General features: G+C 57.7%; 6 protein-coding genes across 6 annotated transcripts in view; 5 read left to right on the top strand and 1 right to left on the bottom strand.

The window, feature by feature from the left end:
• Positions 1-10,856, bottom strand: part of LOC121274311 (ras-related and estrogen-regulated growth inhibitor-like protein) — a 61,000-nt gene extending 50,144 nt beyond the window's left edge. Inside the window, exon 1 of the mRNA XM_041181553.1 lies at positions 10,747-10,856. Coding sequence (XP_041037487.1) covers positions 10,747-10,856 — 110 coding nt within the window. The remainder of the gene's footprint in view (positions 1-10,746) is intronic.
• Positions 10,857-20,549: 9,693 nt separating this feature from the next.
• LOC121274362 (transmembrane protein 79-like) lies at positions 20,550-31,665 on the top strand. The gene is made up of 4 exons (XM_041181639.1): positions 20,550-20,778; positions 27,388-28,120; positions 30,511-30,724; positions 31,198-31,665. Exons 2-4 carry the CDS (start codon positions 27,400-27,402, stop codon positions 31,400-31,402), a joined length of 1,140 nt encoding a protein of 379 aa, XP_041037573.1. The 5' UTR covers positions 20,550-20,778; positions 27,388-27,399; the 3' UTR covers positions 31,403-31,665.
• Positions 31,666-32,893: 1,228 nt separating this feature from the next.
• Positions 32,894-34,567, top strand: LOC121274363 (transmembrane protein 79-like). The gene is made up of 2 exons (XM_041181640.1): positions 32,894-33,569; positions 34,107-34,567. Exons 1-2 carry the CDS (start codon positions 33,007-33,009, stop codon positions 34,309-34,311), a joined length of 768 nt encoding a protein of 255 aa, XP_041037574.1. The 5' UTR covers positions 32,894-33,006; the 3' UTR covers positions 34,312-34,567.
• Positions 34,568-38,800: 4,233 nt separating this feature from the next.
• LOC121274310 (transmembrane protein 79-like) lies at positions 38,801-40,229 on the top strand. The gene is made up of 3 exons (XM_041181552.1): positions 38,801-38,955; positions 39,148-39,297; positions 39,769-40,229. The coding sequence occupies exons 1-3, from the start codon at positions 38,801-38,803 to the stop codon at positions 39,971-39,973; spliced, it is 510 nt and encodes a 169-aa protein (XP_041037486.1). The 3' UTR covers positions 39,974-40,229.
• A 1,356-nt stretch (positions 40,230-41,585) lies between these two features.
• On the top strand, positions 41,586-43,159 carry LOC121274309 (transmembrane protein 79-like). Its single transcript, XM_041181551.1, has 2 exons — positions 41,586-42,148; positions 42,699-43,159. The coding sequence occupies exons 1-2, from the start codon at positions 41,586-41,588 to the stop codon at positions 42,901-42,903; spliced, it is 768 nt and encodes a 255-aa protein (XP_041037485.1). The 3' UTR covers positions 42,904-43,159.
• A 1,349-nt stretch (positions 43,160-44,508) lies between these two features.
• LOC121274308 (transmembrane protein 79-like) lies at positions 44,509-46,162 on the top strand. The gene is made up of 3 exons (XM_041181550.1): positions 44,509-44,650; positions 44,792-45,005; positions 45,474-46,162. The coding sequence occupies exons 1-3, from the start codon at positions 44,509-44,511 to the stop codon at positions 45,676-45,678; spliced, it is 561 nt and encodes a 186-aa protein (XP_041037484.1). The 3' UTR covers positions 45,679-46,162.
• The last annotated feature ends 14,088 nt before the right edge of the window (positions 46,163-60,250 follow it).

The raw sequence follows: 60,250 nt of genomic DNA, 5'->3' as shown, positions 1-60,250 counted from the left end.
CCCCTCAGTACTGACTCCAACAGTGCGGCATTCCCTCAGTACTGACCCTCCGACAGCACAGTGCTCCCTCAGTACTGACCCTCCGACAGTGCAGCACTCCCTCAATACTGACCCTCTGACAGTGCAGTGCTCCCTCAGTACTGACCCTCCAACAGTGCGGCACGCCCTCAGTACTGACCCTCTGACAGTGCGGCACGCCCTCAGTACTGACCCTCCGACAGTGCGGCACGCCCTCAGTACTGACCCTCCGACAGTGCGGCACTCCATCAGTACTGACCCTCCGACGGTGCGGCACTCCCTCAGTACTGACTCCAACAGTGTGGCACTTGCTCAGTAACTGACCCTCCGACAGTGCGGCGCTCCCTCAGTACTGACCCTCCGACACTTCGGCACTCCCTCACTACTGACCCTCCGACAGTGCGGCACTCCCTCACTACTGACCCTCCGACGGTGCGGCACTCCCTCAGTACTGACCCTCCGACACTGCGGCACTCCCTCACTACTGACCCTCCGACAGTTCGGCACTCCCTCACTACTGACCCTCCGACAGTTCGGCGCTCCCTCACTACTGACCCTCCGAAGGTGCGATGCTCCCTCAGTACCGACCCTCCGAAGGTGCGGCGCTCCCTCACTACTGACCCTCTGACAGTGCGGCGCTCCCTCAGTACTGACCCTCCGACAGCGCGACGCTCCCTCAGTATTGACCCTCCGACAGATCGGCACACCATCAGTACTGACCCTCTGACAGTTCAGCGCTCCCTCAATACTGGCCCTCCGACAGTGCGGCTCTCCCTCAGTACTGACCCACCGACAGTTCGGCGCTCCCTCAATACCGGCTCTCTGACAGTGTGACGCTCCCTCAATACTGGCCTTCTGACAGTGCGGTGCTCCCTCAATACTGACCCTCCGACAGTGCGGTGCTCTCTCAATACTGGCCCTCTGACAGTGAGGCGCTCCATCAGTACTGACCCTCCGACAGTGCGGCGCTCCCTCAGTACTGACCCTCTGACAGTGAGGCACTCCATCAGTACTGACCCTCCGACAGTGAGGCGCTCCCTCAGTACTGACCTTACGACAGTGCGGCGCTCCCTCAGTACTGACCCTCCGACAATGTGGCGCTCCCTCAGTACTGACCCTCCACCAGTGCTGCACCCCCTCAGTTCTAACCCTCCGACAGTGGGGCGCTCCCTCAATACTGGCCCTCCGCCAGTGCTTGCGCCCTCAATACTGACCCTCTGACAATGTGGCGCTCCCTCAGTACTGACCCTCCGACAACGTGGCGCTCCCTCAGTACTGCGCTCCCTCAGTACTGACCCTCCGACAGTGCGGCACTCCCTCAAGACTGGCCGTCCGACAATGCAGCACTCCCTCAAGACTGGCCGTCCGACAGTGCAGCACTCCCTCAGTACTGACCCTCCAACAGTGCGGTGCTCCCTTAGTACTGACTCCAACAGAGCAGCAGCCCCTCAGTACTGACTCCAAAAGTGCGGCGCTCCCTCAGTACTGACCCTCTGACAGCGCGGTGCTCCTTCAGTACTGGCCCTCCGACAGTGCGGCACTCCCTCAATACTGGCCCTCCGACAGTGCGGCGCTCCCTCAATACTGGCCCTCCGACAGTGTGGCTCTCCCTCAGTACTGACCCTCCGACAGTTCGGCGCTCCCTCAGTACTGACCCTCCAATAGTGCGGCGTTCCCTCAAAATTAACCCCTCGACAGTGCGGCGCTCCCTCAACACTGGCCCTCAGACAGTGCGGCGCGCCCTCAATACTGACCCTCCGACAGTGCGGCACTCCCTCAATATTGGCCCTCCAACAGTACAGCACTCCTTCAGTACTGACCCTCCGCCAGTGCGGTGCTCCCTCAATACTGACCCTCCGACAATGTGGCGCTCCCTCAATACTGACCCTCCACCAGTGCGGCCCTCTCTCACTACTGACCATCCGAAAATGTGGCGCTCCCTCAGTACTGACCCTCCGATAGTGCGGCGCTCCCTCAATACTGACCCTCCGACAATGTGGCACTCCCTCAGTACTGACCCTCCGACAGTGCAGCACTCCCTCAATACTGACCCTCTGACAGTGCAGTGCTCCCTCAGTACTGACCCTCCGACAGTGCGGCACTCCCTCAGTACTGACCCTCCGACAGTGCGGCACGCCCTCAATACTGACCCTCCAACAGTGCAGCACTCCCTCAGTACTGACCCTCCAACAGTGCGGTGCTCCCTTAGTACTGACCCTCCAACTGTGCGGCACTCCCTCAGTACTGACTCCAACAGCGTGGCACTTGCTCAGTAACTGACCCTCCGACAGTGCGGCGCTCCCTCAGTACTGACCCTCCGAAGGTGCGATGCTCCCTCAGTACCGACCCTCCGACAGCACGGCGCTCCCTCAGTACTGACCCTCCGACAGTTCGGCGCTCCCTCACTACTGACCCTCTGACAGTGCGGCGCTCCCTCAGTACTGACCCTCCGACAGCGCAACGCTCCCTCAGTATTGACCCTCCGACAGCACGGCGCTCCCTCAGTACTGACCCTCCGACAGTTCGGCGCTCCCTCAGTACTGACCCTCTGACAGCGCGACGCTCCCTCAGTACTGACCCTCCGAAGGTGCGGCGCTCCCTCAGTACTGACCCTCCGACAGTGCGGCGCTCCCTCAGTACTGACCCTCCGACTGTGCGGCGCTCCATCAGTACTGACTCTCCGACAGTGCGGCGCTCCATCAGTACTGACCCTCCGACACTTCGGCACTCTCTCACTACTGACCCTCCAACAGTGCGGCACTCCCTCAGTACTGACCCTCCAACAGTGCGGCACTCCCTCAGTACTGACCCTCCGACAGTGCGGCACTCCCTCACTACTGACCCTCCGACGGTGCGGCGCTCCCTCAGCACTAACCCTCCGACAGTGCGGCACACCCACAGTGCGGCACACCCACAGTACTGACCCTCCTACGGTTCGGCGCTCCCTCAGTACTGACCCTCCGACAGTGCGGCGCTCCCTCAGTACTGACCCTCCGACAATGTGACGCTCCCTCAGTGCTGGCACTGGGATTGTCGGTCTGGGTTCTGTGCTCTAGAGATCTTCTACACACCGAATTTTGTAGCACAATGTCAGGGGAGTGCAGAGCTAGCACTCCTCACTCCTCCGACAGGGAGGAATCTGCCAGCCCTGACCAACCTCAAACAACATGGGGCATCACAGATGTGCCATCCGCAGCCTAGAGTGAGGACAGTCAGGCACGCTTTCAGGAAAGCACAGCCACAAACCTGAGTACAGTCCTGGGCCACACCGTAGTACAGACACACCCCACCCCAGGAAGAGAGAACAGAGGGGCCTGCTCCAAGCTCCAGCCTGTCCTGAGCAAACCAACCTACGCCTGTGATGCTGGTAGCAACACAACGAGGCTCACCACACCCTGAGCAAGAGAAGGACGGTGGGGATGGGGAAGCGGCCCGGGGTTCCCGCTGGCCGCTCCCCCGATCGCTATCGGGAGCTGCCACAAAGCAGGGCCAGCAAAAGCCGCTGACCCGGGGCCGTGGGGAGGGGACACAGGGCCGGGCGGTGATGGCCCATTTAGTTGAATAGCCAGCCTCCTCTCACACGCTAAGGGGTCAGTGGCAGGAGGTGCTGGAGGCTGCAAGACTACACTCTGACTACGATTTGAGAGAGTTGGGGGGAGGTGGGATGGGAACAGGAAGCAAAACTCCCACCATTTGTAAAAGAGATCCTCGGCTTTCCCCACCTTTAAGGAAACGGCCCATAAATTTAAAGACACAATCCCATCCCCCCCAACCCCTCCGCCGGCCTACTCTGCCACCATCGGAAATTCCCAAGATCTCTTAGTCAAAGCTGGACAACTAATAACCCAGCTCGCCTGTCAGATCACAGCAGCGGCAGAAGGTTAGTGTTTATAACACCCCCCCACCCCCCCTCCTCGACAAGAGAACACTTTGGGAAAGGAGAGCTGGTCTTTCCCTGCTCTCTCAGGTCTGTTACAGGAGAAAAGGGCCCTCCCAACCCCCACCCTCCAAAAAAACAAACCCCCTGCCATCTTGCCAAAGCTTTTCGTCTTGCGCTCACCAAGAAGGGCAATATGAGGGGAAACAACAAACAACAATTTGCACTTCACGAGAAGAGACCGCTGGTTGGTCGGCAAGTGGGCTCTGATTGGTAGAGGCGTTGCGAAGGAGAATGCACCGGTCAGAGGGGACTGGCGGAATTAAAACCCGGGAGGCATTGGGCTGGAGTTCCTTGGAGTTTTAGGGAGTTGAGGGCTGATCCAGGTGAAGTGCTTCCAACATGAAAGCGATCCGATGGCCATAAGAGGTAGGAGCAGGAGAAGGCCATTCAGCCCATCGAGTCTGCTCCGCCGTTCAATGAGATCATGGCTGATCTGATAATCCTCAACTCCATAACCCTTGATTCCCTGACTGATTAAATATCTGTCTGTCTCAGCCTTGAATATACTTCATGATCCAGCCTCTGCAGACTTCTGCGGTAAAGAATTCCACAGATTCACCACCCTCTGAGAGAAGAAATTCCTCCTCATCTCTGTCTTAAATGGGCAGCCCCTTACTCTGAGATTATATCCTCTGGTCCTAGACTCTCCCACAAGGGGAAACAACCTCTCAGCATCTACCCTGTCAAGTCCCCTAGGAATCTTATATGTTTCAATAAAGTCGCCTCTCATTCTTCTAAACTCCAATGAGCACAGGCCCAACCTACTCAACCTGTCCTCATAAGAAACTCCCTCCATACTTGAGATCAACCTAGTGAACCTTCTCTGGACTGCCTCCAATGCCAGTATCTGTTTTTTAGATAAGGGAACCAAAACTGTTGACTGTGTTCTAGGTGTGGTCCAACTGGTTGAAGAGATATTTCTGTAGGGGTGGGGAGTCCAGTTCAAGGAAGCGCAATCGATTAAGTTAGAGACCAGAATCAGGAGGTCTTCTTTCTCACACAGACCACACCTTCTACCGCCCCCAAAAAACAAAAGCCTTTGGGTGCCAAGGGGTCGCTGGGGACTGTTGAGGCTGAGATTTATGGAATACCATTGGGAAATGGAGTTTAAGCAGAGGTCCGCTGCGATGCAGTGGGCTGGCAGAACAGGCTCAAGGGCCTGTTGCACTCCCAGGCACCCAGGGCAGTGTTTCAGTCAAGGCCTGCTCTCTCTCTCTCTCTCGCCCGTGAGGCACGTTTTGTTGTCAACCACCACCCCCCCAAACCACCACCCCGGCAGCTTTGAAAAGCTATCAGAATGTCTTGGAGTGTTTGGGAGATCTTGGTGGGGGGGGTTCAGGGTCGGGGTTTGGGGGCGAGGGGGCAGGAAGGTGGTTATACGCTACATTTCAAAGAGGAGCACACCCCCCCCCCCCCCCCCACCCAAACTCCTGCCCACCCCCACACTGGGAGCCTGAAACCAGGACAGCGAATGCAGGAGGCGGAGCTAAGAGATAGGAGCAGGAGTGGACCACTCGGCCCATCGAGCCTGCTCCATCATTCAGTAGGACCATGGCCCATCGCAGGCTTCAAGTCCATTTTCTCCGTCCTCTCCCCCATATCCCTTAATTCCCTAAGAGACCAAAAACCTGTCTGTCCCCAGCCTTAAATATATTCAACAATGGAGCATCCACAACCCTCTGGGGTCAAGAATTCCAAAGATTCACAACCCCTTTGAGTGAAGACACAAGTAGTGACACAACAGGGTACTGGCTGTGATGTCGAAGGGTCATGAGGACTCGAAACGTCAACTCTTTTCTTCTCCGCCGATGCTGCCAGACCTGCTGAGTTTTTCCAGGTAATTCTGTTTTTGTACTGGCTGTGATGCCCTATCTAGTTGGATAGCTCTCTATTCTTAGTCTCATCCATCATCTTACCTTTTGGCTGGGCTCCAATGAACTCTATCATGGGTAATCACACTAAAACATGCAAAATGGGAGTAGGGTGAGGCCATTCAGACCCTTGATGCCTGCTCTGTCATTCCCTAAGATCATGGCTGATCTTCCACCTTGACTGTGCCCCCCCACCCCCCCCGCCCCACCCCCACCCCCCCCCCCCCCACCCCCCCCCCCCCACCCCCCCCACCAATCCCATAATGCCCAAAAATCTCTCCTCCTCAGTCACAGACATACTCAGCGACTAAGCATCGACAGCTCTCTAGGGTAGAGGATTCCGAAGATTCACAACCCTTTGAGTGAAGTAATTTCTCATCTCTGTCCAAAATGACCACTCGCTGAGTGAAGAAATGGCGGACATCTCATCCAGAGCCGGCAACCCCTTGTTGTGCGCTCTCCAGCCGGGGTGGGCAAGCCTCTCGCCATCTACCCCGTCAAACCCCCCTCAGAACTTGGTACCTTTCAATGAGATCACCGCTCGTTCTCCAGAGAACGTGTGGCTCCACTCTACTCCATCTGTCCTCAGAGGACAGCCCTCTGGTTCCAGACATCGATCGAGCACATAGGGCGGTTTGCGAAGACACAAACCAATAAGATTCTGGAGGGGGTTTGACAGGGTAGGTGCTGAGAGGGTGTCCTCCCCTCCGGTGGGAATCTAGAACTTGGGTGGGTGGGTGGGTGGGTGGGTGGGGTGTGGGGGGGCACACAGTTTCAAAACAAGGGGCCTCGCATGGAGGACGGAGGTGAAGAGGAATTTCATCTCTCTGAGGGCCGTCAGTCTGTGGAGCTCTCTTCCCCAGAGAGCAGTGGAGGCTGGCTCATTGAACATATTCAAGGCTGAGTTAGAGAGATTTTTAAATCGACAAGGGAGTCGAGGGTTGGTCTGGAGAGGCAGACAGGAAGGTGCTCAGTCCAATCAGCCACGATCCTATTGACTGGCAGAGCAGGCTCAATGGGCTGAATGGCCTACTTCTTGCTCCTAATCCTTGTGTCCGTAAAGAGCCGGTCTGAATCCAATTTGAAGGGAGGATCCTGAGGGCTGAGCTAAGCAGCTACAGGCAAACTCCCCACTCCCGGGTCAAATTAATCGGGGTTCCAACAATCCACACCCCAAATAAAGAGGAAGAGATTGGAGTAAATTTACACAGGAAGATGCAAGGCAGGTGGGACTTGGGGTTCCAACGCTGCTGCAGTTACACCAAGCTGCTAACACGAACAGGCAGCCTCCCGGTGACAGCCGATGGCACAGAATAGTCGGTACTGAGGGAGTGTCACACTGTCAGGGGGGGTCAGTACCGATGGCACAGTACAGAGAGATTTTGTTCAACTAGGAGGGGTTAACTGGTGACTGTAAGAAAATCATTTCTATCTCGCACCGACACACCCTTTACACATTCCATTATCAAACAGGGTGAAAATGATCAGAGCCAATCCCAATCTTGCGTGGCTGACAAATATTCCCATTCCAAATCTTTCACCCACAATACAACATTAAATCGGACCCCCCAGCCTACCCAGACACTGATCACATACCCCAGGCCCTGACTCACCGACGCCTTCACGTGGGTTTCTGCCTTTATACCCCCGTCACTATATGAATCCACTCCATTGCCCATTTATGTCAACAACAGCACAAATCCAAAGGATCAGTGGACATCTCTCACGCTTCCAGATCATTGGGGTTTAAGCCCTACTCCAGGCACTAACTCCAGAATCCAAGCCGACTGAGGGAGCGCCACACGGTCGAAGGGTCAGTGCTGAGGGAGCGCCACACGGTCGGAGGGTCAGTGCTGAGGGAGTGCTGCACTGTCGGAGGGTCAGTGCTGAGGGAGCGCCGCACTGTCGGAGGGTCAGTGCTGAGGGAGTGCCGCACTGTCGGAGGGTCAGTGCTGAGGGAGTGCCGCACTGTCGGAGGGTCAGTGCTGAGGGAGTGCCGCACTGTCGGAGGGTCAGTGCTGAGGGAGTGCCGCACTGTCGGAGGGTCAGCGCTGAGGGAGCGCCGCACTGTCGGAGGGTCAGTACTGAGGGAGTGCCGCACTATGGAGGGTCAGTACTGAGGGAGTGCTGCACTGTCGGAGGGTCAGTATTGAGAGAGTGCCGCACTGTCGGAGGGTCAGTACTGAGAGAGCGCCGCACTGCCGGAGGGTCAATACTGAGGGAGTGCCGCACTGTCGGAGGGTCAGTACTGAGGGAGTGCTGCACTGTCAGAGGGTCAGTACTGAGGGAGTGCCGCACTGTCGGAGGGTCAGGGCTGAGGGAGTGCCACACTATCGGAGGGTCAGGGCTGAGGGAGTGCCACACTATCGGAGGGTCAGGGCTGAGGGAGTGCCGCACTATCGGAGGGTCAGGGCTGAGGGAGTGCCGCACTGTCGGAGGGTCAGTACTGAGGGAGTGCCGCACCGTCGGAGGGTCAGTGCTGAGGAAGCGCCACACTGTCGGAGGGTCAGTGCTGAGGGAGCGCCGCACTGTCAGAGGGTCAGTACTGAGGGAGCGCCGTACTGTCGGAGGGTCAGTACTGAGGGAGTGCCGCACTGTCGGAGGGTCAGTGCTGAGGGAGCACCGCACTGTCGGAGGGTCAGTGCTGAGGGAGCACTGCACTGTCAGAGGATCAGTACTGAGGAAGTGCCACACTGTCGGAGGGTCAGTACTGAGGGAATGCTGCACTGTGGGAGGGTCAGTACTGAGGGAATGCTGCACTGTCTGAGGCAGCGTCTTTCATTTGAGATACTAAAGGAGGTTTGTATTTCTACGGCATCTTTCAACACCTCAAGACATCTCAGAACGCTTCACAATCTATTAATCACTTTTTGAAATGCATCACAGTTGTAATGAAGGGAACCCCAATTTATACACAGCAAGCTTCCACAAACAGCCAATGTGACAAAGACCAGGTTATGTTTTTTTTAGCAATGTTGGTTAGCTTGGTCATTGATATTTGGCCCGAGGTCACCGCTGACTTGCACTTTTTCCAATTGTGGCTGTGGGTTTTTTTACATCTCCCCGAGGATTGGGGGGGTGGGGGGGGGGGCGGGGGTGTGCAGTGTGTCTTTGGGTTAATTTCTCATCCGGCACCTCAAATACTGAAGCACTCCCTCAGTCCTAGAAGCATTAGGCCAGATTATGAGGCTCAAGTCCCCAGAGAAGGGACTGTGGTTTACATGTGACCCACCCAGCAGGCACAGACGCACACAGACACAGCGAGACGCGCGCGCACAGGCACAGAGAGGCACACACACACACACACACACACACAGGGGCACACATACAGAAGAGGGAGGCCAGAGCCTGGGAGCATAACACGCAGCAACTCGTAGGAAGGGCCTCAGTACCCTGTCACATTTAACTGGAGATTTACGCTCATCCGATATGGGATGTCGGATAAGCCGCCTAATAATTTAGCGACAGGAGCCGACAGAGGTGGTGTGATGAGGTAGAGCTGGGTGTCGTCAGCCTACATGTGAAAACTGACACGTGCGCTTTCAGATAAAGTCACTGAGGGACAGCGTGTAGGTGAGAAATGGGAGGGGGTCAAGGATGAATCCTTGGGGGACGCCCGAGGTAAGAGTGCAGGAGCGGGAAGAGAGACCGCTGGGGGTGACGTGCTGGCTACGAGATGAACAGGCCCAAGAGAGAGCAGTCCCACCCAGCTGGACAACAACGGAGAGGTACTGGAGGAGGGTGGTGTGGTCCACCCTGTCCAAGGCTGCAGACAGGTCGAGAAGGACGAGGAGGGAAAGTTTACCTTTGTCACGGTCACATGGGACGCCATGGGTAACTTTGATAAAGAGCCATTGGCAGGAACCGTGAATTGGAGAGATTCAAACATGGAGTGCCAAGACAGATGAGAACGGATCGGGGTGGGGGGGTAGCAATAACACAATCCCACCCCCAACACCATTGGCCTCAGTGCCCCCCCTATTGGCCTCAACTGCCCCCCACATTGGCCTCAGCAACCCCACCCTCACCCACCCATTGGCCTCAGTGGATCCCCCATTGGCCTCAGTGACCCCCCCATTGGCCTCAGGCCCCCCACTATTGGCCTCAGTGGATCCCCTATTGGTCTCAGTCCCCCCCTATTGGTCTCAGTCCCCCCATATTGGTCTCAGTCCCCCCCTATTGGTCTCAGTCCCCCCCTATTGGTCTCAGTCCCCCCCTATTGGCCTCAGTCCCCCCCTATTGGCCTCAGTCCCCCCCTATTGGCCTCAGCCCCACCCCCCACCCCCCTATTGGCCTCAGCACCCCCCCCCCCACCTTATTGGCCTCAGCACCCCCCCCCCCACCTTATTGCCTCAGCACCCCCCCCCCCACCTTATTGGCCTCAGCACCCCCCCCCCCACCTTATTGGCCTCAGCCCCCCCCCCCCACCTTATTGGCCTCAGCCGCCCCTCCCCTATTGGCCTCAGGCTCCCCACTTATTGGCCTCAATCCTCCCCCCATTGGCCTCTGTCCCCCCCCCCCCCCAATTGGCCTCATTGCCCCCCTATTGGCCTCAGTCCAACCCCCCTATTGGCCTCAGTCCCCCCCTATTGGCCTCAGTCCCCCCCTATTGGCCTCAGTCCCCCCCTATTGGCCTCAGTTCCCCCCCCATTGGCCTCATTGCCCCCCTATTGGCCTCAGTCCCCCCCTATTGGCCTCAGTCCCCCCCTATTGGCCTCAGTCCCCCCTATTGGCCTCAGTCCCCCCCTATTGGCCTCATTGCCCCCCTATTGGCCTCAGTTCCCCCCCTATTGGCCTCAGTTCCCCCCCTATTGGCCTCAGTTCCCCCCCTATTGGCCTCAGTTCCCCCCCTATTGGCCTCAGTCCCCCCCTATTGGCCTCAGTCCCCTCTCCCCAGGCCTCAGGCCCTCTCCTTACCGGTACAGCCTCTTGGTGTGGAGGAGTTTCGCGTCAGGCTCTGCCTGGGCCTCAGGCTCGGCCTCGGCTTGGGGTTGGGGTTGGGCCTCCGCCGGCTCCGGGTGGCTCATGGTTTCTCCCCGGGGCAGCTCCTCCCGCCTCCTCCTCAATCCCGCTCCGGCCCTGAGCCCGCCGCCGCCGCCATCAGCCCCCAAACCTCGCGAGATCAGCAAGCCCCGCCTTCATGGGGCACGTGGTTCAACCCAAACCCCAGCCAACCAATCCCCATTGAGAGATTGGGAGTGATACTTTGACCTCTGACACTACAACCAATCCCCATTGAGAGATTAAGGGTGATACTTTTGACCCCAATCCTACAACCAATCCCCATTGAGGGATTAGGGGTGATACCTTTCACCCCCAATCCTACAACCAATCCCAATTGAGGAATTAAGGGTGATACCTTTGACCCCAATCCTACAACCAGTCCTCATTGAGAGATTAGGGGTGATACCTTTGACCTGTAACCCTACAACCAATCCCCACTGAGAGATATGGGGTGATACCTTTAACCCCAATCCTACAACCAATCTACATTGAGGAATTGTGAGTGATGCTTTTGACTCCCAACCCTCCAACCAATCACCTTTGAGGCATTGGGAGTGATACCTTTGATCCTCAAACATGCAACCAATCTCAATTGAGGCTTTTGGAGTGATAACTTTCACACTCAATCTTGCAACCAATCCCCATTGAGGAATTGGGAGTGCTACCTATGATTCTCAGACCCTTTATTCAATCCCCATTGAGGAACTGGAAGTGATACATTTGAACCCTGCCCCCTACAACAAATCCACATTGAAGGTTTGGGAGTGATACCTTTGATCCCCAAACCCTACAACCAATCCCCATTAAGGGATTGAGAATGATACATTTGACCCCAAACCTTGCAGCCAATCCCCACGAAGGCTTTTGGAGTGCTATCTTTGACCCTCAACCCTACAACTGATCTACACTGAGGAATTGAGAATGCTACCTACGATCTTCAAACCCTAAATCCAATCCCTGTTGAGGAACTGCAAGTGATACCTTTGACCCCTCCCCCCACAACCAATCCCCACTGAGGGTTTGGGAGTGACACCTTTAATCCCAGTTCTACAAACAATACTCACTGAGGATTTGGGAGTGATACTTTTCACCCCAATTCTACAACCAATCCTTATTCAGAGATTTGGAGCGATACATATGACCTCAATTCTATAACCAATCCCCATTGAAGGATTTGGAGTGATACCTTTGACCCCGATTCTACAACGAATCTCATTGAGGTTTTGGCAGTGCTACCTTTGACCCCAATTTGCAACCAATCCCCACTGAGGCATTGGAAGTGATAAGTTTGTTACCTCTAGACACCGACTAATCCAGATCAGGCCCCAGACCTTAGACTCTCATCCATGAGTCCCCTGACCTCTATCTTAACTTGCAACAAGTCTCATTCACCATCATCCATCTGTACTTGTTGGCCTGCATGGGTTCCTGGTGCAGCAACATCCTGATTTTAAAATTCTCATCCTTATGTGCATAATCCTTCCTTGACCTCACCCCTCCCTATCACTGTAAGCTCCCTGATCCCACAACCCTCCCTATCTCTGTAATCGCCCCCAGCCACTACACCCTTCCCTATCTCTGTAACCTCCTCCAACCCCTACACCCCTCTCTATCTCTGTAACCTCCTCCAGCCCCTACAATCCTCCCTATCCCTGTAACATTGAAACATGGACAAAAGAGCTGTACTCCTGAGGTGAGGTGAGAATGACTGCCCTTGACATCAAGGCGGCATTTGACCGAGTGTGGCATCAAGGAGCCCTAGCAAAACTGGAGTCAATGGGAATCGGGGAAAATACTCCTCTGACTGGAATCACACCTAGCACAAAGGAAGATCGTTGGGATGTTGGAAGTCAGTCATCTCAGCTCCAGGACATCACTGCAGGAGTTCCTCAGGGTAGTGTCCTGGGTCCAACCATCTTCAGTTGCTTCATCAATGACCTTCCTTCCATCATAAGGTCAGAAGTGGGGATGTTCGCTGATGATTGCACAATGTTCAGCACCATTTGCAACTCCTCAGATACTGAAGCAGTCCATGTCCAAATGCAGCAAGACCTGGACAATATCCAGGCTTGGGCTGACAAGTGGCAAGTAACATTCACACCACACAAGTGTCAGGCAATGACCATCTCCAACAAGAGAGAATCTAACCATCGTCCCTTGACAGTCAATGGCATTACCATCACTGAATCCCACACTATCAACATTCTGGGGGTTACCATTGACCAGAACCTGAACTGGACCAGCCATATAAATACTGTGGCTACAAGAGCAGGACAGAGGCTGGGAATCCTGTGACAAGTAACTCACCTCCTGACTCCCCAAAGTCTGTTCACCATCTACAAGGCACAAGTCAGGAGTGTGATGGAATACTCTCCACTTACCTGGATGAGTGCAGCTCCCACAACACTCAAGAAGCTCAACACCATCCAGGACAAAGCAATCCACTTGATTGGCACCCCATCCACAAACATTCACTCCCTCCACCACCGACGCACAGTAGCAGCAGTGTGTGTACCATCTACAAGATGCACTGCAGCAACTCACCAAAGCTCCTTAGACAGCACCTTCCAAACCCACGACCATTACCATCTAGAAGGACAAGGGCAGCAGACACATGGGAACACCACCACCTGCAAGTTCCCCTCAAAGCCAATCATCCTGACTTGTCCTGGATGGTGTTGAGCTTCCTGAGTGTTGTGGGAGCTGCACTCATCCGGGCAAGTGGGGAATATTTCATCACACTCCTGACTTGTGCCTTGTAGATGGTGGACAGGCTTTGGGGACTCAGGAGGTGACTTGTTACAGGATTCCCAGCCTCTGACCTGCTCTTGTAGCCACAGTATTTATATGGCTGGTCCGTTCCTTCACTGTCCTTGGGTCAAAATCCTGGAACTCCCTCCCTAACAGCACGGTGGGTGTATCTACACCATATGAACATCAAAGGTTCAAGAAGGCGGCTCACCACCATCTTCTCAAGGGCAATTAGGGATGTGCAATAAATACTGCCCTTGCCAGTGACACCCAGAACACATGAATGAATATTTAAAAAATTCCTTCAGCCCTTTGCCCCATTCCCTATCTCCATGATTCCCTCCAGCCCCTACAACTCTCCCTATCTCTATAACCTCCTTCAGCCCCTACACCCCTCCCTATCTCTGTAACCTCCTCCAGTCCCTACACCCCTCCCTATCTCTGTAACCTCCTCCAGCCCCTACACCCCTCCCTATCTCTATAACCTCCTCCAATCCCTACACCCTCCCTATCTCTGTAACCTCCTCCAGCCCCTCCACCCCTCCCTATCTCTGTAACCTCCTCCAGCCCCTACACCCCTCTGCGATCTCTGCGCTCCTCCAATTCCGGCCTCTTGCCCATCCCCCGATTCCCATCGCTCCACCATTGGCGGCCGTGCCTTCAGCTGCCTGGGGGGGCCCTGAGCTCTGGAATTCCCTCCCTAAACCTCTCCCCCTCTCTCTCTCTCTCTCTATCTCTCTCTCTTGCTATCTCTCTTCTTTTAAGGATCTATATATAAGCAGACTCTTTGACTGAGCTTTTGGGTGTCCTGTCCCTAGTATCTCCTCATGTGCAATGGGGTCAGAATTTGTTGGATAATCATTCTTGTGAGGCACCTTGGGACATTTTACCACGATAAAGGTGCTATATAAATGTAATTTGTTGAATGGTACCTTTGAATGTCATGGGAGGGTTCGAAATCATGAAGACTTTGGGTTGAGTAAATAAGGTGAAAATGTTTCCACTGGCAGGATAGTGTTGCCAACTGTGATTAAGTGTCTTCCTGGAGGTTACTCCACATGACCAACATCTCCATCAGCCAATCCATACATCCTCCTTGTGACACGCTGCCTCCCTCCGCCAATTGGAAAGCAGGAGGATTCATTTAGCCAATTGGATGATGGTTGACCGTCAGCCAATCAGCCTTCCCTCCCACCTCCCTACCCCCCCTACGCCCTACCCCTTTCCCTCACCTCCCTCTCCCACTCCCCCACTTCCACACCCCCCTCTCCCCCACCCTCCCAACCCCCTCTCCCCCACCCACCTTCCTCTCTCCCACCCCACCCCACCCTCCCACCCCCTCTCCCCCACCCTCCCACCCCCACTCCCCTGACACCCCGCAACCCCCGCACCCCCTCCTCCACTACCCACCTCCCATACCCCTCCCCTCCCCCCTTCCACACTCCCCCCTCCCCCGCCTCCCCTCCCCCGCCTCCCCTCCCCCCGACCCCCCCAACCCCCACACCCGCTCCCCCTCCTCCCCTCCCACACCCCTCCCCCCTTCCCCCTCCCCCTCCCCACCCCACTCCTCTCCCCCCCCCCTCCACTCCCCTCCTCTCCCACAACCCCCACATCCCCTCCCCACACTCCCTCCCCCCTCCCCCTCCCCCTCCCACAAAACTCCCCCCTTCTTCCCTCCCTCATCCCACACACCTCCCCCTCTCTCCCCTCCCCCTTTCACCCCCTCCCCCTCCCCTCTTCCCTCCCCCTCCCCTCTTCCCTCCCCTTCCCCTCCCCTCCCCCTCTCACCCTCAGCCCCCTCCCACCCCCCACCCCCTTCCACACCCTTCCCCACCTTCCCCTCCCCCTCCCACCCCCCCACCCCCACCCCCAACCCGCTTCCATTTTGAACATATTTATTTCCGGTATTGAGAAATGTTCAAAGAAAATGATCACCCCCCCAAAAAAAGGCAATCTTGTGTTATTGTCCCGATAATCTTTCTCTGGGCCAGCCCTCCTGGAGAACGGGTCTCCGATTCCTGGAGCCTCCAGACCAATCCTGGAGGGTTGGCAACCATGGTGTGTGTGTGTGTGTGTGTGTGTGTGTGTGTGTGGGGGGGTGGGGGTTGGTGGATCACAGTTTTAACGTGACTGACAAAAAGAGCCAGAGGCGACACGAGGAGATACCTGTTTTCACGGTGAATTGTCATGACCTGGAGTGCGCTGCCGGAGCGCGAGGTTCGGTGTGGTGACTTCCGAAAGGGAGCAGGATAAATCATTCCAGGGCCGAGGGGACAGAGCAGGGGGAAGGGGACAAAGTGGACAGGTTCGTAAAATGAGAGGATGTACCGAACGTCTTCCTTCTGACAACGTTCAAAGTGATCCTCTCCGCTTTGGCAGGGAGAGTAGAAAAACAGTATATTATTTAAACGGAGAGAGAGAGAGAGAGACTGCAGAGCTCTGCGGTACAGAGGGACCTGGGTGTCCTGGTACATGATCGCAAAAAAAGGTAGCAAGCAGACACAGCAAGTGATTAGGAAGGCAAATGGAGGGTTGTCCTTTATTGCAAGGGGAATGGAGTATAAAAGTCGGGATGTTTTCCTACCGTTATATAGGGTGTTGGTGAGACCACATCTGGAGCACGGTCTACAGCTTTGGTCTCCTTATTTAAGAATGGATATAAATGCATTAGAGGCAGTTCAGAGAAGATTCACTTGCCTGATTCCGAGGATGAACATGTGAGTCAGGAGCAGGAGTGAGGCCACTAGGCCCCTCGAGTCTGCTCTGCCATTCAATAAGATCACGGCTGACCTGAGTGTCACCTCAACCCCTCGTTCCCGCCTAACACCCGATAACCTTTCACCCCCCCCCCCACAGCTTATCCAGAATCTATCTAGCTCTGCCGTGAAAATACTCAAAGGCGTCCACTGCCTTTTGAGGAAGAGAGTTCCAAAGACTCGAGACCCTCTGAGAGAAAAACTTTCTCCCCAACTCTGTCTTAAATGGACAATCCCTCCTTTTTAAACAGTGACTCCCCCCACACACACACACACAAGAGGAACACAGGGGTTGTACTATGAGGAAATGTTGGACAGTCTGGGCCTGTATCCATTGCAGTTTAGAAGAATGAGAGGTGATCTTATTGAAACATGTAAGATCCTGAGGGGACTTGACAGGGCGGATGCTGAGAGGGTGTTTCCCTCTTGTGGGAGAGAGACTAGAACTAGCGAACAGGGTTTAAAAATAAGGGGTCCCCCATTTAAGAGGGCGATGAGGGGACTTTTCTCTCAGAGGGTCATGAATCTTTGGAAATCTCTTCCCCAGAGAGCGGCGGGAGCAGGGTCAATGAATATTTTTAAGGCTGAGCTGGATAGATTCTTGACTAGCAAGGGAGTTAAAGGCTATCGAGGGGGGTAGAAGGGAAGGTGGAGTTGAAGTTACTGTCAGATCGATCAGCCATGATCTCACTGGATGGTGGAGCAGGCTCGAGGGGCCTACTCCTGCTCCTGATTCGTACGTTCGCCTGTTGTTCTTACTATCCCAGCGAATGCCGACCCATATGAATTAGGAGCAGGAGTAGGCCATTCAGCCCCCCTCGAGCCTGCTCCACCATTCAATGAGATCATGGCTGACCTGTTGGCCTCATAAATTGACAGTGATGCTGCTTGGGGTCAATCCTTTTCCAGGAACTCCCCAGTTCCCGAAGGAGAGTCGCACTGGACCGGAAGCGTTAACTCCTGTTTCTCCCTCCAACACCAACGCAGTCCAGCTTTCCCAGCACTTTCTGTTTCCAACCCCGAGGACACCGGGATTGAGAACGAAGAATGTTACCCGAACTGCGGGGGAGTGGGGGGGGTTAAGTCACAAGCAGGGGTTGGACAAACAAGGGTCATATTCCCGGGAATTTATAACATGAAGGAGCCAAGGTCCTAAGGGGAACTAAGATAAAAGCAAAATACTGCGGATGCTGGAAATCTGATAGCTGGAAAAACTCAGCAGGTCTAGACAGCTCTGATGAGGAGCCACATGGACTCGAAACGTCAACTGTATCCCTCTCTGCAGATGCTGTCAGACCTGAGTTTTTCCAAGTATTTTTGTTTTTGTTCCTAAGGGAAACTGTTAGGGTAGAATTTACAGGCAGGAGGCAGGGGTGGTGTGGTACACTCGAATGGCACTATTATAGACTGGGTCTATACTCGATGGAGTTTAGAAGGATGAGGGGGGATCTGATTGAAACTTACAGAATACTGAAAGGCCTGGATAGAGTGGACGTGGGGAAGATGTTTCCATTAGTAGGAGAGACTAGGACCCGAGGGCACAGCCTCAGAGTAAAGGGAAGACCTTTTAGAACAGAGATGAGGAGAAACTTCTTTAGCCAGAGAGTGGTGAATCTATGGAATTCATTGCCACAGAAGGCTGTGGAGGCCAGGTCATTGAGTGTATTTAAGACCGAGATAGATAGGTTCTTGATTGGTGAGGGGGTCAAAGGTTACGGGGAGAAGGCGGGAGAATGGGGTTGAGAAACTTATCAGACATGATTGACTGGCAGAGCAGACTCGATGGGCCGAATGGCCTAATTTCTGCTCCTATGTCTTATGGTCTTATGGTCTATTTTCCTCTCACCGCCCTCCACAAGCAGAAAAGTGTTTTTAATTTGTTTCCTCTTTAATAGGTGGTGTTTTTTCCCCCTCCCCCACCAACCCCCATTTTGAGTGATCCGCTTCCTGCTAATAGCCCCACAGCCCACTCGAGGAAGGATGGAGTGAAAAGGTTTTTTTTTGCGCACGTTGAAATAAAACCTGGGAAAGGAGGGGTCCACAACATCCCCCTCCCCCACCACCCCCCTCCACGCACCACAGCTCGCAAACGGCATGGAGAGCGGGAGAGAGACGAAGGCTTCACAGCGCAGGCACCACGGAGAAGATAAATATAGGCTCAGCCGTGGGCCCAGAGTGCAGAATTGAAGTTCAACAAGGAATTCCCTTCCCAGAGGTGGGCGGGATGGAAACTGGCGGTGTAAGGTTCCATTTTTCCTGTAGTGCTGGCTTCACAAGCCGAACCAAGCACGCGGGGATGAATCAGTATGCAGGCGATGGTGACGGACTTTCAGCAGAGGCAGGGTACGTTGGGGCCTGCTGTGTGGTCAGCCCATCAGGCGCTAAAGCAGCAGAGAGGCTTGCTTTCACCCTTATGTTTATCCAGAGTCTGAAATTCGGCGTGGTCTTCAGGACTGCTAACGTCCCCACCATTGTGGGTTAAAAGGAATGTTTGACAGGGCCATTGACTTAGTAGACTCTCTGACCCCGCATGGCAAGCCTGGTCTATTGAATCCAAATGGCCTTCATGTAGCTGCCTTTGAAGCTGGGCTGTGTGGTCCCCAGGCAGTCTGTTAGGAGCTCCTCAGGTATAACGAGGAGTGGCATTTCTGACATTGAGAAAAGTAGCTTCTTTTGTCCTGAACAGACAGTGGGTCAGCCATCTTAATGGCCTTTTTGTTCAGCCACAGGGTCCAGTTTAAAATTAGTTAATAGCCGTGAGGCTATATTTTTATAAAAAAAATACAGTGTTAGGTTCTGTTCTGTCCCCTGTAGATAGAGAGGAATCATTTCTGCTCATCTCGTAGCCTCGCACTAAGGGGCAGAGTCTAAAAATTCGAACCAGGGCTTTGAGTGAAATTAGGAAACATTTCTACAAAGGGGTCTCAGCAGTTTGGAACTCTCTTCCGCAAACGGCAATTGTTAATTTTAAATCTAAGGTGGATAGATTTTTGGCAGCCAAAAGGTATTAAGGGAAATGGGGCCAAAAGGCGGGTGTGTGGAGTTAGGCCGCAGATCAGCCATGATTTTACCGATTGGCCGAACAGGCTCGAGGGGGCTGAATGGTTTCCTCCCGTTCCTAGGGGCAGAATTTTGCCGTCGAGATTTGCCGGGGTGGGGTGATGTGGGCCCAAAACGCCGACCCGTAAAACGACGCGTGACGAAGTCAGGCGCGCATCCGGACGCCATCTTGTGTCATTTTGAGATGTCGTTCGGCCTATTAAGGCTGTTAAAAAAAGTATAACAGCGCTGCCGGACCAACCTTAAGGTCGGCGGGGGAGGTGGGGGGTTTGGTGGGGGGGGAGGGCAAAGAGCCCAAGCCGGGCCTTTGCATTTTTCAGGGAACCTCATCCACAGGTGGGATGAGGCTTCCTGAACGTTTTATAGAATAACGAAATAAAATTATCACGTACAGTTCCGGGCACCACCCTATAGGAAGGATGTGAGCACATTGGAGAGAGTGCAGGAGAGGTTTACGAGAATGGTTTCCAGGGATGAGACACTTCGGCTGTGAGGTTAGATTGGGAGAGGCTCGGACTGTTCTCCTTGGAGAGAAGGCGGCTGAGAGGAGATTTGACAGAGATGCTCAAAATCCATGAGGGGGCTGGACAGAGTAGATAAGGGAGAAGCTGTTCCCGCTCGTAAAAGGATCGAGAACGAGAGGGCACTGATTTAAAGTGATTTGCAAAAGAAGCAATTGCGACAAGAGAAAAAAACATTTTCACACAGCGAGTGGTTCGGGTCTGGAATGCACTGCCTGGAAGTGTGGTGGAGGCAGGTTCAATCGAGGCATCCGAGAGGGCGTTAGATGATTATTTGAATAGAAACGATGTGCAGGGGGGTATGGGGAAATGGCAGGGCAATGGCGCTAGGTCATAATGCTGATTTGGAGAGCAGGTGCAGACACAATGGGCCCAATGGCCTCCTTCTGTGCTTTAAGGATCTGTGACTTCCAGCACCCGGCTGTATTTCACTTTCACGCACAAGATAATCGATGCTCCGGTATACATTGACTGCTTTAAAAGTCTTCCTTGTGGTGCTTTCTGTCAACAAGAATCGCCCAGACCTTGGCTTCTCCCTGACCCCTTTAATTACACGCTCCTCCCTCTTTACCAATCACTTCTCCGGTCTAACTGGTTTTTCCTCAGAGGTAAGAGAGGCGGAGTAGGAGGGTGGGAGGGGGGTGAGAAACGAAGCATTAGCTACGAAGGCTTGCCTTTCGGAGGGAGAAGAGATCTAGCTTTGACTCTTGGCGGCTCTGATCCCGTCAACATTACAGACAAGGCTGATCAAACCTCTCCCGAGTGAACATAAAGTCAGTCCGTTCATCAAATGAAATTAATGAATTAAAGTCAGTCGCTCAATCCACCTCGACAAGGTGCCTGCAGACGGATTAAAGGTAGGATTCAATTTTTCTCAAGATTCCCTGGCCCTCGGCTTGATCCTCCAAATCTTGGGCACAAAGAGTTTGCGTCCAAAGCGCTTGCTAAAGTTGCCTCTAAGCACCCTGTAACCTGTCAGCTGCAGGTTCACCTGGGCTTGCTTTGAGTCCGGCCCTCTCTCATGATTGGCAGCGGGGCCAGCCAATCAGAGAGGGGAACTTCAGCCAATCACGCGCCTTCCAGTGGCCTAACAGCCTCTTGGCATCCGACCAGGCAAGTTCACACATGAGGGAGTTGTAAAAGATTACCTAATGTTCAAGTCATTTTCTAGAACCGCAAAAGGCTGGTATGCAAGTAACCAGGAAAAGCTGTTTCTTTATTGGCTGGTGGGATGTGGGCGTCACTGGCTGGGCCAGCATTTATTGCCCATCCCTAATTGCCCTTGAGGCCAGAGGGCATTGAAGAGTCACCTGCATGGCTGTGGGTCTGGAGTCACGTGTAGTAGGCCAGACCGGGTAAGGACAGCAGATTTCCCCTCCCTAAAGGGGCAGGAGTGACCCAGATGGGGTTTTTTACGGCAATCGGCAATAGTTTTCTGGTCGTCACCAGACTTTTAATTCTAGACTTTTTATTGAATCCATCTGTCATGGTGGGATATGACCCGGTGTATACCTGGGTATGTGGAATACTAGTCTAGTGACGATTCCACTATGTCACCGCATACCCACCCCAAATAAAAATAGAATGTCTTTACTTATTGCAAAGGGAATTGATTACAAAAGTAGGGAGGTTATGCTTATTTTATACAAGGCATTGGTGAGACCACATCTGGAATACTGTGTACAGTACTGGATTCCTTATTTAAGGAAGGATGTAAATGCATTAGAAGCAGTTCAGAGAAGGTTAACTAGACTAATACCAGGAATGGATGGGCTGTCTTATGAGAAAAGGTTAGACAGGTTAGTCTTGTATCCACTGGAGTTTAGAAGAGTAAGAGGCAACTTGATTGAAACATATAAGATCCTGAGGGGTCTTGACAGGGGGGATGTGGAGAGGGTGTTTCCTCTTGTGGGGGAATCTAGAACTAGGGGGTCACTGTTTCAAAATAAGGGGTCACCCATTCCAGACAGAGATGAGGAGAAAGTTTTTCTCTGAGGGTCGTGAGTCTTCGGAACTCTTCCTGAAAAGGTGGTGGAAGCAGAGTCTTTGAGTATTTTTATGGCAGAGGTGGATAGGTTCTTGGTAAGCAAGGGGGAAATGGGTTATTGGGGGGAGGTGGGATGCAGATTTGGGGTTACTATCAGGTCACTCATGATCTTATTGAATGGCGGAGCAGGCTCGAGGGGCCGAATGGCCTCCTCCTGCTCCTAATTCGTATGTTAGCGACCTGGAATAGAGTAAAGGAGCAATCAGCAAAGGGCGGGGTGACCTGATAGATGGCATGAAACTTAGCAAAAGGTTGACATCAAAATTTTCCCACTTGAGCTGGGGGGGCCATCAATACTAGAGAGTCACTAATAAATCTGATGGGGAATTCAGGAGAAACGTCTTTACCCAGAGAGTGGGGAGAAGGTGTGACTTGGTCCCACGGGGAGTGGGGAGAATGTGGGACTCGCTCCCACGGGGAGTGGGGAGAATGTGGGACTCGCTCCCATGGGGAGAATGTGGGACTCGGTCCCACAGGGAGTGGGGAGAATGTGGGACTCGCTCCCGTGGGGAGTGGGGAGAATGTGGGACTCGCTCCCAAGGGGAGTGGGGAGAATGTGGGACTTGCCCCCGCGGGAAGTGGGGAGAATGTGGGACTCGCTCCCGCTGGGAGTGGGGAGAATGTGGGACTCGCTGCCACGGGGAGTGGGGAGAATGTGGGACTTGGTCCCACAGGGAGTGGGGAGAATGTGGGACTCGCTCCCATGGGGAGAATGTGGGACTCGGTCCCACAGGGAGTGGGGAGAATGTGGGACTCGCTCCCGCGGGGAGTGGGGAGAATGTGGGACTCGCTCCCACGGGGAGTGGGGAGAATGTGGGACTTGCCCCCGCGGGGAGTGGGAGAATGTGGGACTCGCTCCCGCGGGGAGTGGGGAGATTGTGGGACTCGCTCCCACGGGGAGTGGGGAGAATGTGGGACTCGCCCCCGCGGGGAGTGGGGAGAATGTGGGACTCGCTCCCGCTGGGAGTGGGGAGAATGTGGGACTCGCTCCCGCGGGGAGTGGGGAGAATGTGGGACTTGCCCCCGCGGGGAGTGGGGAGAATGTGGGACTCGCTCCCAAGGGGAGAATGTGGGACTCGCTCCTGCGGGGAGTGGGGAGAATGTGGGACTCGCTCCCACGGGGAGTGGGGAGAATGTGGGACTCGGTCCCACAGGGAGTGGGGAGAATGTGGGACTCGCTCTCACAGGGAGTGGGGAGAATGTGGGACTCGCTCCCACGGGGAGTGGGGAGAATGTGGGACTCGGTCCCACAGGGAGTGGGGAGAATGTGGGACTCGCTCCGCGGGGAGTGGGGAGAATGTGGGACTCGCTCGAGCGGGGAGAATGTGGGACTCGCTCCCACGGGGAGTGGGGAGAATGTGGGACTCGCTCCCACGGGGAGTGGGGAGAATGTGGGACTCGCTCCCAAGGGGAGAATGTGGGACTCGCTCCTGCGGGGAGTGGGGAGAATGTGGGACTCGCTCCCACGGGGAGTGGGGAGAATGTGGGACTCGGTCCCACAGGGAGTGGGGAGAATGTGGGACTCGCTCCCGCGGGGAGTGGGGAGAATGTGGGACTCGCTCCCGCGGGGAGTGGGGAGAATGTGGGACTCGCTCCCGCGGGGAGTGGGGAGAATGTGGGAATCGCTCCCACGGGGAGCGGGGAGAATGTGGGACTCGCTCCCACGGGGAGTGGGGAGAATGTGGGACTCGCTCCCGCGGGGAGTGGGGAGAATGTGGGACTCGCTCCCACGGGGAGTGGGGAGAATGTGGGACTTGCCCCCGCGGGGAGTGGGAGAATGTGGGACTCGCTCCGCGGGGAGTGGGGAGAATGTGGGACTCGCCCCCGCGGGGAGTGGGGAGAATGTGGGACTCGCTCGAGCGGGGAGAATGTGGGACTCGCTCCCACGGGGAGTGGGGAGAATGTGGGACTCGCTCCCACGGGGAGTGGGGAGAATGTGGGACTTGCCCCCGCGGGGAGTGGGAGAATGTGGGACTCGCTCCGCGGGGAGTGGGGAGAATGTGGGACTCGCTCCCACAGGGAGTGGGGAGAATGTGGGACTCGCCCCCGCGGGGAGTGGGGAGAATGTGGGACTCGCTCCCACGGGGAGTGGGGAGAATGTGGGACTCGCTCCCATGGGGAGCGGGGAGAATGTGGGAATCGCTCCCGCTGGGAGTGGGAAGAATGTGGGACTCGCTCCCGCAGGGAGTGGGGAGAATGTGGGACTCGCTCCCACGGGGAGCGGGGGGAATGTGGGACCCACTGAGTGGGGGGAATGTGGGACTCGCTCCCACAGGGAGTGGTCAAGGTGAATCGCAGAGATGGATTGGGTAGGGGGGAAGCTGGATAAACACACGAGGGAGAGAGGAATAGAAGGATATGGTGATGAGCAACTGGCAATGTCAACTCTGTAGCTCTCCACAGGTGCCACCAGACTTGCAGAGTATTTCCTCATTTTTCTTTTAGTTTCAGATTCCTGGCATCTGCAGTTTTATCTTTGGTGCTGGAATGTTTTCCTCTGTCTAACTTATCCCCTGATGCTCGCTGTGACTGCAATGATCTTGGGGCTACCATAGTTCCTTTCCAATGTTCTGAGGTTTCCTTAGAATTGACAGCTCAGCCATTTGAACTCCACTGTGAGGAGATCATTGTGTATCCAGCCCATCACGTGACCCTATGGCAAACCTGTAGAATAGGTCGTGCCACCCTCCTGTAGACAATGCCATGGTGGCTGCCCAACATGTCACTCTGCCCAACATGGATTAGGTGTGTTGGATTCAGCTTGTAAACCCTTCATCAACCTCCTGGTCAACCCTCCCTATCTCTGTAACCTCCTACGGCCCCTACACCCTCCCTATCTCTGTAACCTCCTCCAGCCCCTACACCCCTCCCTATCTCTGTAACCTCCTCCAGCCCCTACAACCCTCCCTATCTCTGTAACCTCCTCCAGCCCCTACACCCCTCCCTATCTCTGTAACCTCCTCCAACCCCTACACCCCTCCCTATCTCTGTAACCTCCTCCAGCCCCTACACCCCTCCCTATCTCTGTAACCTCCTCCAGCCCCTACACCCCTCCCTATCTCTGTAACCCCCTCCAGCCCCTACACCCCTCCCTATCTCTGTAACCTCCTCCGGCCCCTACACTCCTCCCTATCTCTGTAACCTCCTCCTGCCCCTACACCCTCCCTATCTCTGTAACCTCCTCCAGCCCCTACACCCCTCCCTATCTCTGTAACCTCCTCCAGACCCTACACCCCTACCTATCTCTGTAACCTCCTCCAGCCCTTACAACCCTCCGAGATCTCTGCACTCCTCCAATTCTGGCCTCTTGCCCATCCACCGATCCCCATCGCTCCGGGCCTTCAGCTACCTGGTGGGGGGGTGGGGGGGTGGCCTTGAGCTCTGGAATTCCCACTGGAATGCCCCACGTCATGCTTGGCATGCGGAGGGGGTGATGGGGGTGGCAGAAGGTGGACGGTCCCTTTATGTCAGGAGCCGGCTTATCGGCTTATCAGCCGCCAAGGCTTGGGCGGAGTTACTGGGCCTCGTGTGGGCCCCGAGACTTTCTGGCTGAACCAGGTGAACAGGCTCGGGGCCTGGGAAGCAGCTTATCAGGGAGGTGACACTGAAGTCAATCCTCCACAATCATTCACCCCGCCTCCCATTGGAATGCCTCAGGAAGAGTCTCCACGAGGCACTTGCTGCTGTAGCATCCAACCTGCCCTCAGTTCCACCTCAGGATGATCGGGTTTCCTGCTCCCCTTCACTCTCCTGCCGACCAGGGCTCGAGCAGGGCCCTGGCACTCAACGGTGAAGAACCTGCGTTTACCTAGCACCTTTCCCAGCCTCAGGATGTCCCAAAAGCGCTACGCGGCCCGCGGATGACTTGTCAAGCGCGGCCACTGCTGTGATGTGGCCAACGCGGCAGCCAGTCTGCGCACAGCAAGATCCCACACACACACACACACACACACACACACACACACACACACACACACACACACACACACACTCACACACAGCGAGGTGATAACGACCCAGATCATCAGTTATAAGTGATGTCAGCTGAGGGATAAATATTTGTCCCAGGACGCCGGGGAGAACTTCCCCCACACCCCCCACCCCAACAACCCGCTCTTCTTCCAATAGCAGCCGTGGGATCTTTTACACCCACCTGAGAGGGCAGACGGGGGCCAGAGTTTAATATCTCATCTGGAAGACAGAACGTCTGACAGTGCAGCGCTCCCTCAGCGCGGACTCTCCAACAGTGCGGCACTCCCTCAGTACTGACCCTCCGACAGTGTGGCACTCTTGCAGTACTGACCCTCCGACAGTGCAGCACTTCCTCAGTACTGAACCCGACTGTGCTGCACTCCCTCAGTACTGACCCTCCGACAGTGTGGCATTCTTTCAGTACTGACCCTCCGACAGTGCAGCGCTCCCTCAGCATTGACTCTCCAACAGTGCGGCGCTCCCTCAGTACCGAACCCGACTGTGCTGCATTCCCTCAGTACTGACCCTCCGACAGTGTGGCACTCTTTCAGTACTGACCCTCCGACTGTGCGGCACTCCCTCAGTACTCACCCTCCGACTGTGCGGCACTCCCTCAGTACTGAACCCGACTGTGCTGCACTCCCTCAGTACTGACCCTCCGACAGTGCGCCACTCCCTCAGAACGGACTCTCCAACAGTGCGGCACTCCCTCAGTACTGAACCCGACTGTGCTGCACTCCCTCAGTACTGACCCTCCGACAGTGCGGCGCTCCCTCAGCACGGACTCTCCAACAGTGCGGCACTCCCTCAGTACTGACCTTCCGACAGTGCGGCACTCCCTGAGTACTGAACCCAACTGTGCTGCACTCCCTCAGTACTGCCCCTCCGACAGTGTGGCACTCTTTCAGTACTGACCCTCCGACTGTGCGGCACTCCCTCAGTACTGACCCTCCGACAGTGCGGCGCTCCCTCAGTACTGAACCCGACTGTGCCGCACTCCCTCGGTACTGACCCTCCGACAGTGTGGCACTCCCTCAGCATGGACTCTCCAACAGTGCGGCACTCCCTCAGTACTGAACCCGACTGTGCGGCACTCCCTCAGTACTGATCCTCTGACAGTGCAGCACTCCCTCAGTACCGACCCTCCAACAGTGCGGCGCTCCCTCAGCACTGACCCTCCAACAGTGCAGCGCTCCCTCAGTACTGACCCTCCGAGAGTGTGGCGCTCCCTCAGTACTGACTCCTGCTTGAGCCGATGAAGGGTTGTTTGCATCCATGGGCGGAACCAGAGCTAGGAGCTGGCGTCAGGAGGTGTCAGGGTGTGAGTTGCTCAGTGCGGGGATTCCCAGGCCTCTTCGGAGCCTGGGCAGCACCGACACCAGCAGGGACTGAATGGGCCGAGCGGCCTGTGCCTGGGCCGTAAATCCAATGCACTTTGTCGTTGCAGGAGCCACTCGAGATGTCAGGGTTCCTGCCCCTGGTCCAGGCTGACCCTCAGCATCCCACCCACGAGGAGGAAGTCCTGGAGAACGTATCGGAGGAGGAGCGGCCTGATTCGGATCGCCCCCGGAGTTTGGGATCCACCGAGGATGGTGGCGCGACCCTACTGCACTCAACGGACATGCTGGAATACCCCAACGGTAGCCAGCCACTGGCGACCGAGGGCAGCGCCATCGAGATGGTGCCCTCACCTTTGGCCGCCAACCCGGAGACCCCTCGTGCCGATGGGGGGGTCGCGGCCGGCGACCTCTGGCCCAAGGAGGTCAACCCCAGGGTCCAGGTGGTGGGCCCGCCAACCAAGGGTGAAGAGCGGCCCTCGCCCGAGGCCGGGGAGGGGCCGGACTCCGGCGCCGAGGTGTCGTCTCGCCGGCCCTTCCTGATGCCCCACTCCGGCCAGGGCAGCTGGCCGGCCCCTCGAGGCTACCCGCCGGCTGGCGCTGAGTGGCCGGACTCGGAGGAGGAGGAGGCGCAGGGGGCAAAGCGCCCGCCCTGTGCCCGCTGCACCCGGCCCAACCTCAAGGCCACGGCTGCATTGTCCGGCGCCCTGCTCGTCTACCCCTGCTTCCTGTACGGGGCCTACATCTTCCTGCCCTTCGACGTGCCCTTGATGCCCGCCCTCAGCACCCGGGTGATCTACACGCTCCGATGCGGGGTCTTCACCACCGTTCCCATAGTGATGGGTAAGGCAGTGACCTCTCTGTCATGTGTGGACGTTCGGGGTGGTTGGGGGCGGGGGAGGGTTCAGCCATTGGGGGCGAGTGGTGGATGTGTGAAGGAAGCGGGCCTCAATGGGTTTCACAGAGTGCTGGGCATGGAAGTTATCCCCGAGGGGATGTTAGGGACAGGCAATGAGAGAGGTCGGCTGGAAGGGGCGTCTCAAGGGAGGAGGGGGAGGGAGAGAGAGAGAGAGTCGGAAATGTTGAGGGAGGGAATTCCAGAGCTCAGGGCCCCCCCACCCAGGCAGCTGAAGGCCAATGGTGGAGCGATGGGAATCGGGGGATGCTCGAGAGGCCAGATTTAGAGGAGGGCAGAGATCTCGGAGGGGTGTAGGGGCTGGAGGAGGTTACAGAGATAGGGAGGGGTGTAGGGGCTGGAGGAGGTTACAGAGATAGGGAGGGGTGTAGGGGCTGGAGGAGGTTACAGAGATAGGGAGGGGTGTAGGGGCTGGAGGAGGTTACAGAGATAGGGAGGAGTGTAAGGGCTGGAGGAGGTTACAGAGATAGGGAGGGGTGTAGGGAAGGAGGAGGGTACAGAGATAGGGAGGGGTGTAGGGAAGGAGGAGGGTACAGAGATAGGGAGGGGTGTAGGGAAGGAGGAGGGTACAGAGATAGGGAGGTGAGGTGAGGCCAGAGGTGAGATAGGTGAGATCAGAGATGAAGATGAGATTTGATCTCGAGGTGGAAGCTATCTTTGTTTCCATCCTTACTGAGCACAATGGATTATCCCGAGTTAACGCCCTTCGGGGTACCTGCTGTCAGCAGTCCCATTCCTGCCAGCCGTCTCGGGATCCGCAGACCCTCAGCAAAATAGCCACAGAGCCTCTGTTTTTCGTTCCGTTATAGAGCCCCCAGGGAAGTGTAGAAGGCCACACGCTCCACTGGGCCCATGTGAGCCCCATACTGGCACTGTTCCTGCAGTATCAACCCGCATGACCCAGCTTCAGCTCTTCATCTTGGGCAGGGTGAGGGTTCGATTTCAGTTGTGTGATGTTGTTTAAGGCATTCATATCGGGAAGTGGACTGGAGAGGGCAGCAGGTTTAACATCTCACCATGAAGATGGTAAATCCGACAGTGCTGCACTCCCTCAGTACTGTCCCTCCGACAGTGCGGCACTCCCTCAGTACTGACCCTCCGACAGTGCTGCACTCCCTCAGTACTGACCCTCCGACAGTGCGGCACTCCCTCAGTACTGACCCTCCGACAGTGCGGCACTCCCTCAGTACTGACCCTCCGACAGTGCGGCGCTCCCTCAGTACTGACCCTCCGAGAGTGCAGCGCTCCCTCAGTACTGACCCTCCGACAGTGCGGCGCTCCCTCAGTACTGACCCTCCGACAGTGCGGTACTCCCTCAGTACTGACCCTCCGACAGTGCGGCGCTCCCTCAGTACTGACCCTCCGACAGTGCGGCGCTCCCTCAGTACTGACCCTCCGACAGTGCGGCGCTCCCTCAGTACTGACACTCTGACAGTGCGGCGCTGCCTCAGTACTGACCCTCCGGCAGTGCGGTACTCCCTCAGTACTGACCCTCCGACAGTGCGGCGCTCCCTCAGTACTGACCCTCCGACAGTGCGGCGCTCCCTCAGTACTGACCCTCCGACAGTGCAGCGCTCCCTCAGTACTGACACTCTGACAGTGCGGCGCTGCCTCAGTACTGACCCTCCGGCAGTGCGGTACTCCCTCAGTACTGACCCTCCGACAGTGCGGCGCTCCCTCAGTACTGACCCTCCGACAGTGCGGCGCTCCCTCAGTACTGACGCTCTGACAGTGCGGTACTCCCTCAGTACTGTCCCTCCGACAGTGCGGCGCTCCCTCAGTACTGACCCTCCGACAGTGCGGCGCTCCCTCAGTACTGACACTCTGACAGTGCGGCACTCCCTCAGTAATGACCCTCTGACAGTGCGGCGCTCCCTCAGTACTGACCCTCCGACAGTGCGTCACTCCCTCAGTAATGACCCTCTGACAGTGCCGCACTCCCTCGGGTGTCCATGTGGGGTGGGGGGGATGCCTGCCTCAGTTATGGAACCAGGCTGCTGGAGTGTGCCTCGAACCCACACCCGTGACTCAGAATGCAGGGTGGACGTGCCCAGAGGGCACGCTTGGCAAGTTCCAAACGGGCAGGGACTGGCAGTGGTCGCCAGGACGCATTGTTGGAAAGCGAAGCGACTCACAATGACTCTTCAGCGAAGAATGCCTGCCATCCTTACCCAGGCCGGTCCGATATGTAACGCCAGACCCACCGCAACGTGCCTGGTATTTGCCCGCTCTCTGGGGTCCGGCGATCTGGAATCCAACCCTGTTTCACCCGCTTTCCTCGTCTTTCTGTTCCCCCCCCCAACCCCAACACCGACAGGTATCATCGTGTACAGCCTGGCAAGGTGCTGCTCTGCCTGCAGTGAGTCTCTGGGACCCGGCAGGGAGCTGGTGGACGTCCACCGAGGCTTCGTGACCGACTCGATCCATCTCTTTGTGCTTTTCTACGCCAACCTCATCGTCCTCTCAACACACCTCCCACAGGAAATGCTCAAACTCCTCCCACTCCTCGCTGCCTTCTTCGCCCTCGCCAGGTGAGTCTTCATCCGGGGGAGACCCCTTCATCAGCGTCCCTCCACCCCACAACCCAACCCCCCCCCCCCCCCCCCACCAAGGGGGCGTTTGATGGGCACAGTGTAGAGGGAGCTTTAATCTGTATCTAACCCCGTGCTGTACCTGTCCTGTGAGTGTTTGATGGGGACAGTGTAGAGGAAGCTTTACTCTGTATCTAACTCCGTGCTGTACCTGTCCTGTGAGTGTTTGATGGGGACAGTGTAGAGGGAGCTTTACTCTGTATCTAACCCCGTGCTGTACCTGTCCTGGGAGTGACAGGACTTTGTGTGTTCCTGACCTATGTCCATCTTCCTGCCCTTGCTTTCCTGGCGTCCAGGTCAAAACTCCGAAGCGAAAGAGACAGGGCTGCTTCTGAGGGGTGAAAGGTCCCTGAGAGACAATGCATCCGGAGTAAGGGATTAATGGTGTCCCCTTTATTCTCCAATACCCTCAGGTTGATTTACTGGGGGACGTCCGCCATGAGCAGTACTTTCCGGGGCTTCGGATACGGCCTCACCTTCTTCCCCATCGTGGGCCTCCTGGTCGCCAACCTCTGCTACATGTTCGTCCTGGGGCCCGACAAGATGTTCGCCACCTCAGCCAGCGGGTCCGAAGGCCAGGAGGAGGCCTCGGGCCCACGCCAGAGATTCTGGGGTTGAAGGTTCGATCCTCGGAGAATGGGCTCCTGTTGCCTTGGTCACTATCGACTTGCCAGTTATCAGACTCTTGTCTAGCTTAATAACGGGTGTTTTGTTTATTATGGTTTATTTTTCAGGCCTCCCCACCTCCCTTCCACCCCCACCTACATCCTGTGTTTATTCAGTTTCCAATTCGACTGTATTGATATTCTTTTTTATACCTCCTCTGGCAGCCTCCCAGGAGAGACAAGGCGAAATGATGAATAAATTAAAGTGCAACACGAGATCTCTGTTTCTCGCTCATTCCCGTAAGGGTCAGTTTACACAGTTGCCTGGTGACACAGACTGACACGCACTCCGAGAGCACCGAGCACGTCACGCAACAGGAGACTCAGCCGGTTGTTGTCACACAGGAAAGGCAGCAGTGGGTTAGCGCACAGCATGCTCCCACAAGCAGCAATGTGACCATGACACATTTAAGCCTTTGGTGAGGTTGACTGAGGGAGAAATCAGCCGGACACTGCGGAGAATTTTCCAACCCCGCGGCCTCCACAGGACTGACCCTCCGACAGTGCAGCACTCCCTCAGTACTGACCCTCCGACAGTGCAGCACTCCCTCAGTACTGACCCTCCGACAGTGCAGCACTCCCTCAGTACTGACCCTCTGACAGTGCGGCACTCCCTCAGTACTGACCCTCCGACAGTCCTGCACTCCCTCAGTACTAACCCACCAACAATGTGGCACTCCCACAGTACTGACCCACCAGCAGTGCAGCGCTCCCTCAGTACGGACCCTCCAACAGTTCGGCACTCCCTCAATTTTGGCCCTCCGACTGTGCAGCGCTCCGTCAGTACCAACCCTCCGACACTCCCTAAGAACTGACCCTCAGAGATTGCGGGGCTACTTCTGTATTGACCCTCTGACAGTGCAGCATTCCCTCAGTACTGACCCTCCGACAGTGCGGCACTCCCTCAGTAATGACCCTCCGACAGTGCGGCGCTCCCTCAGTACTGACCCTCCGACACTGCGGCGCTCCCTCAGTACTGACCCTCCGACAGTGCGGCGCTCCCTCAGTACTGACCCTCTGGCTGTGCAGCACTCCCTCAGTACTGACCCTCTGACAGTGAGGCACTCCCTCAGTACTAACCCTCCGACAGTGCGGCACTCCCTCAGTACTGACCCTCTGACAGTGAGGCACTCCCTCAGTACTGACCCTCCGACAGTGAGGCACTCCCTCAGTACTGACCCTCCGACACTGCGGCGCTCCCTCAGTACTGACCCTCCGACAGTTCGGCGCTCCCTCAGTACTGACCCTCTGGCTGTGCAGCACTCCCTCAGTACTGACCCTCTGACAGTGAGGCACTCCCTCAGTACTAACCCTCCGACAGTGCGGCACTCCCTCAGTACTGACCCTCTGACAGTGAGGCACTCCCTCAGTACTGACCCTCCGACAGTGCGGCGCTCCCTCAGTACTGACACTCTGACAGTGCGGCACTCCCTCAGTAGTGACCCTCCGACAGTGAGGCACTCCCTCAGTACTGACCCTCCGACAGTGCGTCACTCCCTCAGTAATGACCCTCTGACAGTGCCGCACTCCCTCGGGTGTCCATGTGGGGTGGGGGGGATGCCTGCCTCAGTTATGGAACCAGGCTGCTGGAGTGTGCCTCGAACCCACACCCGTGACTCAGAATGCAGGGTGGACGTGCCCAGAGGGCACGCTTGGCAAGTTCCAAACGGGCAGGGACTGGCAGTGGTCGCCAGGACGCATTGTTGGAAAGCGAAGCGACTCACAATGACTCTTCAGCGAAGAATGCCTGCCATCCTTACCCAGGCCGGTCCGATATGTAACGCCAGACCCACCGCAACGTGCCTGGTATTTGCCCGCTCTCTGGGGTCCGGCGATCTGGAATCCAACCCTGTTTCACCCGCTTTCCTCGTCTTTCTGTTCCCCCCCCCACCCCCAACACCGACAGGTATCATCGTGTACAGCCTGGCAAGGTGCTGCACTGCCTCCAGTGAGTCTCTGGGACCCGGCAGGGAGCTGGTGGACGTCCACCGAGGCTTCGTGACCGACTCGATCCATCTCTTTGTGCTTTTCTACGCCAACCTCATCGTCCTCTCAACACACCTCCCACAGGAAATGCTCAAACTCCTCCCACTCCTCGCTGCCTTCTTCGCCCTCGCCAGGTGAGTCTTCATCCGGGGGAGACCCCTTCACCAGCGTCCCTCCACCCCACAGCCCAACCCCCCCCCCCCCACCAAGGGGGCGTTTGATGGGCACAGTGTAGAGGGAGCTTTACTCTGTATCTAACCCCGTGCTGTACCTGTCCTGGGAGTGTTTGATGGGGACAGTGTAGAGGGAGCTTTACTCTGTATCTAACCCCGTGCTGTACCTGTCCTCAGAGTGTTTGATGGGGACAGTGTAGAGGGAGCTTTACTCTGTATCTAACCCCGTGCTGTACCTGTCCTGGGAGTGTTTGATGGGGACAGTGTAGAGGGAGCTTTACTCTGTATCTAACCCCGTGCTGTACCTGTCCTGGGAGTGACAGGACTTTGTGTGTTCCTGACCTATGTCCATCTTCCTGCCCTTGCTTTCCTGGCGTCCAGGTCAAAACTCCGAAGCGAAAGAGACAGGGCTGCTTCTGAGGGGTGAAAGGTCCCTGAGAGACAATGCATCCGGAGTAAGGGATTAATGGTGTCCCCTTTATTCTCCAACACCCTCAGGTTGATTTACTGGGGGACGTCCGCCATGAGCAGTACTTTCCGGGGCTTCGGATACGGCCTCACCTTCTTCCCCATCGTGGGCCTCCTGGTCGCCAACCTCTACTACATGTTCGTCCTGGGGCCCGACAAGATGTTCGCCACCTCAGCCAGCGGGTCCGAAGGCCAGGAGGAGGCCTCGGGCCCACGCCAGAGATTCTGGGGTTGAAGGTTCGATCCTCGGAGAATGGGCTCCTGTTGCCTTGGTCACTATCGACTTGCCAGTTATCAGACTCTTGTCTAGCTTAATAACGGGTGTTTTGTTTATTATGGTTTATTTTTCAGGCCTCCCCACCTCCCTTCCACCCCCACCTACATCCTGTGTTTATTCAGTTTCCAATTCGACTGTATTGATATTCTTTTTTATACCTCCTCTGGCAGCCTCCCAGGAGAGACAAGGCGAAATGATGAATAAATTAAAATGTAACACGAGATCTCTGTTTCTCGCTCATTCCCGTAAGGGTCAGTTTACACAGTTGCCTGGTGACACAGACTGACACGCACTCCGAGAGCACCGAGCGCGTCACGCAACAGGAGACTCAGCCGGTTGTTGTCACACAGGAAAGGCAGCAGTGGGTTAGCGCACAGCAAGCTCCCACAAGCAGCAATGTGACCATGACACATTTAAGCCTTTGGTGAGGTTGACTGAGGGAGAAATCAGCCGGACACTGCGGAGAATTTTCCAACCCCGCGGCCTCCACAGGACTGACCCTCCGACAGTGCAGCACTCCCTCAGTGCTGACCCTCCGACAGTGCGGCACTCCCTCAGTACTGACCCTCCGACAGTGCGGCGCTCCCTCAGTACTGAAACTCCGACAGTGCGGCGCTCCCTCAGTACTGACCCTCCGGCAGTGCGGCGCTCCCTCAGTACTGACCCTCCGACAGTGCGGCGCTCCCTCAGTACTGACCCTACGACAGTGCGGCGCTCCCTCAGCACTGACCCACCGACAGTGCGGCGCTCCCTCAGTACTGACCCTCCGGCAGTGCGGCGCTCCCTCAGTACTGACCCTCCGACAGTGCGGCGCTCCCTCAGTACTGACCCTCCGGCAGTGCGGCGCTCCCTCAGCACTGACCCACCGACAGTGCGGCGCTCCCTCAGTACTGACCCTCCGGCAGTGCGGCGCACCCTCAGTACTGACCCTCCGACATTGCGGCGCTCCCTCAGTACTGACCCTCCGACAGTGCGGCGCTCCCTCAGTACTGACCCTCCGACAGTGCGGCGCTCCCTCAGTACTGACCCTCCGACAGTGCGGCGCTCCCTCAGTACTGACACTCTGACAGTGCGGTACTCCCTCAGTACTGACCCTCCGACAGTGCGGCGCTGCCTCAGTACTGACCCTCCGACAGTGCGGCGCTCCCTCAGTACTGACCCTCCGACAGTGCGGCGCTCCCTCAGTACTGACACTCTGACAGTGCGGCGCTGCCTCAGTACTGACCCTCCGGCTGTGCGGTACTCCCTCAGTACTGACCCTCCGACAGTGCGGCGCTCCCTCAGTACTGACCCTCCGACAGTGCGGCGCTCCCTCAGTACTGACGCTCTGACAGTGCGGTACTCCCTCAGTACTGTCCCTCCGACAGTGCGGCGCTCCCTCAGTACTGACCCTCCGACAGTGCGGCGCTCCCTCAGTACTGACACTCTGACAGTGCGGCACTCCCTCAGTAATGACCCTCTGACAGTGCGGCGCTCCCTCAGTACTGACCCTCCGACAGTGCGTCACTCCCTCAGTAATGACCCTCTGACAGTGCCGCACTCCCTCGGGTGTCCATGTGGGGTGGGGGGGATGCCTGCCTCAGTTATGGAACCAGGCTGCTGGAGTGTGCCTCGAACCCACACCCGTGACTCAGAATGCAGGGTGGAGGTGCCCAGAAGGCACGCTTGGCAAGTTCCAAACGGGCAGGGACTGGCAGTGGTCGCCAGGACGCATTGTTGGAAAGCGAAGCGACTCACAATGACTCTTCAGCGAAGAATGCCTGCCATCCTTACCCAGGCCGATCTGATATGTAACTCCAGACCCACCGCAACGTGCCTGGTATTTGCCCGCTCTCTGGGGTCCGGCGATCTGGAATCCCACCCTGTTTCACCCGCTTTCCTCGTCTTTCTGTTCCCCCCCCCACCCCCAACACCGACAGGTATCATCGTGTACAGCCTGGCAAGGTGCTGCTCTGCCTGCAGTGAGTCTCTGGGACCCGGCAGGGAGCTGGTGGACGTCCACCGAGGCTTCGTGACCGACTCGATCCATCTCTTTGTGCTTTTCTACGCCAACCTCATCGTCCTCTCAACATACATTCCACAGGAAATGCTCAAACTCCTCCCACTCCTCGCTGACTTCTTCGCCCTCGCCAGGTGAGTCTTCATCCGGGGGAGACCCCTTCACCAGCGTCCCTCCACCCCACAGCCCAACCCCCCCCCCCCCACCAAGGGGGCGTTTGATGGGCACAGTGTAGAGGGAGCTTTACTCTGTACCTAACCCCGTGCTGTACCTGTCCTGGGAGTGTTTGATGGGGACAGTGTACAGGGAGCTTTACTCTGTATCTAACCCCATGCTGTACCTGCTCTGGGAGTGTTTGATGAGGACAGTGTAGAGGGAGCTTTACTCTGTATCTAACCCTGTGCTGTACCTGTCCTGGGAGTGTTTGATGGGGACAGTGTCGAGGGAGCTTTACTCTGTATCTAACCCCGTGCTGTACCTGTCCTGGGAGTGACAGGACTTTGTGTGTTCCTGACCTATGTCCATCTTCCTGCCCTTGCTTTCCTGGTGTCCAGGTCAAAACTCCGAAGCGAAAGAGACAGGGCTGCTTCTGAGGGGTGAAAGGTCCCTGAGAGACAATGCATCCGGAGTAAGGGATTAATGGTGTCCCCTTTATTCTCCAACACCCTCAGGTTGATTTACTGGGGGACGTCCGCCATGAGCAGTACTTTCCGGGGCTTCGGATACGGCCTCACCTTCTTCCCCATCGTGGGCCTCCTGGTCGCCAACCTCTGCTACATGTTCGTCCTGGGGCCCGACAAGATGTTCGCCACCTCAGCCAGCGGGTCCGAAGGCCAGGAGGAGGCCTCGGGCCCACGCCAGAGATTCTGGGGTTGAAGGTTCGATCCTCGGAGAATGGGCTCCTGTTGCCTTGGTCACTATCGACTTGCCAGTTATCAGACTCTTGTCTAGCTTAATAACGGGTGTTTTGTTTATTATGGTTTATTTTTCAGGCCTCCCCACCTCCCTTCCACCCCCACCTACATCCTGTGTTTATTCAGTTTCCAATTCGACTGTATTGATATTCTTTTTTATACCTCCTCTGGCAGCCTCCCAGGAGAGACAAGGCGAAATGATGAATAAATTAAAATGTAACACGAGATCTCTGTTTCTCGCTCATTCCCGTAAGGGTCAGTTTACACAGTTGCCTGGTGACACAGACTGACACGCACTCCGAGAGCACCGAGCGCGTCACGCAACAGGAGACTCAGCCGGTTGTTGTCACACAGGAAAGGCAGCAGTGGGTTAGCGCACAGCAAGCTCCCACAAGCAGCAATGTGACCATGACACATTTAAGCCTTTGGTGAGGTTGACTGAGGGAGAAATCAGCCGGACACTGCGGAGAATTTTCCAACCCCGCGGCCTCCACAGGACTGACCCTCCGACAGTGCAGCACTCCCTCAGTACTGACCCTCCGACAGTGCAGCACTCCCTCAGTACTGACCCTCCGACAGTGCAGCACTCCCTCAGTACTGACCCTCCGACAGTGCGGCACTCCCTCAGTACTGACCCTCCGACAGTCCTGCACTCCCTCAGTACTAACCCACCAACAATGTGGCACTCCCACAGTACTGACCCACCAGCAGTGCAGCGCTCCCTCAGTACGGACCCTCCAACAGTTCGGCACTCCCTCAATTTTGGCCCTCCGACTGTGCAGCGCTCCGTCAGTACCAACCCTCCGACACTCCCTAAGAACTGACCCTCAGAGAGTGCGGGGCTACTTCTGTATTGACCCTCTGACAGTGCAGCATTCCCTCAGTACTGACCCTCTGGCTGTGCGGCGCTCCCTCAGTACTGACCCTCCGACAGTGCGGCGCTCCCTCAGTAATGACCCTCCGACAGTGCGGCGCTCCCTCAGTACTGACCCTCCGACACTGCGGCGCTCCCTCAGTACTGACCCTCCGACAGTGCGGCGCTCCCTCAGTACTGACCCTCTGGCTGTGCAGCACTCCCTCAGTACTGACCCTCTGACAGTGAGGCACTCCCTCAGTACTAACCCTCCGACAGTGCGGCACTCCCTCAGTACTGACCCTCTGACAGTGAGGCACTCCCTCAGTACTGACCCTCCGACAGTGAGGCACTCCCTCAGTACTGACCCTCCGACACTGCGGCGCTCCCTCAGTACTGACCCTCCGACAGTGCGGCGCTCCCTCAGTACTGACCCTCTGGCTGTGCAGCACTCCCTCAGTACTGACCCTCTGACAGTGAGGCACTCCCTCAGTACTGACCCTCCGACAGTGAGGCACTCCCTCAGTACTGACCCTCCGACAGTGCGGCGCTCCCTCAGTACTGACCCTCCAACAGTGCGGCACTCCCTCGGGAGTCCATGGGGATTGGGGGTTTGGTGCCTGCCTCACTTATGGTACCAGGTTGCTGGAGTGTGCCTCGAACCCACACCCGTGACTCGGAATGCAGGGTGGAGGTGCCCAGAGGGCACGCTTGGCAAGTTCCAAACGGGCAGGGATTGGCAGTGGTCGCCAGGACGCATTGTTGGAAAGCGAAGCGACTCACAATGACTCTTCAGCGAAGAATGCCTGCCATCCTGACCCAGGCTGGTCCGATATGTAACGCCAGACCCACCGCAACGTGCCTGGCTTTCGCCTGCTCTCTGGGGTCCGGCGATCTGGAATCCAACCCTGTTTCACCTGCTTTCCTCGTCTTTCTGTCCCCCCCCCACCCCCAACACCGACAGGTATCATCGTGTACAGCCTGGCGAGGTGCTGCTCTGCCTCCAGTGAGTCTCTGGGACCCGGCAGGGAGCTGGTGGACGTCCACCGAGGCTTCGTGACCGACTCAATCCATCTCTTTGTGCTTTTCTACGCCAACCTCATCGTCCTCTCAACACACCTCCCACAGGAAATGCTCAAACTCCTCCCACTCCTCGCTGCCTTCTTCGCCCTCGCCAGGTGAGTCTTCATCCGGGGGAGACCACTTCACCAGCGTCCCTCCACCCCACAGCCCAACCCCCCCCGCCCCCCCACCAAGGGGGCGTTTGATGGGCACAGTGTAGAGGGAGCTTTACTCTGTACCTAACCCTGTGCTGTACCTGTCCTGGGAGTGTTTGATGGGGACAGTGTAGAGGGAGATTTACTCTGTATCTAACCCCGTGCTGTACCTGTCCTGGGAGTGTTTGATGGGGACAGTGTAGAGGGAGCTTTACTCTGTATCTAACCCCGTGCTGTACCTGTCCTGGGAGTGACAGGACTTTGTGTGTTCCTGACCTATGTCCATCTTCCTGCCCTTGCTTTCCTGGCGTCCAGGTCAAAACTCCGAAGCGAAAGAGACAGGGCTGCTTCTGAGGGGTGAAAGGTCCCTGAGAGACAATGCATCCGGAGTAAGGGATTAATGGTGTCCCCTTTATTCTCCAACACCCTCAGGTTGATTTACTGGGGGACGTCCGCCATGAGCAGTACTTTCCGGGGCTTCGGATACGGCCTCACCTTCTTCCCCATCGTGGGCCTCCTGGTCGCCAACCTCTGCTACATGTTCGTCCTGGGGCCCGACAAGATGTTCGCCACCTCAGCCAGCGGGTCCGAAGGCCAGGAGGAGGCCTCGGGCCCACGCCAGAGATTCTGGGGTTGAAGGTTCGATCCTCGGAGAATGGGCTCCTGTTGCCTTGGTCACTATCGACTTGCCAGTTATCAGACTCTTGTCTAGCTTAATAACGGGTGTTTTGTTTATTATGGTTTATTTTTCAGGCCTCCCCACCTCCCTTCCACCCCCACCTACATCCTGTGTTTATTCAGTTTCCAATTCGACTGTATTGATATTCTTTTTTATACCTCCTCTGGCAGCCTCCCAGGAGAGACAAGGCGAAATGATGAATAAATTAAAATGTAACACGAGATCTCTGTTTCTCGCTCATTCCCGTAAGGGTCAGTTTACACAGTTGCCTGGTGACACAGACTGACACGCACTCCGAGAGCACCGAGCGCGTCACGCAACAGGAGACTCAGCCGGTTGTTGTCACACAGGAAAGGCAGCAGTGGGTTAGCGCACAGCATGCTCCCACAAGCAGCAATGTGACCATGACACATTTAAGCCTTTGGTGAGGTTGACTGAGGGAGAAATCAGCCGGACACTGCGGAGAATTTTCCAACCCCGCGGCCTCCACAGGACTGACCCTCCGACAGTGCAGCACTCCCTCAGTACTGACCCTCCGACAGTGCAGCACTCCCTCAGTACTGACCCTCCGACAGTGCAGCACTCCCTCAGTACTGACCCTCCGACAGTGCGGCACTCCCTCAGTACTGACCCTCCGACAGTGCGGCGCTCCCTCAGTACTGAACCTCCGACAGTGCGGCGCTCCCTCAGTACTGACCCTCCGGCAGTGCGGCGCTCCCTCAGTACTGACCCTCCGACAGTGCGGCGCTCCCTCAGCACTGACCCACCGACAGTGCGGCGCTCCCTCAGTACTGACCCTCCGGCAGTGCGGCGCTCCCTCAGTACTGACCCTCCGACAGTGCGGCGCTCCCTCAGCACTGACCCACCGACAGTGCGGCGCTCCCTCAGTACTGACCCTCCGGCAGTGCGGCGCTCCCTCAGTACTGACCCTCCGACAGTGCGGCGCTCCCTCAGTACTGACCCTCCGACAGTGCGGCACTCCCTCAGTACTGACCCTCCGACAGTGCGGCGCTCCCTCAGTACTGACCCTCCGACAGTGCGGCGCTCCCTCAGTACTGACACTCTGACAGTGCGGTACTCCCTCAGTACTGACCCTCCGACAGTGCGGCGCTCCCTCAGTACTGACCCTCCGACAGTGCGGCGCTCCCTCAGTACTGACCCTCCGACAGTGCGGCGCTCCCTCAGTACTGACACTCTGACAGTGCGGCGCTGCCTCAGTACTGACCCTCCGGCAGTGCGGTACTCCCTCAGTACTGACCCTCCGACAGTGCGGCGCTCCCTCAGTACTGACCCTCCGACAGTGCGGCGCTCCCTCAGTACTGACGCTCTGACAGTGCGGTACTCCCTCAGTACTGTCCCTCCGACAGTGCGGCGCTCCCTCAGTACTGACCCTCCGACAGTGCGGCGCTCCCTCAGTACTGACACTCTGACAGTGCGGCACTCCCTCAGTAATGACCCTCTGACAGTGCGGCGCTCCCTCAGTACTGACCCTCCGACAGTGCGTCACTCCCTCAGTAATGACCCTCTGACAGTGCCGCACTCCCTCGGGTGTCCATGTGGGGTGGGGGGGATGCCTGCCTCAGTTATGGAACCAGGCTGCTGGAGTGTGCCTCGAACCCACACCCGTGACTCAGAATGCAGGGTGGACGTGCCCAGAGGGCACGCTTGGCAAGTTCCAAACGGGCAGGGACTGGCAGTGGTCGCCAGGACGCATTGTTGGAAAGCGAAGCGACTCACAATGACTCTTCAGCGAAGAATGCCTGCCATCCTTCCCCAGGCCGATCCGATATGTAACGCCAGACCCACCGCAACGTGCCTGGTATTTGCCCGCTCTCTGGGGTCCGGCGATCTGGAATCCCACCCTGTTTCACCCGCTTTCCTCGTCTTTCTGTTCCCCCCCCCACCCCCAACACCGACAGGTATCATCGTGTACAGCCTGGCAAGGTGCTGCTCTGCCTGCAGTGAGTCTCTGGGACCCGGCAGGGAGCTGGTGGACGTCCACCGAGGCTTCGTGACCGACTCGATCCATCTCTTTGTGCTTTTCTACGCCAACCTCATCGTCCTCTCAACACACCTCCCACAGGAAATGCTCAAACTCCTCCCACTCCTCGCTGCCTTCTTCGCCCTCGCCAGGTGAGTCTTCATCCGGGGGAGACCACTTCACCAGCGTCCCTCCACCCCACAGCCCAACCCCCCCCCCCCCCCCCCCCCCCCCCACCAAGGGGGCGTTTGATGGGCACAGTGTAGAGGGAGCTTTACTCTGTACCTAACCCTGTGCTGTACCTGTCCTGGGAGTGTTTGATGGGGACAGTGTCGAGGGAGCTATACTCTGCAACTAACCCCGTGCTGTACCTGTCCTGGGAGTGTTTGATGGGGACAGTGTACAGGGAGCTTTACTCTGTATCTAACCCCGTGCTGTACCTGTCCTGGGAGTGTTTGATGGGGACAGTGTCGAGGGAGCTTTACTCTGTATCTAACCCCGTGCTGTACCTGTCCTGGGAGTGACAGGACTTTGTGTGTTCCTGACCTATGTCCATCTTCCTGCCCTTGCTTTCCTGGCGTCCAGGTCAAAACTCCGAAGCGAAAGAGACAGGGCTGCTTCTGAGGGGTGAAAGGTCCCTGAGAGACAATGCATCCGGAGTAAGGGATTAATGGTGTCCCCTTTATTCTCCAACACCCTCAGGTTGATTTACTGGGGGACGTCCGCCATGAGCAGTACTTTCCGGGGCTTCGGATACGGCCTCACCTTCTTCCCCATCGTGGGCCTCCTGGTCGCCAACCTCTGCTACATGTTCGTCCTGGGGCCCGACAAGATGTTCGCCACCTCAGCCAGCGGGTCCGAAGGCCAGGAGGAGGCCTCGGGCCCACGCCAGAGATTCTGGGGTTGAAGGTTCGATCCTCGGAGAATGGGCTCCTGTTGCCTTGGTCACTATCGACTTGCCAGTTATCAGACTCTTGTCTAGCTTAATAACGGGTGTTTTGTTTATTATGGTTTATTTTTCAGGCCTCCCCACCTCCCTTCCACCCCCACCTACATCCTGTGTTTATTCAGTTTCCAATTCGACTGTATTGATATTCTTTTTTATACCTCCTCTGGCAGCCTCCCAGGAGAGACAAGGCGAAATGATGAATAAATTAAAATGTAACACGAGATCTCTGTTTCTCGCTCATTCCCGTAAGGGTCAGTTTACACAGTTGCCTGGTGACACAGACTGACACGCACTCCGAGAGCACCGAGCGCGTCACGCAACAGGAGACTCAGCCGGTTGTTGTCACACAGGAAAGGCAGCAGTGGGTTAGCGCACAGCAAGCTCCCACAAGCAGCAATGTGACCATGACACATTTAAGCCTTTGGTGAGGTTGACTGAGGGAGAAATCAGCCGGACACTGCGGAGAATTTTCCAACCCCGCGGCCTCCACAGGACTGACCCTCCGACAGTGCAGCACTCCCTCAGTACTGACCCTCCGACAGTGCAGCACTCCCTCAGTACTGACCCTCCGACAGTGCAGCACTCCCTCAGTACTGACCCTCTGACAGTGCGGCACTCCCTCAGTACTGACCCTCTGACAGTGCGGCACTCCCTCAGTACTAACCCACCAACAATGTGGCACTCCCACAGTACTGACCCACCAGCAGTGCAGCGCTCCCTCAGTACGGACCCTCCAACAGTTCGGCACTCCCTCAATTTTGGCCCTCCGACTGTGCAGCGCTCCGTCAGTACCAACCCTCCGACACTCCCTAAGAACTGACCCTCAGAGATTGCGGGGCTACTTCTGTATTGACCCTCTGACAGTGCAGCATTCCCTCAGTACTGACCCTCCGACAGTGCGGCACTCCCTCAGTAATGACCCTCCGACAGTGCGGCGCTCCCTCAGTACTGACCCTCCGACACTGCGGCGCTCCCTCAGTACTGACCCTCCGACAGTGCGGCGCTCCCTCAGTACTGACCCTCTGGCTGTGCAGCACTCCCTCAGTACTGACCCTCTGACAGTGAGGCACTCCCTCAGTACTAACCCTCCGACAGTGCGGCACTCCCTCAGTACTGACCCTCTGACAGTGAGGCACTCCCTCAGTACTGACCCTCCGACAGTGAGGCACTCCCTCAGTACTGACCCTCCGACACTGCGGCGCTCCCTCGGTACTGACCCTCCGACAGTGCGGCGCTCCCTCAGTACTGACCCTCTGGCTGTGCAGCACTCCCTCAGTACTGACCCTCTGACAGTGAGGCACTCCCTCAGTACTAACCCTCCGACAGTGCGGCACTCCCTCAGTACTGACCCTCTGACAGTGAGGCACTCCCTCAGTACTGACCCTCCGACAGTGAGGCACTCCCTCAGTACTGACCCTCCGACAGTGCGGCGCTCCCTCAGTACTGACCCTCCAACAGTGTGGCACTCCCTCGGGAGTCCATGGGGATTGGGGGTTTGGTGCCTGCCTCAGTTATGGAACCAGGTTGCTGGAGTGTGCCTCGAACCCACACCCGTGACTCGGAATGCAGGGTGGAGGTGCCCAGAAGGCACGCTTGGCAAGTTCCAAACGGGCAGGGACTGGCAGTGGTCGCCAGGACGCATTGTTGGAAAGCGAAGCGACTCACAATGACTCTTCAGCGAAGAATGCCTGCCATCCTGACCCAGGCCGGTCCGATATGTAACGCCAGACCCACCGCAACGTGCCTGGCTTTCGCCTGCTCTCTGGGGTCCGGCGATCTGGAATCCAACCCTGTTTCACCTGCTTTCCTCGTCTTTCTGTCCCCCCCCCACCCCCAACACCGACAGGTATCATCGTGTACAGCCTGGCGAGGTGCTGCTCTGCCTCCAGTGAGTCTCTGGGACCCGGCAGGGAGCTGGTGGACGTCCACCGAGGCTTCGTGACCGACTCGATCCATCTCTTTGTGCTTTTCTACGCCAACCTCATCGTCCTCTCAACACACCTCCCACAGGAAATGCTCAAACTCCTCCCACTCCTCGCTGCCTTCTTCGCCCTCGCCAGGTGAGTCTTCATCCGGGGGAGACCCCTTCACCAGCGTCCCTCCACCCCACAGCCCAACCCCCCCCCCCCCACCAAGGGGGCGTTTGATGGGCACAGTGTAGAGGGAGCTATACTCTGCAACTAACCCCGTGCTGTACCTGTCCTGGGAGTGTTTGATGGGGACAGTGTACAGGGAGCTTTACTCTGTATCTAACCCCATGCTGTACCTGTCCTGGGAGTGTTTGATGGGGACAGTGTCGAGGGAGCTTTACTCTGCATCTAACCCCGTGCTGTACCTGTCCTGGGAGTGACAGGACTTTGTGTGTTCCTGACCTATGTCCATCTTCCTGCCCTTGCTTTCCTGGCGTCCAGGTCAAAACTCCGAAGCGAAAGAGACAGGGCTGCTTCTGAGGGGTGAAAGGTCCCTGAGAGACAATGCATCCGGAGTAAGGGATTAATGGTGTCCCCTTTATTCTCCAACACCCTCAGGTTGATTTACTGGGGGACGTCCGCCATGAGCAGTACTTTCCGGGGCTTCGGATACGGCCTCACCTTCTTCCCCATCGTGGGCCTCCTGGTCGCCAACCTCTGCTACATGTTCGTCCTGGGGCCCGACAAGATGTTCGCCACCTCAGCCAGCGGGTCCGAAGGCCAGGAGGAGGCCTCGGGCCCACGCCAGAGATTCTGGGGTTGAAGGTTCGATCCTCGGAGAATGGGCTCCTGTTGCCTTGGTCACTATCGACTTGCCAGTTATCAGACTCTTGTCTAGCTTAATAACGGGTGTTTTGTTTATTATGGTTTATTTTTCAGGCCTCCCCACCTCCCTTCCACCCCCACCTACATCCTGTGTTTATTCAGTTTCCAATTCGACTGTATTGATATTCTTTTTTATACCTCCTCTGGCAGCCTCCCAGGAGAGACAAGGCGAAATGATGAATAAATTAAAGTGTAACACGAGATCTCTGTTTCTCGCTCATTCCCGTAAGGGTCAGTTTACACAGTTGCCTGGTGACACAGACTGACACGCACTCCGAGAGCACCGAGCGCGTCACGCAACAGGAGACTCAGCCGGTTGTTGTCACACAGGAAAGGCAGCAGTGGGTTAGCGCACAGCAAGCTCCCACAAGCAGCAATGTGACCATGACACATTTAAGCCTTTGGTGAGGTTGACTGAGGGAGAAATCAGCCGGACACTGGGGAGAATTTTCCGCCCCCGCGGCCTCCACAGGACTGACCCTCCGACAGTGCAGCACTCCCTAAGTACTGACCCTCCGACAGTGCAGCACTCCCTCAGTACTGACCCTCCGACAAGGCGGCGATCCCTCAGTACTGACCCTCCGACAGAGCGGCGCTCCCTCAGTACTGACCCTCCGACAAGGCGGCGATCCCTCAGTACTGACCCTCCGACAGGGCGGCACTCACTCGGTACTGACCCTCCGACAGGGCGGCACTCTCTCAGTACTGACCGACCGACAGTGCGGCACTCCCTCAGTACTGACCCTCCGACAGTGCGGCACTCCCTCAGTACTGACCCTCCAACAGTGAGGCACTGCCTCTGTAGTGACCCTCCAACAGTGCGGCGCTCCCTCAGTACCGACCCTCCGACAGTGCAGCGCTCACTCAGTACTGACCCTCCGACAGTGCGGCATCACTCAGCACTGACCCTCCGACAGTGCAGCGCTCCCTCAGTACTGACCCTCCGACAGTGCAGCACTCCCTCAGTACTGACCCTCCGACAGTGCAGCACTCCCTCAGTACTGACCCTCCGACAGTGCAGCACTCCCTCAGTACTGACCCTCCGACAGTGCGGCACTCCCTCAGTACTGACCCTCCGACAGAGCGGCGCTCCCTCAGTACTGACCCTCCGACAAGGCGGCGATCCCTCAGTACTGACCCTCCGACAGGGCGGCACTCACTCGGTACTGACCCTCCGACAGGGCGGCACTCTCTCAGTACTGACCCTCCGACAGTGCGGCACTCCCTCAGTACTGACCCTCCAACAGTGAGGCACTGCCTCTGTAGTGACCCTCCAACAGTGCGGCGCTCCCTCAGTACCGACCCTCCGACAGTGCAGCGCTCCCTCAGTACTGACCCTCCGACAGTGCGGCATCACTCAGCACTGACCCTCCGACAGTGCAGCGCTCCCTCAGTACTGACCCTCTGACAGTGCGGCATTCCCTCAGTACTGACCCTCCAACAGTGCAGCGATCCCTCGGTACTGACCCTCCAACAGTGCGGCGCTCCCTCGGTGCTGACCCTCCGACAGTGCGGCGCTCCCTCGGTACTGATCCTCCGACAGTGCGGCGCTCCCTCGGTACTGACCCCCCGACAGTGCATCGCTCCCTCGGTACTGACCATCCGACAGGGCGGCACTCACTCGGTACTGACCCTTCGATAGTGCAGCACTCTCTCAGTACTGACCGACCGACAGTGCGGCACTCCCTCAGTACTGACCCTCCGACAGTGCGGCGCTCCCTCAGTACTGACCCTCCGACAGTGCGGCACTCCCTCAGTACTGACCCTCCGACAGTGCGGCACTCCCTCAGTCCTGACCCTCTGACATTGCGGCACTCCCTCAGTCTTGACCCTCCGACAGTGCGGCACTCCCTCAGTACTGACCCTGCGACAGTGCAGCGCTCCCTCAGCACTGACCCTCCAACAGTGTGGCACTCCCTCAGTACTGACCCTCTGACAGTGCGGCACTCCCTCAGTACTGACCCTCCGACAGCGCGGATCTCCCTCAGTACAGACACTCCCACTGTACCAACCCTCTGACAATGCGGCACTCCCACACTACTGACCCTCCAACAATGCGGCACTCCCTCAATAGAGACCCTCGGACAGTGGGGCACTCCATCAGTACTGACCCTCCAACAGGGTACAGCTCCCTCAGCAGTGACCCTCTGACAGCGCAGCACCCACTCAATACTGACCCTCCGACAGTGCGGCACTCCCTCAGTACTGACACTCCCACTGTACCAAGCCTCTGGCAGAGCGGCACTTCAGCAGTACAGATTCTCCGACAGTGCAGCACTCCCTCAGTATTGACCCAGCGACAGTGCGTCACTCCCTCAGTACTGACCCTCCGACAGTGCTGCACTCCCTCAGTACTGACCCTCCGACAGTGCAGCACACCCTCAATATTGACCCAGTGACAGTGCGGCACTTCCTCAATACAGACTCTCCGACAGTGCGGCACTCCCTCAATATTGACCCTCCGATAGTGCAGCTCTCCCTCAGTACTGACCCTCTGACAGGGCAGTGCTCCCTCAGTACTGACCCTCCGATAGGGCGGCGATCCCTCAGTACTGACCCTCCAACAGGGCGGCACTCACTCGGCACTGACCCTTCGACAGTGCAGCACTCTCTCAGTACTGACCGACCGACAGTGCGGCGCTCCCTCAGTACTGACCCTCCGACAGTGCGGCACTCCCTCAGTTCTGACCCTCCGACAGTGCGGCACTCCCTCAGTACTGACCCTCCGACAATGCGTCACTCCCTCAGCACTGACCCTCCGACAGTGCGGCACTCCCTCAGGACTGACCCACTGACAGTGCAGCACTCCCTCAGTACTGACCCTCCGACAGTGCGGCACTCCCTCAGTAATGACCCTCCGACAGTGCAGCGCTCCCTTAGTACTGATCTTCCAACAGTGCGGCACTCCCTCAGCACTGACCCTCCAACAGTGCGGCACTCCCTCAGTACTAACCCTCCGACAATAGAGCACTCCCTCAGCACTGACCCTCCGACAGTGCGGCACTCCCTCAGCACTGACCCTCCGACAGCGCGGTGCTCCCTCACTACTAACCCACTGACAGTCTGGCGTTCCCTCAGTACAGACACTCCCACTGTACCAACCCTCCGACAGTGCGGCACTTCCTCACTACTGACAGTCCCACTGTACCAACCCTCCGGCAGAGCGGCACTTCAGCAGTACAGATTCTCCGACAGTGCGGCATTCCCTCAGTATTGACCCAGCGACAGTGCGTCACTCACTCAGTACAGACCCTCCAACAGTGCTGCACTCCCTCAGATCTGACCCTCCGACAGTGCAGCACTCCTTCAGTACTGACCCTCCGACAGTACGGCACTCCCTCAGTACTGACCCTCCGACAGTGCGGCACTCCCTCAGTACTGACCCTCCGACAGTGCGGCACTCCCTCAGTACTGACCCTCCGACAGTGCGGCGCTCCCTCAGTACTGACCCACTGACAGTGCAGCACTCCCTCAGTACAGACACTCCCACTGTACCAACCCTCGGACAGTGCGGCACTCCCTCACTACTGGCCCTCCGACAGTGGTGCACACCCTCAGTACTGACCCTCCGACAGGGCTGTGTTCACTCAGTATTGACCCTCCAACAGTGCGGCGCTCCCTCAGTATTGACCCTCTGACAGTGTGGCACTCCTTCAGTACTGACCCTCCGACAGTGCGGCACTCCCTCAGTACTGACCCTCCGACAATGCGGCACCCCCTCAGTACTGACCCTCCCACACTGCGGCACTCCCTCACTACTGACCCTCCGACGATGTGGCACTCCCTCAATAGAGACCCTCGGACAGTGGGGCACTCCATCAGTACTGACCCTCCAACAGGGTACAGCTCCCTCAGCAGTGACCCTCTGACAGCGCAGCACCCACTCAATACCGACCCTCCGACAGTGCGGCACTCCCTCAGTCCTGACACTCCCACTGTACCAACCCTCCGGCAGAGCGGCACTCCCTCAGTACTGACCCTCCGACAGTGCAGCACTCCCTCAGTACTGACCCTCCGACAGTGCGGCGCTCCCTCAGTACTGACCCACTGACAGTGCAGCACTCCCTCAGTACAGACACTCCCACTGTACCAACCCTCGGACAGTGCGGCACTCCCTCACTACTGGCCCTCCGACAGTGGTGCACTCCCTCACTACTGACCCTCCGACAGTGCGGCACTCCCTCAGTACAGACCTTCCGACAGGGCTGTGTTCACTCAGTAGTGACCCTCCGACAGTGCGGCGCTTCCTCAATACTGACCCTCTGACAGTGCGGCACTCCTTCAGTACTGACCCTCCGACAGTGCGGCACTCCCTCAATCCTGACCCTCTGACAGTGCGTAACTCCCTCATTACTGACCCTCCAACAGTGCGGCACCCCCTCAATACTGACCCTCCGACAGTGCGGCGCTCCCTCAGTACTGACCCTCCAACAGTGCGGCGCTCCCTCAGTCCTGCATTGGCACTTTCACTGCCTTTTTCTACTCAAGCCCCTGCAGTGGGAGCCGAGCGGGCAACGGAGGGTCCCAGCCCCACACCAGGCTGGGAAGGCGAGAGGACACTCGCGATCCACTGCTGCCGTCGGGCGATCCCCCTTTGGGCAGGAAGTGGTGGGGTTGGCGGTGCAAGTGGGCGAAAGGAGTGGGTTTTAGCAGTTGCTGTCGGCTCAGTTCCCCCAAGTCCCTTTAAGGCTGGGCTGGGCTGCTGTAGGATCCGCCTCGCTGGGGCTTTTGGAAGTGTAGAACGAGGCGGTGAGTGAGTGCTGAGGGAGGGAGGGAGAGAGAGAGAGAGAGGGAGAGAGATGGCAGCATCAGAACGGATCCAGAACCGCAGGAAGCAATGCATTTTCCGGCTGGCCTTCCAACACTGCCCACTCCGCAAACTGGCCAGGAAACTGCGAGGTAACAACATCTACAGTGAGTACCCACCGCAAAAGTTTCCAAAGCTCTTTGCAGGGGTCCGCCCGGATCTCCCAGGGATTGGAGGCGTTGAAACCCCTGAACACTCCCCTTCGTCTTTTTGTCTCTCTTTTTGAGTCTGCTTGTCAACAGACACTTTGTTTTGGAACTTTTAAGAAAGTTTGTCTGCCTGCTTTGCCCCTCCACCCCCACCCCCCACCCCCCACCCCCCCACCATTTCATCTCTCGGTCCAGCAAGTCTGGCCAAGGAAATTCGCTTTTAAGGAAGCAATTTTAAACGAGGGTGAGAAATGTTCAGCAGCTTCCTCTTCAGGGTGGACCTGCCCTTTCCTTGGTTCAGAGCATATGGATTTGTCTATGAGGAAAGAGTTTTTGCAGCTCTTAACTTCTCTTTCTCCTCCCCCACCCCCCCCCCCCCCCAACTCCTATATTTTTGAAGGATTAACCCTGTGCCCCACTGCCTGCTTTGCTTTTTTCTCCCCCCTTACAAATGCCTATGTCAACATATCTGTGCCCAAGCTTTGTCACGCTGAAATTCAGCGCGGACAAAGCACCGCTGCCCCCATATCGCAGTGAGCCCCGTTCAGGGATCACCCACCCCCACCCCCACCCCGACCCCACCCGTACCCCTACACCTACCCCTCTGCCCGATAACCTGCATCTTCTCCCAGTGTGGCAACACCTCAACTTGAAACTTCCTGTCCTCCAGTTAACATCTCTCCCTGGCCTCCTCTTCTTCCCCCTTTCCTTAACTGTGTAACCTCCCCCAGCCCCTACATCCCTCCCAATCTCTAACCTCCTCCAGCCCCTACACCCCTCCCTATCTCTTTCACCTCCTCCAGCACCTACACCCCTCCCTATCTCTGTAAACTGCTCCAGCCCCTACACCCCTCCCTATCTCTGTAACACCCTCTGGCCCCGACACCCCTCCCTATCTCTGTCACCTCCTCCAACCCCTACACCCCTCCCTATCTCTGTAACTCCTCCAGCCCCTACACAACTCCCTATCTCTGTAACCTGCTCCAGTCCCCTACACCCCTCCCTATCTCTGTCACCTCCTCCAACCCACACACCCCTCCCTATTTCTGTAACCTCCTCCAGACCCTACAACCCTCCCTATCTCTGTAACCTGCTCCAGCCCCTACACCCCTCCCTCTCTGTCACCTCCTCCAGCCCCCTACACCCCTCCCTATCTCTGTAACCTCCTCCAGCCCATACACCCCTCCATATCTCTGTCAACTCCTCCAGCCCCTACACCCCTCCCTATCCCTGTAACCTCCTCCAGTGCCTACACAGCTCCATCTATCACCTCCTCCAGCCTCTACAACCCTCCCTATCTCTGTAACCTCCTCCAGTGCCTACATCCCTCCCAATCTCTGTAACCTCCTCCAGCCCCTAACCCCTCCCTCTCTGTCACCTCCTCCAGCCCCCTACACCCCTCCGTATCTCAGTAACCTCCTCCAGCCTCTACACCCCTCCCTATCTCTCTAACCTCCTCCAGCCCCTACTCACCTCCCTATCTCTGTCACCTCCTCCAACCCCTACACCCCGCTCCGTCAACTCCTCCAGCCCCTAGACACCTCCCTATCTCTGTCACCTCCTTGAGCCCATACAACCCTCCCTATCTCTGTCACCTCCTCCAGCCCCTACGCCCCTCCCTATCTCTGTCACCACCTCCAGCCCCTACGCCCCTCCCTATCTCTGTAACCTCCTCCAGCCCCTACACCCCTCCCTTCTCTGTAAATTCCTCCAGCCCCTACACACCTCCCTATCTCTGTCACCTCCTCCAGCCCCTACACCCCTCCCTATCTCTGTAACCTCCTCCAGCCCCTACATCCCTCCCTATCTCTGTCACCTCCTCCAGCCCCTACACCCCTCCCTATCTCTGTAACCTCCTCCAGCCCCTACACCCCTCCCTATCTCTGTAACCTCCTCCAACCCCTACACCCCTCCCTATCTCTGTAACCTCCTCCAGCCCCTACAGCCCTCCCTATCTCTGTAACCGGCTCCAGCCCCTACACCCCTCCCTATCTCTGTAACACCCTCCGGCCCCGACACCCCTCCCTATCTCTGTAACCTCCTCCAACCCCTACACCCCTCCCTATCTCTGTAACCTCCTCCAGCTCCTACACACCTCCCTATCTCTGTAATCTCCTCCAGCCGCTACAACCCTCCCAATCTCTGTAACCTCCTCCAGCCCCTAACCCCTCCCTCTCTGTCACCTCCCCCAGCCCCCTACACCCCTCCCTATCTCTGTAACCTCCTCCAGCCCATACACCCCTGCCTATCTCCGTCAACTCCTCCAGCCCCTTCACACCTCCCTATCTCTGTCACCTCCTCGAGCCCCTACACCCCTCCCTATCTCTGTAACCTCCTCCAGCCCCGTACACCCCTCCATACCTCTGTCACCGCCTCCAGCGCCTACACCCCTCCCTCTCTCTGTCACCTCCTCCAGCCACTACACCCCTCCCTATCTCTGTCACCTCCTCCAGCCCCTACACCCTTTTCTATCTCTGTCAGCTCCTCCAGCTCCTACACCCCTCCCTATATCTGTCACCTCCTCCAGCCCCTACGCCCCTCCCTATCTCTGTAAGCTCCTCCAGCCCCTACACCCGTATCTCTGTAAGCTCCTCCAGCCCCTACACCCCTCCCTATCTCTGTAACCTCCTCCAGCCCCGTACACCCCTCCATACCTCTGTCACCGCCTCCAGCGCCTACACCCCTCCCTCTCTCTGTCACCTCCTCCAGCCACTACACCCCTCCCTATCTCTGTCACCTCCTCCAGCCCCTACACCCTTTTCTATCTCTGTCAGCTCCTCCAGCTCCTACACCCCTCCCTATATCTGTCACCTCCTCCAGCCCCTACGCCCCTCCCTATCTCTGTAAGCTCCTCCAGCCCCTACACCCGTATCTCTGTAAGCTCCTCCAGCCCCTACACCCCTCCCTATCTCTGACACCTCCTCCAACCCCTACACCCCTCCCTGTCTCTGTAACCTCCTCCAGCCCCTACACCCCTCCCTATATCTGTCAGCTCCTCCAGCTCCTACACCCCTCCCTATCTCTGTCACCTCCTCCAGCCCCTAAACCCCTCCCTATCTCTGTAACCTCCTCCAGCCCCTACACCCCTATCTCTGTAACCTCCTCCAGCCTCTACGCCCCTCGCTATCTCTGTAACCTCCTCCAACCCCTACACCCCTCCCTGTCTCTGTAACCTCCTCCAGCCCCTACACCCCTCCCTATATCTGTCAGCTCCTCCAGCTCCTACACCCCTCCCTATCTCTGTCACCTCCTCCAGCCCCTACATCCCATTCTCTGTAACCTCCTCCAGCCCCTAGACCCCTGCCTATCTCTGTCACCTCCTCCACCCCTACATCCCTCCCTGTCTCTGTAACCTCCTCCAGCCTCTACACCCCTCGCTATCTCTGTAACCTCCTCCAGCCCCTACACCCCTCCCTATCTCTGTAACCTCCTCCAGCCCCTACTCACCTCCCTATCTCTGTAACCACCTCCAACCCCTACACCCCGCTCCCTGTCAACTCCTCCAGCCCCTAGACACCTCCCTATCTCTGTCACCTCCTTGAGCCCCTACAACCCTCCCTATCTCTGTAACCTCCTCCAGCCCCTACACCCCTCCCTATCTCTGTAACCTCCTCCAGCCCCTACACCCCTACCTATCTCTGTAACCTCCTCCAGCCCCTACACCCCTCCTATCTCTGTAACCTCCTCCAGCCCCAACTCACCTCCCTATCTCTGTAACCTCCTCCAGCCCCTACTCCCCTCCCTATCTCTGTAACCTCCTCCAGCCATTCCACCCCTCCCTATCTCTGTAACCTCCTCCAGCTCCTACATGCCTCCCTCTCTCTGTCACCTCCTCCAGCCCCTACACCCCTCCCTATCTCTGTCACCTCCTCCAGCCCCTACTCCCCTCCCTATCTCTGTAACCTCCTCCAGCCCCTGCACCCCTCCCTATCTCTGTCACCTCCTCCAACCCCTACTCCCCTCCCTGTCTCTGTAACCTCCTCCAGCCCCTACACCCCTCCCTATCTCTGTAACCTGCTCCAGCCCCTACAACCCTCCCTATATCTGTAACACCGTCCGGCCCCGACACCCCTCCCTATCTCTGTAACCTCCTCCAGCCCCTACATAACTCCCTACCTCTGTAACTTGCTCCAGTCCCTACACCCCTCCCTATCTCTGTAACCTCCTCCAGCCCCTACACCCCTCCCTATCTCTGTAACCTCCTCCAGCTCCTACACCCCTCCCTCTCTCTGTCACCTCCTCCAGCCCCTACACCCCTCCCTATCTCTGTAACCTCCTCCAGCCCCTACACTCCTCCCTATCTCTGTCACCTCCTCCAACCCCTACACCCCTCCCTATCTCTGTAACCTCCTCCAGCCCCTACACCACTCCCTATCCCTGTCATCTCCTCCAGCTACTACACCCTTCCCTATCTCTGTCACCTCCACCAGCCCCTACACCCCACCCTATCTCTGTAACCTCCTCCAGCCAATACACCCCTATCTCTGTAACCTCCTCCAGCCCCTACACCCCTCCCTATCTCTGTAACCTCCTTCAGCCCCTGCACCCCCCTCCCTATCTCTGTAACCTCCTCCAGCCCCTGCACCCCTCCCTATCTCTGTAACCTCCTCCATCCCCTGCACCCCTTCTTATCTCTGTAAACTTCTCCAGCCCCTGCACCCCTCCCTATCTGCCACCTCCTCCAGCCCCTACACCCCTCCCTATCTCTGTAACCTCCTCCAGCCCCTACACCCCTCCCTATCTCTGTAACCTCCTCCAGCCCCTACACCCCTCCCTATCTCTGTAACCTCCTCCAGCCCCGACACCCCTCCCTATCTCTGTAACCTCCTCCAGCCCCTAGACACCCTCCCAATTTCTGTAACCTCCTCCAGCCCCTACACCCCTCCCTATCTCTGTAACCTCCTCCAGCCCCTACACCCCTCCCTTTCTCTGTAACCTCCTCCAGCCCCTACAACCCTCTGAGATCGCTGCGCTCCTCCCACTCCAGCCTCTTGCGCATCCCCCGATTCCCATTGCTCCACCATTGGCGGCCGTGCCTTCAGCTGTCTGGGGGGGGGGGGGGGCCTGAACTCTGGAATTCCCTCCCTAAGCCTCTCTGCCTCTCTCTCTCTCTTCCTCCTCCTTTAAGACGCTTCTTAAAGCCGACCTCATTGACTGAGCTTTCAGCCACCTGCCTCTAATATCTCCTCACGTGGTTTGGCGTCAAATTATATTTGATAACACTCCAGTGAAGGTCCTTAGGATGTTTTACTGCACTTAAAGGGCTAGATAAATGCCAATTTATTGTTGTCATAATGGCACACACTACAATAGCTATGTCACAGCGCCACTTCTGTTGGGAGTGTGTAATGGCAGCGTGACCAGTTTACATAGCAAATTGCCCTGAGGAATCAGGAGCTGAAACAAGATGAGAGCATTGCAAAGTGTTTTTTTTCTCCACTCCTTCACTCACCGAATCTTTCTCTCTCCCTTTTTCCAGGCATGCCCGCTGAACCCTCGGAGAGTTTCTCCGACCACTGGCACTCGTTCAGTACGGTCTCCGAGAATCTGGCTTCACATGAGGGCAGCTTTTTTAACCAGCTGGGCGCCAACTCTACCCGCGCCCACCCTCAGCCGTCGATTCAGACCCTTTCACAGGGACCTCCACCCCCGGCATTCCCACTTCCCCAGATCCAGGTGGAACTGAACAGAGAGCCGAGCCTCTGGAACATGGGTGAGTCTCCCCATTCCACCGCCTCCCTCTCCCCACCACCTCCCTTCCCCTCCCCCTCTCTCACCTCCCCCTACCTCTCCTCCCCCTCCCCCTCCCCTCCCACCTACCTCTCCTCCCCCTCTCCCTCCCCTCCCCTCCCACCTACCTCTCCTCCCCTCCCCCCTCCCCCCTCCCCTATCTCTCCTCCCTCCCACCTACATCTCCTCCCCTCCCCCTCCCCCTCCCCTCCCCCTACCTCTCCTCCCCCCCCACCTCTCCTCCCCCTCCCCCCTACCTCTCCTCCCCCACCCCCTCCCCGCTCCCCTTCCCCTCCCTCTCCCCTTCCCTCCCTCTCCACCCCTCCCCCCTACCTCTCCTCACCACCCCCCTCCCCCTCCCCTACCTCTCCTCCCCCTCCCCTCCCCCCTACCTCTCCTCCCCTCCCCTCCCCCTCCCCTACCTCTCCTCCCCTCCCCCTCCCCCCCTCCCCTCCCCCTCCCCCCCTCCCCTCCCCTACCTCTCCTCCCCTCCCACCTACCTCTCCTCCCCCTCCCCTCCCACCTACCTCTCCTACCCCTCCCCTCCCCTCCCACCTCTCCTCCCCTCCCACCTCTCCTCCCCCTCCCCTCCCCTCGCACCTACCTCTCCTCCCCTCCCTCCTCCCTCCTCCTCCCCTCCCTCCCCTCCCCCTCCTCTCCTCCCCTCCCTCCACCTACCTCCCTCCCCCTCCCCTCCCCTCCCACCTACCTCTCCTCCCCCTCCCCTCCCCTCCCACCTACCTCTCCTCCCCCTCCCCTCCCCTCCCACCTACCTCTCCTCCCCCTCCCCTCCCCTCCCCCCTACCTCTCCTCCCCCACCCCCTCCCCGCTCCCCTTCCCCTCCCTCTCCCCCTCCCTCCCCTCCACCCTACCTCTCCACACCCTCCCCCTCCACCCCTCCCTCCCCCTCCACCCCCTCCCCTCTCTCTCTCCTCCCTCCCCCTCTCCTCCCTCTCGCCACCCCAACCCCTCCCTCCACCCCTCCCCCTCCTCCCTCCCCTCCCCCTCCTCCCTCCCCCTCCCTCACACTCCCCTCCCTCCCCCGCCCTCCCCCTCCCCTCCCTCCCCCTCCCTCACTCTCCCCTCCCCCCTCTTCCCCTTCTCTCCCTCGCCTCCCTCCCCCTCTCCTCCCTCCCCCTCTCCTCCCTCCCCCTCTCCTCCCTCCCCTCTCCTCCCACCCTCTCTCTCCTCCCTCCCCCTCACTCCTCCCTCCCTCTCTCTCCTCCCTCCCTCTCTCTCCTCCCTCCCTCTCTCTCCTCCCTCCCTCCCTCTCTCTCTCCTCATTCCCTCTCTCTCTCCTCATTCCATCTCTCTCTCCTCCCTCCCTCTCTCTCTCCTCCCTCCCTCTCTCTCTCCTCCCTCCCCCTCTCTCTCTCGCTCTCCCTCTCTCTCTCTCTCTCTCCTCTCTCCCCCTCTCTCTCTCCTCTCTCCTCTCTCTCCCCCTCTCTCTCTCCTCTCTCTCCCCCTCTCTCTCTCCTCTCTCCTCTCTCCCCCTCTCTCTCTCCTCTCTCCTCCCTCCCCCTCTCTCTCTCCTCCCTCCCCCTCTCTCTCTCCTCCCTCCCCCTCTCTCTCTCTCTCCTCCCTCCCCCTCTCTCTCTCCTCCCTCCCCCTCTCTCTCTCCTCCCTCCCCCTCTCTCTCTCCTCCCTGCCCCTCTCTCTCTCCTCCCTCCCCCTCTCTCTCTCCTCCCTCCCCCTCTCTCTCTCCTCCCTCCCCCTCTCTCTCTCCTCCCTCCCCCTCTCTCTCTCCTCCCTCCCCCTCTCTCTCTCCTCCCTCCCCCTCTCTCTCTCCTCCCTCCCCCTCTCTCTCTCCTCCCTCCCCCTCTCTCTCTCCTCCCTCCCCCTCTCTCTCTCCTCCCTCCCCCTCTCTCTCTCCTCCCTCCCCCTCTCTCTCTCCTCCCTCCCCCTCTCTCTCTCCTCCCTCCCCCTCTCTCTCTCCTCCCTCCCCCTCTCTCTCTCCTCCCTCCCCCTCTCTCTCTCCTCCCTCCCCCTCTCTCTCTCCTCTCTCTCTCCTCTCTCTCTCCTCTCTCCCCCTCTCTCTCCTCTCTCCCCCTCTCTCTCTCCTCTCTCCTCCCTCCTCCTCTCTCTCTCCTCCCTCCCCCTCTCTCTCTCCTCTCTCCCCCTCTCTCTCTCCTCTCTCCTCTCTCCCCCTCTCTCTCTCCTCTCTCCCCCTCTCTCTCCTCTCTCCTCCCTCCCCCTCTCTCCTCTCTCATCCCTCCCCCTCTCTCTCTCCTCCCTCCTCCCTCCCCCTCTCTCTCTCCTCCCTCCTCCCTCCCCCTCTCTCTCTCCTCCCTCCTCCCTCCCCCTCTCTCTCTCCTCTCTCCTCCCTCCCCCTCTCTCTCTCCTCTCTCCTCCCTCCCCCTCTCTCTCTCCTCTCTCCTCCCTCCCCCTCTCTCTCTCCTCTCTCCTCCCTCCCCCTCTCTCTCTCCTCTCTCCTCCCTCCCCCTCTCTCTCTCCTCTCTCCTCCCTCCCCCTCTCTCTCTCCTCTCTCCTCCCTCCCCCTCTCTCTCTCCTCTCTCCTCCCTCCCCCTCTCTCTCTCCTCTCTCCTCCCTCCCCCCCTCTCTCTCCTCTCTCCTCCCTCCCCCCCTCTCTCTCCTCTCTCCTCCCTCCCCCTCTCTCTCTCCTCTCTCCTCCCTCCCCCTCTCTCTCTCCTCTCTCCTCCCTCCCCCTCTCTCTCTCCTCTCTCCTCCCTCCCCCTCTCTCTCTCCTCTCTCCTCCCTCTCCCTCCCCCTCTCTCTCTCCTCTCTCCTCCCTCCCCCTCTTTCTCTCCTCTCTCCTCCCTCCCCCTCTCTCCTCCCTCCCCCTCTCTCTCTCTCCTCTCTCCTCTCTCCTCCCTCCCCCTCTCTCTCTCCTCCCTCCTCCCTCCCCCTCTCTCTCTCCTCCCTCCTCCCTCCCCCTCTCTCTCTCTCCTCTCTCCTCCCTCCCCCTCTCTCTCTCTCCTCTCTCCTCCCTCCCCCTCTCTCTCTCTCTCTCCTCCCTCCCCCTCTCTCTCTCCTCCTCCCCCTCTCCCTCTCCTCCTCCCCCTCTCTCTCTCCTCCTCCCCCTCTCTCTCTCCTCTCTCCTCCCTCCCCCTCTCTCTCTCCACTCTCCTCCCTCCCCCTCTCTCTCTCTCTCTCTCCTCCCTCCCCCTCTCTCTCTCTCTCTCTCCTCCCTCCCTCTCTCTCTCACTCTCTCCATCCTCCCTCCCCCTCTCTCTCTCTCTCTCTCCTCCCTCCCTCACTCTCCTCCTCCCCCTCTCTCTCTCTCTCTCTCCTCCCTCCCCCTCTCTCTCTCCTCCCTCCCCCTCTCTCTCTCCTCCCTCCCCCTCTCTCTCTCCTCCCTCCCCCTCTCTCTCTCCTCCCTCCCCCTCTCTCTCTCCTCCCTCCCCCTCTCTCTCTCCTCCCTCCCCTCTCTCTCTCCTCCCTCCCACTCTCTCTCTCCTCCCTCCCACTCTCTCTCTCCTCCCTCCCACTCTCTCTCCTCCCTCCCACTCTCTCTCCCCTCCCACTCTCTCTCCCCCTCCCCCTCTCTCTCTCCCCCCTCCCACTCTGTCTCTCCTCCCTCCCCCTCTCTCTCTCCTCCCTCCCCCTCTCTCCTCTCTCCTCCCTCCCCCTCTCTCCTCTCTCCTCCCTCCCCCTCTCTCCTCTCTCCTCCCTCCCCCTCTCTCTCTCCTCCCTCCCCCTCTCTCTCTCCTCCCTCCCCCTCTCTCTCTCCTCCCTCCCCCTCTCTCTCTCCTCCCTCCCCCTCTCTCTCTCCTCTCTCCTCCCTCCCCCTCTCTCTCTCCTCTCTCCTCTCTCCCCCTCTCTCTCCTCTCTCCTCCCTCCCCCTCTCTCTCCTCTCTCCTCCC

This window comes from Carcharodon carcharias, assembly GCF_017639515.1.
Source record: "Carcharodon carcharias isolate sCarCar2 chromosome 36 unlocalized genomic scaffold, sCarCar2.pri SUPER_36_unloc_1, whole genome shotgun sequence".
NCBI classification, from domain to species: Eukaryota; Metazoa; Chordata; class Chondrichthyes; order Lamniformes; family Lamnidae; genus Carcharodon; species Carcharodon carcharias.
The sequence above is the reverse complement of the archived record's forward strand: the minus strand, read 5'-3'. Positions and strand labels throughout refer to the sequence as shown.

What these genes read in the sequence shown, in the direction of transcription:
- LOC121274363 (XM_041181640.1), top strand. Translation starts at nt 33,007, where the DNA reads ATGCCTGCCTCAGTTATGGAACCAGGCTGCTGGAGTGTGCCTCGAACC. An exon ending in GCCTTCTTCGCCCTCGCCAG is followed by an intron (nt 33,570 to 34,106) that starts GTGAGTCTTCAT and finishes CAACACCCTCAG; the next exon opens with GTTGATTTACTGGGGGACGT.
- LOC121274308 (XM_041181550.1), top strand. Translation starts at nt 44,509, where the DNA reads ATGCAGGGTGGAGGTGCCCAGAAGGCACGCTTGGCAAGTTCCAAACGG. An exon ending in TGCCTGCCATCCTGACCCAG is followed by an intron (nt 44,651 to 44,791) that starts GCCGGTCCGATA and finishes CAACACCGACAG; the next exon opens with GTATCATCGTGTACAGCCTG. An exon ending in GCCTTCTTCGCCCTCGCCAG is followed by an intron (nt 45,006 to 45,473) that starts GTGAGTCTTCAT and finishes CAACACCCTCAG; the next exon opens with GTTGATTTACTGGGGGACGT.
- LOC121274310 (XM_041181552.1), top strand. Translation starts at nt 38,801, where the DNA reads ATGCAGGGTGGAGGTGCCCAGAGGGCACGCTTGGCAAGTTCCAAACGG. An exon ending in GACCCAGGCTGGTCCGATAT is followed by an intron (nt 38,956 to 39,147) that starts GTAACGCCAGAC and finishes GGGACCCGGCAG; the next exon opens with GGAGCTGGTGGACGTCCACC. An exon ending in GCCTTCTTCGCCCTCGCCAG is followed by an intron (nt 39,298 to 39,768) that starts GTGAGTCTTCAT and finishes CAACACCCTCAG; the next exon opens with GTTGATTTACTGGGGGACGT.
- LOC121274309 (XM_041181551.1), top strand. Translation starts at nt 41,586, where the DNA reads ATGCCTGCCTCAGTTATGGAACCAGGCTGCTGGAGTGTGCCTCGAACC. An exon ending in GCCTTCTTCGCCCTCGCCAG is followed by an intron (nt 42,149 to 42,698) that starts GTGAGTCTTCAT and finishes CAACACCCTCAG; the next exon opens with GTTGATTTACTGGGGGACGT.
- LOC121274362 (XM_041181639.1), top strand. Translation starts at nt 27,400, where the DNA reads ATGTCAGGGTTCCTGCCCCTGGTCCAGGCTGACCCTCAGCATCCCACC. An exon ending in CACCGTTCCCATAGTGATGG is followed by an intron (nt 28,121 to 30,510) that starts GTAAGGCAGTGA and finishes CAACACCGACAG; the next exon opens with GTATCATCGTGTACAGCCTG. An exon ending in GCCTTCTTCGCCCTCGCCAG is followed by an intron (nt 30,725 to 31,197) that starts GTGAGTCTTCAT and finishes CAATACCCTCAG; the next exon opens with GTTGATTTACTGGGGGACGT.